This window comes from Parasteatoda tepidariorum, chromosome 12 (assembly GCF_982258835.1).
Source record: "Parasteatoda tepidariorum strain Cologne lab strain chromosome 12, Ptep-v5.0, whole genome shotgun sequence".
Taxonomy (NCBI): Eukaryota; Metazoa; Arthropoda; class Arachnida; order Araneae; family Theridiidae; genus Parasteatoda; species Parasteatoda tepidariorum.
The window spans coordinates 2,070,175-2,139,443 of record NC_141766.1 but is presented as its reverse complement, the minus strand read 5'-3'; the positions used below and the strand labels follow the sequence as shown (position 1 = coordinate 2,139,443).

The following is a 69,269-nucleotide window of genomic DNA, read 5'->3' as shown; positions in this document are numbered from 1 at the left end:
AAAAGAGGATAAGAATGATAGTGCTTCAAGGGACCTACTCAATAATTTCGCTATTTCCAGAATAAAATCTGTTTGATCGAAACATATTATTCCTTGAAAATTAAAACGAGGGAAAAATGAACTTTTATTATTTATCTAAGCTTATTCCATTTATTTAATGATAGCGGTATTAAGGTTAAGGATATGTGTTGCAAGCTCCGTTTATTATTATACTATAAATGCATTAAATCATGTAGCATGAATAATTTATTTTAAGTAAATTATTTAATAATTTTAAGCAAATAAGGGTGTTGAAATAAACTCGATCGAAATACTCCGAAAGTATACCCTGAAATATATGTAGAATAAACTTTGGAATTGATATATAAAAAATACCTTTTCAAACAACTTCGAGTAGGACGGAAACGCTAACTTGTTTAAAAAAGTTGTCCTTGTAACTATTTAATTTCGATTCCTGGTACTAGGGGACATTCCATTTTCACATTCGACTTTTGAAATTTCACTTTTAAACGGAATTTTTTTATGACCTTAAATTAAAATGTTAAGGCTTGCAGCAAAAAGAAAATTTTTTTTTTTTACTGCATTAATTTTTTTACAGAAAGTGAATTATTATTTCTTCAATCTCAGAACCTGTGCCTATGACATATGTAAAACTTATTTTAATATCGAGTGAAATAATTTAATATGTTGTGTAACTAAATGGATAATCCCAAGAAACTGAATCGAAAATATAAAAACTTCATTGATTTAAAAAAATCATAGATGATAATAAAAATAGACATGTTTTGAGCGTCCAATAATAAAAGTCACAAGTTATCCAAGCCTGACAAGTCTTGAGAATGGGCGATTGATTATATTTGAAATCTCGAAACATGTCGACTCTTACTTCCCTCTTCATATGTTTTGAAGCCAGTTGAGTTTTTATCGTCAATTATACTGTTTTACATTTGGGTCATGATCATTATTTTGCTAAGGATTTTACACTCGTTAAAGTAAACATATGCATTTTAATATTTTATCAGGATTCATGTGGTCTTTAAAAACGTAAGAACATCAATATTGTAAAAGTTATATTTAACTTAAAAATTAACATTTTGACACCAGTTATTTTGAGGTAATGAAATTAAATATTTTATCTTTTAAGTTTTTGTGCCCCCATTTCAGTATCTTAAGGATTTTACGAGCTCTGTTTAAAAAGAGAGCATCAGATATATATAAGAAAACAAAAATAACCATAGTAGCAGTATTTGGTGGTAAATGTAGCTTATCGTAATTGAAGAATATGCTGTGCGACATTTTATGGTGAATTTGCGAGCGTATAAGTTTCAGAATGTATCGAAACATGAGGATGCTATTTGCTAATCATCTTTATCCAAAGAAAATGATGTAACCTAAATATCTAGTAGAATGAAGCGATTTTTTAAAACAATGAATCCTACAATATGCAACATATTATTTCAATATCTTATTCTTAAACATAACATATTTCAATCTTTTTATAATGCCACTAAACATTCGGCAATTCCTTGAGTTATAGAAAAAAGAAATATCGTAAATTATAGAAAACCTTGTGAATGTGCATTAGAATTATTATACAATCTACATTTTATTTTTCAAGCACTTTTTTTTCCTTCAAACTTTCTTGCCTAGAAGACTCGATTAAAGCTGTAAAAATGATAATCCCTTAAATTTTGTATATAGCTATAATAAGTTATATTCATTTGATTTTAGTATAAAATCCTCGAATAAATATAGTAAAAACAGTGTAATCTAAATAATATCAGATAAAAAGTTCATGTATTTAAATTCTAAAAACTATCATAAATAATTTATAAATTGATTCAAATTTACTTTTCAAAGGAGATTAAAATAATTTTTTTTTTTTTTTTTTTTTGCTTTTTAGACAGAAATCCCCTAAAAAAATTGTTTATTGCCTAGAAACTTCGAGATATTTTCTATTAACAATAAATTAAACCTCTCCGAGCAATCACTGAACATTATTTCAATTTTTTTACTATCAGAGTTTGGTTGCCTAGCAACCTAGTAAAATTAAGCACTCCTCTTTTGAATTAGTCAGTGGGTTATCTTAAAATATTTATTTGCGCAGGCGACTTTTTTTGGCGGTTTTCTGGACTATCGCCAAATATGTAAGCCTTTATTGCGGCCCAATTTACCACCCAATTTTTTTAAAATTTTGTCTACCCCCCCCCCCCCCAATTCAAGTGTCTAAATTCCAAATATATAAAAAAAATTATATGTTTATTCAGAGAAAGTACGTTTTTGTGTCTGATTTCGTAACTTAATTAATAGTTAGCACTAATTAATTAACATATTTGAGGTCACCCCCAGGAACCATTAAGATTGACACTTAGTTCGTGAAAATCCGATCATTAGAACGAAAGTTATTCAGGGTGATTCGTTTTTTTATTTCCAGCGCTTTTTACATGTTTAACAGGCATTAACAATTTCACTTTAACAATGTTCTAATGAATTTGAAAAATCAGAAGCTAAACTTCAAGCTACAAATAAAAATTAATTTGTAATTTCTTTGGCAATCATTTCTAGAGTTAATGCAAGATTATTTCATCTCTCAAGCGGCTTCTACACATAGGGTCAAAGAAGATCATTAGTGCTGGGCAATATAGGAATTATTAATGCAATGTATCATCAGAAAATATTAATATTTCTCTATATATTGCTATATTTTTTTAATAAAACTGATTTACGAATTTTTTATATTAGATGTTAACATTATCTAAATGAAGAAAAAAACTACTGTTTGACAAATTGATTGTTGTCATCAGTATGGCATTATTTGTAATCGAAATTAGCTATTATAATTAATATAAAGTTTTTTTTCTTTTGTGTATAAATAACTCGTGTGAACAGAAACACAAGATTTTCAAACCACTTTTTAAAAATTACTTTAGTAAAAGAATATAAAATTCTATAATAACAGAACTTTCTTTGAAAGAAACGTGCTTAAAAGCAGCAGAATTTTCAAATGAAAGAATAACTGAAGCAATAAAGAGAAAAACAATGAATAAAATGAAAATATGGCCACCGAAGCCATAGAACAAAACCTTTTCTATGGAGAGAGTGGAAAAATGTCAAAATTAGCCCTCTCAGTACCCCGTAGGTTTTGTAAAAGTCCAGGAAGAAATACATAAAATCAAATAAGAAGAGAAATTTCAAACAAAAACTTGAGAATATAATACAAAAGTGAAGAAATAAAAACTCACAGCAAACCAGTCAAACAGCAATGTCAGAAACTAACTAAATATGAAATAAAAGAAAACGTCCTCTATAAAATGCGCTGTAGGAAAAAAGAATAGTAAAAGTAGATTACTTAACAGATTAATATAATGCTCAACTGGGGCTGCTCAATCGAGACTTTAATTTCGCCCAGTTAAAAGAAATGAGTATTCCTCAATCATTTTCCTAGACAAAAAATTAACATTACAATAATTATAAAGAAAATCATTATTACTCAAATTATTCAAAAAATTATTCACAGCCTCCCGAAAACTTTCAACATTATTGCAAATTTTTTTAATCCTAATTTACTTTAACTATCCTTTTTTCCTACTGCGCATTTTATAGAGGGCGTTTTCTTTTATTTCATATGTTTCTTTCACAGTTAGTTTGTGAGATTGCTGTTTGACTGGTTTGCTGTGAGTTTTTATTTCTTCACTTTTGTTTGAAATTTCTCTTATTTGATTATATGTATTTCTTCCTGGACTATTACAAAACCTTTGGGGTACTGAGAAAGCTAATTTTGACATTTGTCCACTCTCTCAATAGAAAAGGTTTTGTTCTATGGCTTCCGGAGCTGGTACCCCCTGAAGACGTCAGCTTCGGTGGCCATATTTTTATTTTATTTCCTTTATTTTTTTGAATTACACACATTTGCTCATACAACAGAGGAGTTATGAAAGATGATACAAACAGATTCTATAAAAGTTTTTTAAAATTAAATTATTATTCTCATTGACACGACAACCCAGGATGGGCCTTGGCCTTCTCAACAAGCCTATGCCAAGACATTCTTCCCTTAGCCAAGGTTCTCCAATTTATTATCTTTAACACTTGTAGGTCCTTTTCAAGACAGTCTAAAAATCTTAGGTTTGGCCGTCCTCTTTTTCTTGTACCTGTTGGCCTGTCACTGAAAACTTTTTAATTTATTAGTTCACTAAATTATTAGTTCTTTAATAATATCATCAGGTCTTTTTTAATTGAAATCGTCATATCTATTTTAATTGCAATAACATATGAAGAAAAAAAATCAAAAATACTGTCAGAAGTATTAAAGCTGTTTAACATTATCAATACAGGTGTTAAGTTAAAATCAGCTAAAATCATTTGTAAATACTATTAAAAATTCCAAATACCTGAAAGGATATCCATGATTTTAATTTAAACGCGTTTTTTTTTTTTACATACTTCACTACTGAAAAATCAATTAAAAAAATACTATACAAGGCTGTTACAAAATAACTTCAGGTGTTTTGGAAACTTCTGAAACAAATTGTAAAAAGTTTTATCAAAAATGCATTTGAATCATTTTTAAAACCTTTCTAAAATTAAAATTTGTAAAAATTTAAACAGTTTTGTACAGATAATACATATTAAAAAATTGGAATTATGAAAAAAATAATTTCTATTTTTCCAGAGTCTTATCGAAAAGTGATCCACTATTTTACAGTTGTGTTAATCTTGACCCTTCTGAAACTTTTAACTTTCCACCATTGCTTGCATAAGTACAAAACGTGAATTTATCAAAAAAGAGAACTCATCTGAGCACTCACACGACGCTCTTCTTTCTCAGCAGAATGAAAGGGAGCATTTGCTGATGTTAGAGACAAAGAGAGATGAGGAAATATAATGGCTTGCTCTATTTGTATTTCAGCTCAATGAAACTTTCATAATCCAACAAATTTATGATATAATCCTTTTATATAAATATAAATTGAAAGATTGTGCAATAGTTTTAGATTGCTTCATACTAAATACTTTAACCTGTTAATTAATCCAAATTGTAAAATTCAGATTGTCCATTCAGAATGCATAAAAGTATTCTTTAATATCAAAATAATTTGCGCATACCTGCCAAGTTTCCTATTTTTTAATGAAGATTCCTGTATTTTATGACTATCTCCTGTTTACTAGTATATTTTCAAATTTCTCCGTATTTGTTGAAGAAATTTAGAATTTTTTTTTCTCTTATTCCTCAACACATTGTGCTATTGCCAGTACTGCAGCAAGTTGAGTGTTAATAGTTTAAGTCTAGCTGTGATGGCTGAGGGGCATTTACCTTCCAATGAGGTGAACCGGGTTCGAATCCTAGCCATGACTGGTCGATATGAATTCCGAGTCTAGCTTGCGTAAGTGCTAGAGTGCTGACATAAAATATCCTCAGTGGTAGATGGATCATGGGTTAGAGTCCCCTTACCGTCTGGCTAACCGCAGGAGGTTTTCGTGATTTTCCTCTCCGTGTAATTAAAATGCGGGTTAATTCCATCAAAAAGCCCTCCACAAAGGCAAATTTTTCCCAATACTTGTTCCAGGATTTTCCTTGTTTTCTGGAGCAGGTTCAAAATTACAAGGCTATGGAGTTAAACATTAGTAATCGTAAACCCCAAATTGGGTCTGCTGTTCAATGACGGTTATAAGATAAAATAGTGTAAATAATTATAAATAATGGTTTAAAAAAATCTTCTTAAAATTAAGATTTATGTACATATTTTTTTCTTCACTATATGTAAGTGCTTAGATTTCGAATTTCTCTTTTTGACTTACATGATTATGCATGACGTATCAAAATTTTTCTCGTAGCCTAAAAAATGTCGCTAATAAAATATCCGTTATTTTATTTCTCCAATGTTGGCAGGTTTGTTTACGAGAATTTGAACAGAAGCGAAGGACTGGTGCAAGTGTGTCATCTCTAAACGTATACCTATATTCTAAAGTGAAACATTTTATCGCAATTGTTTATTAATGTTTAGTTTTATATGAAACATTGATGCTTATATGCGAGATAGAAATGTATTTAAAAAAAAATTTAAGTTAGTTGGAAAAATTCTAATATATGTTCTGTTCCCTTAATGAATTTTGCATAAATGCGCCTTTGTGTATTGCTGTTAACACCAAAAAGACCCATTTTCCCAGGATCTTTTTGTGCCAAGCTCACTAAAACATTTTCTTTTAAAATAACAGTGCTCATATTTTTTATTTTATATCCGTCGTTGAACAGCCGACCAAATTTTTGGGTTTACGACTACTAATGTTCAACTCCGTAGCCTTGTAATTTTGAACCAATCCAGAAGACAAGGAAACTCCTAGAACTTTGTTATAGGAACATGGAGGACTTAGCGACTCGACAGATTTAACTTGCAAACGTCATCATTTACTTCACGGGGAGTCTTCAGCCGGCCTGGGTGCTCATATTTGAAAGATAACGTTCATCTGCACTAAGTTCATTGAAGGTAACCTCAAACTAAGTTGTTATTTATTTTTTATTGCAAACATCTTTTCACATAATTCAAACTTTCTCGCCCAATATCCTTTGGGTCATAATTAAACTTACTTAACTAGTACTTACTAGTAAGCAACTTAAAATTTTATTCATTGATATCAAATCTCATTGATAATAAATTTTTTTATTCATGGAATTAAGGAGTAAGTCAATAAATTTAGAGACAAAATATTATCTTTTTTTTTTTTTTGTTTCTTTGAGAGCTTAACTGTTGATAAGAATGTAACTTTTAAATTATAACTTTTTCATTATTCATTTCATATATCTTCATATTTTAATGTGTATTGGCAATGAATTTATCTCAATTATACCCATTTAATTTTAAATACAATTAATTTTAAAACTTATTAAATATGTAGTTTGGATATCTACTTGTAAGTAAGGAATAAAAACTTGTTTTGCCAAAAATAATTTATTTTTAAAAATGTTTTTTGACCTAAAGGAAAACATTTGACAAATTGGTTCTCTGCTTTCGCAACTCATTAATGTTTTTAGTTTGATAAAAAAAAATAACTGTCTTAATTTCTATGACTGAAAACTCAAAGCCGATGCGTGCAATACGCGCCTTGATGCACATTGGCAAACCGTGCTTGTTGCATTTTGCTTTTTATATTTTGCTTTCGAACTTAAGCGTGGCTAGCGGTCTTTACTGTCTCGATAGTGTGTGAAATCTTGTTGTTTGGGCAGTAATCTGTGGTTCCATCTGGGATAAGGTCATTATTGATGAAAATCACTGGTGAACAATGTCAGCTGAATCTCCACTCACAAGTTTATGTGTTAACATATCGATGACATTGTGTCACTACGTGTATCAGTAAGGAAGAAAACGTGAAAGAAAAACAGAATAACTTTTAATCCAGTTAGGTGGATCCACCTATTTGCAGTTTGTCTACACACTATTTTGGGGGTCACTAAGTGCACTATTTTTACCTAACTGATTTGATTCAGAGTTATGTAGAACCACAAAACAGTTTAGGTGCAACAACGTTTAACATTCTATCCTTTTGTGCAGAGGTATAGTGACGGAGAAGCGGTGTGAATCCCTATTGTTTTCTCTATTTTGCAGTAAAATTTCTTGACTTTTGTTAAGAGTTAAATGGAATAAATGTATATACATCATGTTTACATTTTGTAATAACTGTTTTATTAAGCATTGAATTACTTTTAATTAAATGGCTCTTCATTTATGATGAAAGAATTTTACATCAAATGCAGTTAGAAACAAAAGTTTTGATAATATTTCCACATGTTATTTTCAAAAAGGGAAAAAACTTGATGCATGAATGAAAAACGGAGTTTTTAGCGTTTCTCCACTTATTGCAGCACTTACTTTTAATACATATCGTTCTATATTCTGTCATTTTATTAAGTGATGAAAAATCATAGTATTGCGTGAGAGGGAAATAAAATGTATCCATTGTTTTGACTACAATATTTTTCACCAAACATTTCATCTATTCCATTTTTCTCCTTAATATTTTTATAAATTTTAAGGGAATTTTATTTAATTTTTTTATCGCATTTTAATTCTATCATTAAAATTTAATTTCAAATAATTCTTTTATTAATTAAAATCATTTTGCAGAGAGTAAATAGCTTATAAAATTTTGATAATAATTGTGATAATATTCGCGACACTAATTTGATAATATTAATTACTCATTTTTTGAAAGCTTTGTTAAATTATTTCCTGGGAACAATTTAACCTTTTTTTAACATTAAGTAGTAATTTAATGTCAAGTAAGTTTTTAATACTTAAACTTAAAAGTTTTTTTTATTATTATTAAACCAAATATTAAAATAATTTTGCAAGATTTTATCTGAGTTTTATAATTTTGAATAAAATTATTTTTAGAGATAAGCGCCATAATATCTCCAGATTGGATGTTAATATAGTGATGATCTCAAACCATTTTACCAACAATCACCGATTTTAGGAATAATTGATTTTAGTTATTGACGTAATTAGAATTTATAACAACATATATGTAAGGTGTTCCAAAAATATATTAAGAATAAATAAGATTTATCAAGAGGAATAAAGGAAATTATTTTAAGCTAATTAAAGTGTTCTATAATTTTATTGAAGAGTGAGCATTACAAAAGATATTGTATCTTACAATAACATTGCAAAATGAAACCTTTGTTATATTAAAAAATTTTATTAAAAAAAGGCTGCCAGCAGTGTAAAACTAAAGATGAAATTCAATAAATAAATGGTACAATGAAATATGTATTGTCAGTCCAGCTAACAACATTATTCTACTTCGTTGCATACTTGGTAGAGATGTTTGCAATCTTCTCCGCTTCGACCTCTTCGTGAAGCAGTATAATTTTCTTGAAATGTCTTTTGATTATCCAAGGCATAACTTGCTGCATATCTGTAGCAAATAAGATACTTTCTTAGTAAAAATTTAAAAAAGCAGCAGATAGAAGTACTTTTAAAAAATTTAGTATACATATCAGAAAATTAAAAATTTTATAAACATTTATTAAAATGGGTAAAGAAAAACAAATTTTGTCTTAATTAAAAACTTACATTTCTGAATTTTGAACTTGAGTTTTAACTAAATTAAAGGGTTTCAACGACCCTTAACCAAGTCAAATTTTTTTTTTGGTTTTCATTGATGGACCAACTTAATCTTGATGGTTACCATCAATAATTCCATCATGAACCATTATAATTTTGAATGGTTACCAACATAAGTAACCATCACTCCAATGTAGGAATTCAGACTGATTTATGATGGTCCAACATAAGAATAGCAACTTGTTTTGATGGTTTGTTCATGTTGAAACATCAGAAATTTCCATCATAGTTTCTTAGAATTCAAATGTTGGAACGATCATTAACAATTATCATCCTGATGTAGGAATTCGGACTGATTTATGATGACCCAACATAAAAAAGAAACAAATTCTTTTAATGGTACCACCAAAAATTTCCATTAATCCATCATGGAAATGTATAGTTGGAACCATTGTGGATTGTTGGTCCATGAAAATCAAAATTTTCTTGATGGCTAACCATCATAGTATTAAAGTAGTATTTTCCATTATGGAATGATGGAAGTTTGTTGGCATATCAAAAAGCATAAACGCATAATGGAAAATGTTGGATGATGATGACCATCAAATGTTGGACCATCATTAATCGCACTGAAATTATCGACTATGTCAACCTTCATCTATCAAAAGGTACCTCGTGATAGAATCAAGTTTACACGTCTTATATACTAGTGAATCGGTATTTAATGTTTATAGTGGTAGTTTCACTACAATACTTTAAATTACTTATGAAGGTGAAAGAAAATTGGCGATGAAAAGTTTCACCCGTGGTATAGCTTTTTCTTAAAAGTTGCCACAAGTCTCCACCATAGAGCAAGAAATAGGTGATTTTGCGATTACTATTTCGTAACCCAATTATTTTTCGCCAAATCCCTCTAGTGCCCTAAAGAGCGGATTCTTCCCCATAGAATACATTACGTCTCATTATTAAAACGTTAGTAACTAATTAACTTGAAAATTTTGAGACAAGTCAATTTTTGCGCATTTGAAGTGTCTGCTTTTCTATAGTATTGCCGTACAATATTCGGATTAAATCGATATAGTATAAGAAATTAAGGAAAATCGCAGGAAAACTGAACTAGGGTGAAAGCCGGTGACTAGGGTGCCATCTATCAGGTTCACTTTGTTAGCAGATGTTTGTTCCCGTTGTTTTTTCTTCGGTTTTCGCGATATTTCTTCTAATCGTAAGTTTAATTTTTTCAGATTTCGACAAAATTATTATACACATACATAACTCACAGTATCGCATTTTATGTTTGAAGTGATTCAAGCTGTAATTTCCTATATTTTTTCTTTTAATAAAATTATTTTTCATTTAAGTAAAAACAGCTAAATATTTAAGATTAAAACTGATAAATGTCTTACTATTAAAGGTAATACAGATATATATAACAAGTAGCTTAATACAATTTAAAAAAAAAAAAGAATAAAGAAACTCATTAATATACTTTGGCTAGTTTTGGCCGAAAAGAATCAACAGAAACAATCACATGGACCAACAACCTTTTCTTATTCAAAATACATTATAAAATGTATAAAATAATTAGAGCTGTGTTACTAATGTACACTTTACTGTTACTTTATACTTACCTACCTGGATTTCCGCACATTTTTTTGCTTGTATAAACTATTTTTTAACTTAAAAAAACCCTGTTTTTATTGATAGAGATGTAACATAATGCCATGTGATCAAAAAGCATGAAATCCATATTTATTTTTTAATTTTCATTTTACTTGAACGCTATTATCTTTGAATCCTACAGAGTTTATTACCTTATTTTTCTTCAATTTTTTGTTGTTACTGAGGTTAACTTTAATTTCTTATAGTTTTGTTTTCTACAGTAGTTAAAAAAACAAAGATTGAGTTTTTAATATTTAATGGGAGAATAAAATTGCTCTTTAGATATTATTTTACAGCAGGCGTTCGATTGAAAAAAGTTAGCAACTCTTTAGATTTAACTGTAGTAATAAAAAATTAAATAAAATAAAAACTGAACATTAAAAATTAACTTATTATCCTTAAAATTAAATACATTTCAGGTAAAAATATAAAGTTCAAAATAATCTAAAATAAAATATTCCTCAACTTGTCATTCGAAAAATTTCCATTAGCTACATTATTGCTTAATTTAGCTTCAAAAATCACTTGTTTAGATTAAAGCAATAATCATCTCAGTATTAACGTTAAGTCTAAGAACAAGAGTATTTAAAATTCAACAGTAAAGACTTTCATTTATTTATTTTAAAAAGAATGTAATTTTAAAACTAATAAAGATTTTTCTGTAAAATTTCATAAGTAAACTTCAATTAGTGATAACAATAGTTTGTAAAAATTTCAAATTAATAAAAATTTTGAATTTTTTTCTTTCTATTTTCTAATTTCCTTAAGCAAGATTTATCAATCATTTAATTACTTTAAGTGCAAATCGCGTGAAACGGGAGCTACATAACCGCCCCTAACAAAAGGGAGGAAGAAACGCTCTTCACTATATAAAATCTAAACAGCAGATCATGACTGCAATGCTGATTGGAGAAAAAAACACTAAAATTAGTCAACTTTAAACATCAATATCTCAGTAAATAAAATCAAAATCTTTGAGTCCATTCATATGCTTGTTATTTTGACTCTTTTCTGTCAATCTGCGAAAAATGGGGGGAAAAGAAAAATTTTAAATGTTATTTAAAGTCGAAATACGAAGATTTGTTTTCCATTGAAATACCGTTATGGTGTCAAATTTCTGGGCATAAAGTTGGCGAAACTTGGCACGTCAAGGGACGAGCGAGATTACGAAATCGTCTATAAGGGTCATCTCTCTCCCTTTGCTCTATTGCAGTGTTTCTTAACCTTTTTGGTATAATGGACCCCTTTTAAAAATTTTTAAGAAGTCACGGACCACCCCCTGTGAAAAAAATTATTGCAAAAAGCATCAATTATTAGAAAACATTTAATTTTATTATTTTAATAGTATTCAAAATTTTTAAAATTTAAATTTTTAATGTGAAAGTTGCTGCTGCTTTTCCTTAATTAATAAATTGGATTGGGGGATGGTATTCGGTAAAGCAACGCGCATATCATGTTCAACATTCAATTGATTTCGATATTTTGATTTTATTGTCACAAGTGTGGAAAATCCCGCTTCGCAAAGATTCACTGTAGCAAATGGAATTATAGCTGCCATAGCTCGCTTTACAAGCAATGGGTAGGCTTCCAAACATTTTAAAAATTAGGAGCAGTCAGCGAACCCCCAAAATATGACTCATGGACCCCTTAGGGGTCCATGAACCACAGGTTAAGAAACCCTGCTCTATTGTCTGCAGATTTTCGGACCTTTCGCTGAAGTATTTCTTACTAATAATCCTCACTTTTGTATATTGATCTCGTTAATGTTCGATACGCGTAATGTTTTTTTAGAATTTTAAATTTCTTTATGGCGTTAACTTCGTTATCTTTAATACTTAACTATTCGTAATTTTAATTTTATTAATTTGAATGTTCTTTTTTATCGTTTCCGTTTAACTTTCTGCGTTCGAATGGGAATAATTTCATTCTTCAGATTCACTTTTATTCAGGAATCTTGTATTACAATTAGTATTAATGAAATTTAAGAAGCGAACATCGCGATTTGCGTCGTTAAAATGGTTACGCCTCGATAAATATAAATGATTTACAACTACTTACTTCATATGTTTTTTTAAATCGCTCCCTCTCTATTCATGTTAACATGATTTACAATGCGATTTAATCTAGAATTGAGAGTCCCACACGCGTGATTTACGATTTCCCACAGCAACCTTTTACTTACTGACTTTATTACGTTAAATTGTGTAAAAGTATAGACCTAATTTGCGTTGAAAAAATATTTTCAACTAATTTCGGTTGTGGTCTCCAACCTTTCTTCAGATATTCGTATTAGTCTATACAGTGCCCCCCCAAAGCTGCTGGGCGCGTTCTTGGGCAAATTCTAAATCCCCCCCCCCAAACTATTCGTTTTATTTAGTGTAAAAATCCCCCCCCCTCCCTGGTGGTGGCCCCTGAGTCTATAATTGAAAAACATAAATTTATATTATTTAAAAAAGCATATTTTATATTAGCAAGCTATTCCTCGTAGTGGACCGAAGAAAAAAAATCAGGACTTTTTTTGGAACAGTGCATATAGTATCCATATACCAGACTATTTTTAAATAGGGCAATTAACAAACTAAAATAAATAAATAAATGAAATATAAACAAAAGTTATTGCATCAAAAATCCCAATCTTTCGATTCGTTTAATCAATTCATTTAAAATACGCACTTGTATTCGTAGAAAATGAGATGCTTTGAACACGCACAAAATCAGGAATATTAAGACGAAAAGGTAAAAGTCTGGATAGAATATTTTTGATCAGGAAAATCAGGTCAACTACGAATCTGTGTGAATGACACACGTCCTTAAAGTTACATTTCTGAAGCAATGACAGTGCCAATTGGTTTTAATAAAATTGATTTTAAAAATTAGTAAGTGGTCTCAAACTTTTTTTCCACCACTGTATTCATAGAAAAGTGTAATCGTATAAGAAGCTATGCTCCTTTATTTAAAAAAATTCCGGTCCCTTGATCCTTGCTTAAAACTTGGTCACACTTGAACATTCTTTTTATGAAGGTGACTTATACGTAAGTTTCTCTGACTTCACTGCGGTCATGAAAGTGAATGAAACATAAGAGCACTTTGTGACAAACTTTATGTGAAGTTGTATTATTTATAGATTTATTTGATATCTAACCTAGTTTTTATACAAATAATTTCAAAATATTTTTAAATTTGTTAGTTTAATATTAAAGTCTGACATGATTTTTCTAGCACGCAAAAAAGTCAGAAACACCAGTATGCAAATAACAGATGTTTGCAACCAATTACAGTATATAAGACAACAAGTGCTTGGCAAAGTTAATAGATAGGCAAGTTATACAAATTTAAGCGACTTTTAGCATCTCAAGGTAACGATAAAATTTTAATTTTCATTCATATAACGAGTATGCCGAAAGTATCGGGAATACGGTATAAAATTAATTCTCTAACAATACTGCGGTTATGAAAGAACAGAACTAACAACGACTGGCGAGAATCACTAAACATTAAAGACGTGTAACCCTTCTTCAAATTACGAAGGATTTTAATGCATCAACAAGTATTAGCGTGTAAACTATCTAACGAACCATCGTTAATATGGAGAGCCTATTGAGGAAACCAAAAATAAAAACATTAAAATGAACTCGATTGCCAGATGAAACTTGAATAATCACATTTTTTCTCTCTCGTTAAAACATCCTCCAATGTGGCTTCATTTTTGACAAGAATCTCAAAATAGACATTACCCAAGTCAAAATTCTTAATGGTCCCATAAATTTTTTTTGATGGTTTACGTTGGTTTCAGTGCACGGCCGGATTATCCTATAGGCACACTAGGCAGGTGCCTAGGGCCTACGAAATTCAGGGGCCTACGAAAAACTTGGGAGAAAAAAATTTATTGACCAAAATAATTTAGCTTTAAAAACAACAAGTGTATTTTGCACAAAATTATGAAGATACAAATAAAAATATAATATTTTTCGGTAATAAATTATTTTGCAGAATCTTATGATCTAATATATTACTTTTTTGCGATTTTTGGATTCAACGAAATCTTGTATTATGCTGTCGAATTCCAAACTACGCAAAATGTCGTATTCAATAGACATAAGTGCGAGAGATGCCAAACGATCTTGATTCATTGTTGAACGCAAATAATTTTTTATAAATTTTAATCTGGAGAAAGATCTTTCTCCTTCTGCATTTGATCCAAGAATCGACAAATATATTCTTAATGCAATGTGAACGTTAGGAAAAGTATTCACAAGTTTATCTTTAATTTGAGCCTTCAACATTTCTTGTGCAGATTTATGCTCATACAAATTTGAAAATAGTAAAAATTCATCTACAAAGTTTTCCTCTAAATCGGAAGAGTAAATTTTCACCAAAAATGGTATTATCGATATCAACTGCAATATCGGCAGTATGTCGGTATTGCAGATAAAGTTAGATAAACAAATTCGTAAATTAAAAACCCATATTAATAAAAATGTAAAAAAAAAATATGCAAGAAAATTTTAGCGGGGAAAGAGGGGAGGAATGGGGGGGGGCAAAAACGGCTATGCCTAGGGCCTACGAAAGGTATAATCCGGCTCTGTGCCTAGGGCCTACGAAAGGTATAATCCGGCCCTGTCGATAATTAATACCCCTCAATGGTGACCTGCGGTCGTGATTTGAACTCGCCATCATCGATAGATGGTCCACATTAAATAGTTGATTTGCTTAATAAATATAGTGCTCAAAATAAATAAATAAAAAATTTTGAAAAAATCTGGTGAAGTAAATAAGAGTCTCGCGGCCAAAAAAAATAGCAAATAATTGGAAAAAAAATGAGCGAAACGAGATAAACGAAAATAAAGAAAAAATAAAATGAGCAAAAATGATATATATATAAATTAAAAAAACTGCATTAATCAACTATCAACTAGTGGTATTCATTCATCGAATTCTATCACAGATAAAATTCTGGAAGGGGAGTAATGTAGTGAAACTACCACTATAAACATTAAATACCGATTCACTAGTATAAGACATGTTAACTTGATTCTATCATGAGGTACCTTTTGATAGATGTAGGTTGACATACCCGATAATAAATACCCTCAGTATAAAAAAATTCAGGGCAGTTTCAAAAACTGAAAAGAAATTTTCAAAATTATAACAAGTTATGAGGTGATAACTTAGGATTACACAATGGGGAAGTTCTCTTCCAATAATTTGTTTGCATTACTGATATTTCGAAGTTTTTTTCAGCAATTGAAACTTTATGGCCTATTTTAGGTTTCCTTGAACTCCTTTTTTTCGACTTCAAATTTTAAATTAGTTATGCAAATAAACTGAGTGAAACAGAATTTACGATTATAAGTTTTTCCCAAGGTATAGCGTTCTCTTTTTCTTCTCCTTTTCATACATCGCTTGTTCTTACCATTGATATCTCTAGGTTATATAGAGCAAAGAAAAATGAGGAGATGATATCCTTCAGAAACTCTGATAGACTATTTCGCAACCAAGCTAATTCTTAGCGTAGGCTTAGACACTTTTATTCGTAATAACTGATTGAAAAACTTATTTTTAAATTTAAATAAATTTAATTTTATTCGTTAAGCCTTACGTGATGGATCAGACATGATTCAAAATGCTCATGCTCCTTTTTTCGTTACGAAGCCATCCACGTTAGATTTTGATAGTCGTCAATAAGACATCTGGTGAATTTCCACAGTAACTTCCCAGTTCTTTGAATGTCCATCTAATGGACGTTCATATGACTACCAAATGGATTATGGTGGGTGTTAAAATTGAGAGCTAGTAGACATCCTCTTGACGATTTTGTGCGATATTGGTCTTATGAGGGAAATATTTACGTTTTCGCTTTAAGCTCGGGTTACAGTTAACTTAGCTATGTCACAAAATGAAATTTTGACTGGTAACCCATTATTTCTAACCAGTCATAAAGCAGATATTCTCCCTTTAAATGGCGGTGGTAAAGAGAAACCAAGGGTTATAGGAAGATAAAAACTTGATCATATGTTACAAACACTCCGTGACAATTTTATGTAAATAATACGCTGACTGAACAATGATATACTAGTTTTTAATTAATGCAGATACTTCAAATTACTTAATGGCATTTACAAAGGAATTTCTGGTTTGAAATCCAAAACTATGATTTGATCTTTCAGTAGTCGCTTTAATTCCTGTTAGTTATTCATTATTTATAGAAATAAATAGCCAATATTTAATTAATTATCATTTTCTACAAGGTAATTGCAATTATATTATCTCATTAGATTTCTTGATACAGACTGACGTTTTCTGGTCTGGTAAGATGTATAGGTTTTTTGATGTATTAGTATTTTGAAATTGTAAAATGATTGAAAATTACAAATTATTATCTAAGACATATGTTAAAAAGTACTTTTATCTCAGATTTTAAAATACGTAATCATACGAGCTTGAAACGTTTAATAAAGAGAATCTTAAAATTGAAAACTCATCATTGTATCCGTAATCTTTTTAACTAATTACTCTGAATCCAACTAATTATTCCGTTAAATTTTAAAAAAATATTTTGAAAAAAAAATTCATACTTTGAAACATTTAAAAAGTTTAAGTAGTATTTCAGACGATTAAAGACACAAATATCTATGATATGATCGATGCTTTGCAAAAATATATGCTAATTCAAAAGTCACAGTTAAAATTCCTCTCCGTGAATCGAGAAAACGCGTATGAATTTTTTCAAAGGCGGAGAAAAAATATAGCACACATGACCTGCCGAAAGAGATATGACGGCTAAATCTTTAACTTCGACCGTGACCTAATGTTACAGTTGAATTAGGAAACCGGTCACTATTGAACGGGTTTGAAAAAAGATGAAGAGCTCTTGTGTGAGAAATAAGTGTCCATTAAATGCCCAAATTTTATTCCCTCATAGTCTTGATTTTCAAAATTGTGGCCAAATAAGATGAAAAAAGGAATAAATAATACGCAGTAGTTTGCAGAATATCTTCTTATTTGCTTTATTGCTCTTTTCTCACAGCAATTTATCTAAATTCATTCCTAAGAACTAATATTCTGCTTCAGATATTGAACTTCCCTGGACTAACATGAGGTGATCGGTTATATCTGATCCCCTGACCGTAATGGACTTTCTATATGTCAACGACCTTATGGAGTATATCTGACTACGTCTGATTTGGAGTATTAGCCCCGCGTACTAAGAAAAAACATGATTTTTTTTCAATGGCATAATAACCGCAGTGTTTTTTTCTTTCATTATGGACAATTATAGCATCTCTTAATCTTTTTTTTCAATACTAACTTACTGGAAATTCTCTCCTAAAAACGAATATCGAATTGTTTTTTTTTGCTCAAAAGGTAGTTTATTTAATTATTAAACATTTAAATTGCCCAAAAAGGCCTCCGTAAGTGATGCAATCAAAAACGATCCCTGATTGGTAATGACGTCATATGTGCTGAAGGGAAACTTTATTTTATTTTTAGTTTATTTTCAATCCCAACTTATTGGAAATTCTCTCCTGAATCCAAAAATCTGATTGATTTTTCCCCCCAAATATTTATTTATTAAACATTGAAATTGCCCTAAAAGATATCCCTGATTGGTTTACGTGTGCTAAATGGAAACGTACCATTTCCATCCACTGATGTTATTTCAATGGTCTTTTAGTTTTGATATCACTTATATCGTATGAACATCCTTTGTATATTGTTAGTAAAAATTTTATGAATTAAATTTACGGCTTTGAGAGTGCTTGCAAAATGGAAGAAAAATTTTTAAAGCTTCAAACTGTGTATTTATCACTAAAATAGCTGAAGAAATGATTATTCAGCTTTTCATAGCGAATCAACATTTCTTTTCTGATGAAATCAGCGGTGTTAAAGTTCATAGAAAATATTATATTATTCCACTTATTTTTAAGTTGAAATAATGCTCTATTGCAGCCTAATTATTTAATTAAAATCAGTCGTAGATTGGATAGAAATAGTTAACATTTAGATACAGGGTGGATCATTTTATTATTCGGTATTCCATTAAAACAAATCAGTGTTTTCATAAATCTAGTTCATTAAAAAATATCTATCTATCATCGTTATAACCCATGTGCTAATGTTAAAATATTCAGGTAATAAAATTTAAATTTGCCTTTTTTTATTTTTTTTTCTGGAGTTGAAGTTTTTGTTTCTATATTTTTTAAAATAAATAATTACTAATGCAGTTTATTTCTTAATTTTCCTACTATATATTAAAAATTGAATACACATTAATGCTCATATATATTCTCAATATTATTCTTTGAGTAAATAGGTTATAATTAGAAATTTTAATTCCTCTTTCTGCAATGTAGTATTTACAGAGTATGATTATTGTTAATTTTTCTTCTTATTTCTACGAACTATTTGTCAGTGTTTGCAAAGAATTCTAAAATAGCAAAATTAATGCATTGTACATTTTTAATAAAACAAATTTTTAAACTAAAAATGGGTGAAAAAATTTCAGGTTAATCACTCGGTATCGCCGAAAACGAGGCAACACTTTCACGATTCTAGTTCATTGATATATGTCTATCCATCATCATCGCTTTAATCTACGAGCTTAGACTTAAAATTTCACTTAATGTAATTTATTTTAATAGCCACATAAATTCAGCGAGTATCTAGACGTTTTTGTTTCGCTAAAGCTAAAGAATCAAAATAAATAAATAAATAAAAATAATGCAAAATGAAAAGCAATTCTAATGCACTTTTTTTATTATTTATTAAAAAAACAGTAATGTTTATATCGTTCTCAACATTCTTATTCGTTGAGTTAATAGGAATTTTGCAAATCGAAAAATTATTTTTAGATGTATTTATAAAATTTAATTCCTTTTTCTGTTGTGTAGAACTAAATAATGCAACCCACTCCTAGTGCAAGATTCGATATGCTGGAAACAGACGAAGAGCGTTTGGAGTTCTGCTCTACATTTGCTAGTCATTGCGTCACTAAGGAAGCCATTGATAGACAAATTGAGAAAAGTAAAGCTGCTATGCAACGGCAAATAACCGAGGAACACAAGCCACCTTACATCTGTGAATTTCAAGTGAGAGCTCTCACCATCAGAAGAAATGAACTATTCCCTGAGGAGCCTGATAAAGAAATCATGCCTATGGAAACAGTCATGCTAAACCAACCTGAAAAGCCGAAGGAATCCTCAGAGATAGAAACAACTCCTGAAACGAATTCTCCAGTACCGGATAACAGCATTGAAAACAACTCGGAGCTTAATGAAGAGGCCTCGGCCTCAGAAACCGAGCCCCAGACCCAAAACAACAAAGAACCATCAGCCAAGAGGAGAAAATGGAAGAAGAAGAAGCAAGCTCATGGAACCACTGCAAAGCCTACTAACAGCCCTTCTACTCCTGTTTCCCTCCCAGTGCCTGAGCCCACTACAGTCACAGCATCGGAACCCAAGGAAGAACAGCCACTCAAGTCTGCAAAAATCCTCATCCTAGGGCTTCCAGATGACTTCAAAATTGAAGATATTTCTCTAGAAATAGAGAAATTAGGCATCAATTCCCATAGAGTTATCCAGTTCAAGAAGAGGGTGGGCGGAGCCTATAGGCTCCTCCCCCTTTTCCTCGTCATCACTCCACTGGCCAATCAGCAGAAGATATACTCCATCTCGAGTATCAAGCAGATTTCCATTAGCACCGAGAGATTTCGTGGCGGCCGACGGCCGTTACAGTGTTTTCGATGCCAGGGCTACGGCCATACTCAGCAATCCTGTACCAACCAGCCAAGATGCATGAAATGTGCAGATTTCCATTATTCATACCAATGCGAAAAGGACAGAAATTCTCCCGCCAAATGCTGTAACTGCGACGGGAACCACACCTCCAATTTCACTGGGTGTGAGGCCCGCCCCTGTCGAAAGAGACAACAGACCAAGGACACACCTGCATCTACAGCTCATCGCCTAGTCTCACTTGTGAAAGAACTGCAGGAGCTCCTTAAAAATCTAAAAGTGACAAGCCTACTTCAATCTCTACTAAACGGGGCCACCCCATCTCAACGATGATCATCACACCTCAACTCATGCCCTACTCCAATGATGTATGCTTTCATCTATTTTAAATTTTAAAATTCGTTCTACTTCTAACCTCAAGGAATTACCTCATGGACCCACATCACACGATGAAGGGGTAAAGGGCCGTTCCGGCCTCAGGCACCCTGAACAACCACCAAGACCAGCACAATTCTTAGATCGGTTACTGCTGCTACAATGCCAGGTTATACAGATTTAAGTGAGTTTGAACGTGGTGTTATAGTCGGCACACGGGAGATGGGACATAATATCTCCGAGATAGCCATGAAATTTGGATTTTCACGTACTACCATTTCACAAGTATACCGTGAGTATCGGAAATCCACCAAAGTCCCCAGACATGATCATTATTGAACATATTTGAGATGCCTTGCAACGTGATGTTCAGAAGATATCCCCACCTCCTCTTACTCCTTCTGGTTTATGGACAGCCCTGCAGGATTCATGGTGTCAATTATCTCCAGCACTACTTCACACATTGATCGAATCCATGCCACGTCGTGTTAATCTTTTAATCTACTGAATACACAGGGGACTGTATCAATGTGAGCAGTAAAAATTCGAGGTTTTTTTTATATTTTCATGGCTAGATAAATAAATATATATATAATTTAAATGAAATATTTTAGAATCGAGCTTGATGAAATATTTTTCGTATACGAAAATATTTTTCTTCTCTAAATAAAGACAATTGTGCCAAGTGAAAAGAAACCTTCAGTATTCAATTAATCAAATAAATTTCGCATTCACATGGATTGACACATAACTAGAACTTTTTTTATACATTCTTTATAAAATAAACTTTCCATTGCAAACTTGTCACTTTAAAGTCCAACTTCACCAATAATAAAGTCATTATAAATTTCTTAAATATTGCAACAAAAAAAAAAAAAAGAAAGTTGTTAAATTAAAATAAAATTATTGTTAATATAAAATTAGCAAGCAAGTTGAAATTCGATGCATTATATTAGCAGAGCTGCCAACTTTGTAGGCTATGTGGGAAAATTTCTTTAAGTGGTAGGAAAGTTTATGCTTTAATATATGATAATTTGTTTTAAGGTTATTTTCCCCACCACTACATGTGAGTGATTCAAAAGTTAATATAAAACTTCTCTTAGTTCCTATTCTCTCGTGGATGAGGCTTTTAAAACGTTTGCAAAATAAACCTTAGTTCTGAAAGCTTAAGCTTTTAACTGTACCATTCTGTAAAATATTTTACAAAAAAAGCATAGTAGTTGGTAGTCCCGTATAAGGGTATACGAATGAATAATCCTATACCACGTGATCAAGCAGTTGACCTTGGTGAAAGGCTTTTGAAATACATGATTGAAAAAGTCTGTACTGTCTACAAGGAGATAAATGCTTCTACGCAAAATTACGGACCATTTAACTTTGATATCAGCCAGCAGTGGCATACAAAATCGGGAAGAATTTAGGGCTTAAACCTCCTTCCTCTTCCGGTGTCCATCAATAAGTAGGAAACTAGAAATGTTTCTTTTTTTTTTTTCAAAAAAAAAATTTTTTTTTTTAATGAAATAATTTATTATGAGATTTAAAAAAAAAAAGCTATTTGCATAAAAAATAGTATTTATAACATTAAAATAATTGCTACACCGTACCCTTCCAGTCTAGTCTTTATTCAAAAGAGTAAACAACGGATGAAAATTTATTCTAAAGCATCCCCCACAAAGCCTTCTGATCCCTTAGAAAATAGCTGCCAATTTATAGTATGAGAAAATGTCATTGCTTCTTAAAATTACCTCTGTTTTATCTGAGGATCTTTGTCTTTCCACCTGGACTTATAAAAATTTGTAAAAACTGACAATTATTAGTTTATTTTGATAATTTTCATTTCGATGGAAAAATCACGCCAAATTTGCGAGTTTTATAAGAGTTTATTACTATTTTATCACCCAGATATGGCAGGATGGTATAATAATTCCCTCAATTGCAAAGGAATGGCTTTTTTGTTTTAATTGGCGAAAAATTGAAAAATCTTTTTTATTTGAATCGCTTTTTCATTGAAATTATTAATTGCTGTTTTATTATAAATTTACGCTAGTTTTTATCACATTTTATTACTTTTCGTTTTATCATTATCCAAATCGCGTTTGATTTGAATCACGTTAAAACGAAATGTTCATCGAATATAAAAAAAGACTCCTAATAAATTAATTCCTTTAGAGGTAATGTTTGTACTAAATCATTTTATGATTGTGTACTCATGCTATAGGTTTGAATTGTGATGGTATATTTCGTCCATCAAATTCATTTAATTCTTTTAGACAATTAAAAATAAAGTATTTTGATATAAAAGTATTTTTAGAGGTAGTTTGTTTTTATCAAGAGACATTTAAATTTTACGTGGTACTTAGTGTGTCGTAGTATATTACGAAAAATATGCACACAGACGAACTGTGAAATGACTGCGGAGCCAACAATAAGTCCACTATAAACTATAGTATGACAATAATATTGTTCGAAATAGTGATTGCAATAGTACTTAATCCAGTGTGTGTAATAGTGGTGGTGTAGTTTGTGTGTGTTGTCGATCCCGAGAGCTATGCCGGCGGTAGCTTAGCTACTGCAGGGTCACCCAAGCCGGACAGGTCGGAGGGGAGACACCAGACAAAGAGGAACACCCTGGTCCTCCAAGTTGGGGGTTTGGCGTGGGGCCAACTACCCCACTCTGTAAAAAAAACTTCCAGTTCAGAAACCTCAACAATACGTGGAAACTGGCAGGGCTCAACCCAAACGACTTGGAACGGAAAAGGACTTGAAAATTGGCACTTGGAATGTTCGCACCCTGTATAAAGGAGGTGCCCTGAAAAACTTAATTGAAGTACTTGTCAACTATGATATTGATATCCTAGCGATCCAGGAGATCAGATTGCTGGGACAAGGCATTTTGGATAGGAAGGATTGCAGAGTTTACTATAGCTGCCAAGAAAAATCCCACCAGTTTGGTGTCGGATTCATCGTAAACAAAAAACTGAGAAACTTAGTTATTGATTTTCAGGCCATAAGCATGCAAAATCAGAATCAGGAGAAGACATTACAATATCACATTGATCTGCGCCCATGCACCAACAGAAAACAAAGACGAGGAGGAAAAAGACCTATTTTATGACCTACTTATGAAGTGTTACGATTCATGCCCTGTCCAGGATGTAAAGCTGGTTCTTAGAAACTTCAATGCTAAGGTTGGAAGAGAACAATTTATTAGATCCCATGCTTCTGCTGAAAGCCTACACCCTGAGACTAACAGAAACGGACAGAGACTTTTTGATTTTGCTGTTTCAGAGAATATGTTTATTTCTAGTGCAGCATTCCCACATAAGAAAATACACAAGTACACCTGGCGATCCCCAGACAGTTTAACCTTTAATCAAATAGACCATGTACTTGTAGATACAAGACATCGTAGCAATGTGTTAGCTGTGAGAAGCTACAGAGGAGCAAATGTAGACATCGACCATATTCTGGTCATCTCCAAAGTTAGACTTGGGTTATGTAAGAAATTTTTCTCTAAGAAGAAAAACACCATTCTTAAACTAGACATCGCTAAATTAAATGATCCCAGCATCCTTAAAGAATTCAAGTGCAAACTATCTAGATCCATTGAACTGGAAAAAGAAAATTCAAATAGCATCTTCGATTGGAACTCAGTTAAGGAAATCATTTTAAAATCAGCACGTAAAACCATGCCATGCTTAGAAAGTAGTACCAGAAGAGAGTGGTTTGATGACGATTGCAGAAAAGCTACTGAGAAAAAAACAAAGCCTACCGACTGATTATCCAAAAACATTATATCAGAAGTTATGAGGAAAAATACAGGAAAACAGAATCTGAGGAAAACAGAAAAGAAATTACATAAGGAAAAGAAAAGAGCATATCTAGAGGAATCTCTGAAACTCCTGGAAAGCCGAAATAACCAAAAAGAATGTAAGAGGTTCTATAAACTAGTAAATAATATGAGAAGAGAATTTAAGCTAAAATCTATCACCTGCAGAAATAAAAATGGAGAACTTGTGAGCGAACTTCATCACGTGCTTAAAGTTTGGAAATGCTACTTTCAAGATTTGCTTGAAGCAAAAAATGAGACTCTCAACTTAGAGAACAGCCCTGAAGAACTGAACCCAGTTCGACATGTAGACATTCCCCCACCATCTCTAGATGAGGTTGTCATAGCTATTGAAAAACTTAACAACAATGGGTCGGCTGGTCCCGACTGTATACCATCTGAGTTACTAAAAACTGATGAACCAGAGCTTCTTAACGCCATCTATATCATGGTTAAAATTTGGGATAAGCAAAAATTGTCCATTGAATGGGAAGAAAGCTCCATTTGCCCCATATTTAAGAAAGGAGACCAACTTGAATGTCGTAACTATAGGGGCATTACACTCCTCAATACGGCATATAAAATATTCTCCAACTTGCTTTTTGCAAGACTTCTCTCTTTTACCGACAAAATAATTGGAGACTACCAATGTGGTTTTAGATCACAAAGATCTACTATAGATCAAATTCACACCCTAAAGCAAATTTTAGAAAAAACTAAGGAATATAATATCAAAACTTTTAATTTATTTATAGACTTTAAAGTTGCTTACGACAACATAAAGAGAGATAAACTACTGGAAACAATGGCCGAATTTGGGATCCCTACTAAACTCATTAACTTAACCAGAGCTATACTAAGCAATATATGATGCAGGGTTAAAATTCAAAATCAATTATCGAAAACATTTTCAACAGAGAGAGGCCTGCGTCAAGGGGAATCCCGCGTCTGTCTACTCTTTAATCTAGCTCTGGAGAAATGGATCAGAAATAGTGGATTAGACCGAAAAGGCACCCTTTAGAATAGATCAGTTCAGTTACTGGCATATGCCGATGACATCGATGTCGTAGGAAGGTCAGAGAGAGCTGTGAGAGAGGCCTTTCTGGCTCTTGAAACTTCTGCCACAAATATGGGCCTTACCATCAATGAAAATAAAACTGAATTTATGGAATCTCCAGCCACAACTGTAAATCATGATCCTTTATTCATAAATGGTTACACCTTTGAAAAGGTTAATGAATTCAAATACCTTGGAACAATGATCAATGACCAAAACAGCATAAAAACAGAATTAGACAACAGAGTTAAAATGGCAAACAAGTGTTTCTTTGGACTAAGAAAGCAATTAAGATCAAGCCTAATCAGTCGAAAAACTAAAATTAAAATTTATGAGACTCTTATTCTACCTGTATTGCTCTATGCGAGTGAAACATGGACACTAAACGCAGACACTCAGCGTACTCTTGGTGTTTTTGAAAGGAAAATCCTTAGAAATATTTTTGGCCCAGCACAGGAAAGAGGCTGTTGGCGAATCAGATACAACTTTGAATTATATAGACTCTATGGACAGCCACAGATAGTGCAGATCATCCGAAGCAATAGATTAAGATGACTTGGCCATATCTGAAGAGGCACAGAAAATAATGCAGTCTGAATTGCCATCTTTGAAAATCCTTCGGGATCTCGGGCTAGAAGAAGACCTCCAACTAGATGGCTGGATGACACTGCTAAATATCTAAAAGTATTAAAGATAAACAACTGGGAAAAAGTCGCCATGGACAGGAGGCGTTAGAGGCTACGTGTGGTTGAGGCAGTCAAGGTCTGTAAGGGGCTGTCGTGCTGAAGAAGAAGAATAGTACTTAATTTATTTATAAATTATTAACTATATATATATATACACTGGTTATCATAAATTAAGGAAAATTCACAAAAATCGCGATAACTCAAGAAATTACACATGGAATTTTATGAAACTTACCCACAATATACAACACATAGTAAGGTATTAAACAACATAAAAAGAAATTATCAGACATTAATAGTAGTATAGAAATTAGCACATGTATAAAATAAACAAATTGGAAGTATCGGTTTGCAATAGAAAAAGTACCTTTAATATGGAATATGATTGCCTCTAGAAGCAATACAGCACAAACAGCGATGTGTGATGCTTTCAATTATGCGGTCTATCAGTTCAATAGGAAGTGAGAGCCATTGCTCTTGTAAAGCAGTTGCAAGCGTGGCAAGGGTCTGAGGGGGCGGATTGATGGCAGATACACGCCTCCCTAGAGCATCCCAAACGTGCTCGATAGGATTCAAGTCCGGGGATCGAGCTGGCCACTCCATGCGAGTAATTGTTTCCTGTTGAAGATAATCATCAACAATGCGAGCTCTGTGTGGTCTTGCATTATCGTCCTGTAACAGGAAGCAATCACCAATTGCCCCGGCATATGGGCGCACATAAGCATCAAGGATGTTGTCTCGATAAACCTGAGCATTCACGGTTCCCCTTGGAAAGACATGGAGGTATGTGCGCCCTCCTAAGGATATGCCTCCCCAAACACAGACACTGCCTCTTCCGTATGCATCTCTTTCACGGATGTTTGATGGATGATAACGGGTCCCAGGTTCTCTCCATATCAAATAACGTCTACTGTCACTTTCTAGACTAAACCTGGACTCATCCGTAAAGAGAACAGGCCTCCATTGATCTGACGTCCAGTGGACATGTTGTCGGGCCCACTGCAAACGGTCTCTCCTATGGCGTGATGTGAGCGGCACGCAAATGGCTGGTCGTCTCGCATACAGACCACCTTCGTGGAGCCTTCTGCGCACAGTTGACGTTGACACCAACCTTCCGGTGGCTGCAGCAAGAGAGGATCTAAGATGTGTCGGAGTAGCGGTTCTATTCCTGCGTGCACTTAATGTCAAATATCGGTCATCGGCACTGGTCGTAACAGTTGGCCGTCCTTGACTGAACCTCCTAGATGCCGAATCTGTGGTTTGAAATTGCCTCCAAAGTCTATGAACCACAGATGGACTCACATTTAGCCATCTGGCCACTTCTGATTGACTCTGCCCTGCCTCTAGTCTCCCGATGGCTCTCCATCGTAGTTCTTCAGGCAAATGATGCCTAGAGGTCATTATTACGAATTGGCTATCTCAGATTTTCAATGTCGCAATCACAGTAAAATTTGTGTGCTTTCTCTCAAACTTGGACTTTTATGCTCCAGGCAGATGACGTAAGCCGAGTGCAGCGCCACTAATTTGCATATTGCAATTTTACTCAGCTACTCTTAGTGGACAACATATGCAAATTTTGCACGGTTTGGCTTACTTTTGAAAGAGTTATCGCTATTTTTGTGATTTTTCCTTAATTTATGATAACCAGTGTATATATATATATATATGACTGTAAAAAAATTTTCTATTCCATTCATTGAGGGGTTTCAAAAATTGCAGATTCTACTGGAAACGAAGAGAATTTAAAGGGTTACTTTAACTAAATGCTAAACATTATGGCTGGAAAATGATTTGTTTCTTAAAAGAGTTTTAATTTAGAATTCAAATTTAAAAAGAAAAAAAATTATCATTGTGTCTTAAAGTGACGACTAAAGACACGAAAAGAAAATGGAATATTTAAGTATAAATGTTTCAGTGTTTTTGAATAAATTGATAGAATAAAATATTACTTAGTTAACATTTCTTTTCATTGAATTACTTAAATAAAATAATTTTATAAAAAAAAGTCAGCCAATTGGTGTAAGGGATTATTCTAAAAATGCATCATGGGATACAATTTTTATCAACATGGATCGATTTTGAAAGCAAGTTTTTTTTCTTCAGTGAGCAAAAAAAAAAAATTTCTCTCTACATTTGGTAACTAAGAATTTTTTTTCTTTGAATCTGAGATAATTTTGGAAAAGTTTCCGAATTTGTGAAATAAAATGCTTACCCTCCAACTTGAGCAATGAGATATCCTACTTCATGTCCATCACTTACAGCTTCTTTACTAGCTTCACACAAATACTTTTGTACACAACTACTGTTGTTTGTCAAAAAGGCACGGATGTATCCTTTTAAAAGCGACGCACTAGCTGTTGCTGCATCACTTAAAACAACACCTTTAGAAGAACGTGCTCTTTGCCCTAATGTGTTTTTAAGCATATCCAGAACACTCACAAAAATATTCAGGATTTGCTTGGATGTTGCGGCACTTTCTTCATCATTACCAAAGATGAGTTTTACAAGAGTTCTGATGACATTCTTTGAGGTTAAAAACTGAGAGACTTGTTTTTTGTTGCTATCTAAATCATTTGATGTCAAGGATGCGTGTTTGTTGTTACTGAATTTTCTTTCGTCGAATCTAGCAGCTCTTGCCGTTTTTTCTTCCTGATTTGGCAGCGCAAATGCTGAAGCCACCAACAGAAGTGTCACAATGAAAATTTTCATTCTGAAAAAGAAATCATCATTTTATATATATTAGCCATCTAGTTGCTTTTAGTTTCGAGTAATTATTTCTGAGCTTCAATATGAAATTTTCATTCGCTTAATACTTTTAAAATATGTATTGAAAATAATAAAAATTATCATCTTGGATTTTTCCATACTTTTGAAAATAAGTATTATTTAATATAAGGTTTTATTAGATATCTTGCTCTGATTTTTTTTTCTAAAAAATTCAGAACTTTACAAAACGATACACATTATTTCAATTTAATATAAAATTATAGATTTTTCATTATCGAGTAAAGCAAAAATCATTTTAAATCAAATCAATGAAAACCACTAACTAGTTCAACACCTATCTGTGTTGTGTAAACAGTTTCATTACTTTCTCTGAATGTGTAAGTGGTATTAGATGTGTATTATCCGCTGTAGAAAACTTACCTTTAAAATTAAAATATTCAACTTTAGCGTCAAATGAAGGCACAGAAGCAATTATTATTTTTTAATGGGTGCGTACAACAATTAAGAAGTTTCGGAGAGTTAAAAATTGAATTGAATAAAAACAATGAACATTACAGTTAGCTAAACTTTCAGTCAATTTTTTTTAAACTTCTGTTTGCAAACAGCAGCCAGAAAAAAAAAAGTCTTAATCCGAATTGTTTCCATTACAGAAAAACTTAGAATTTTTACACGAAACAAATAATAATTTGACCGTTTTTGATTTAATAAATACTGAACTTAAATGAGTAAAAAAAAAAAATTTCTTTGTTTTCATGGAACCGTTCAATTACATTTCAAAACAGAACTAAATACGAACGGACGTACTAAAAAAATTCCGTTTGTATGACGCCATACGAACGGAATACGGTGTTTTTCTCATACTCAAACAAATCTTATTATTGTTGTTGTTAATTTACGTCGCACTAGAGCTGCACAATGGGCTATTGGCGACGTTCTGGGAAACATCCCGGAGGACAAATCTTATTAAGGTCAAATAACAGTTTTTAGAGAAGTAGGTACTTTATTGCATGAAATTTTTTTATTTTATTTATTTTGTGGTGGTGGTGGTGGTATCTATGTTTTTTTTTTATTTTTAAGCCAGTCTTGCGAAAATCGATAGATAAGAACATCCTGGGTTCTTATTTCTGCTTTTAATGAGTGAAAAGCAGATAATTTTAATTATTATTGTAGTCAAAGTAAAATAATTTCACATTTTTATGCCGAAACGTTTGGAAACATAATAACAAAAATAAATTACAATATTTTCGTGTTCCGGCTAATTTTATTTGTTCAGTTTTGTATGCGAGCAGCGCCCTCTGTGTAAGCAACGAGAACTAGTGTGTGTATTAACAACCTCGAAAGAGGCAAGTGTGTGAATTCGATGTGCAAATAAAATAACAGTCCGCTGCATTAATATGTGTTTTGAGTCTGGTGTTAAGTAAAATAACATGGTCCTTATCCGAGCCTGAGAGGGTAAGCGATCTATGGACAGCAAAATTTTGTGAAAATTAAGCTGAAATTAGTGTAAAAGATTCAGTGAAACGTGTACGTGTACGATCGAGAATCGAAACTGAAACTCAAGTGCGTCTAACAGCGATCTGAGAAGGTAGGTGAAAGTTAAATTTATATTTAGGTGAATTAAACTATAAACATGTCTTTGACTAAATTAAAGAAAGACGAATTAAGACTCGTCGCAGAAGAATTAAACTTAACTGTACCGGAGGGTGCAAAAATTGCCGATTTAAAAACTTTAATTGAAAATAACGAAGTTTATAAAACAGATCAACAGCTATTTAAATGCGCACTGGATTATGCTATAGAGCAGGGGTCGGCAACCTGTTTGTCCTCAAGGGCGCAATACTAAATTTGAAAATCACCGAGGGCGCATATTTTACAGATAATCATGCACAATCCTAAACTCAACTGACTACTTGCTGTATATCGCCGTTTGACAAGAGTTAAGTAAATCGCTCTTACTATCATACATTTACATTAGTCCAGCGAGGGCGCATTAAAAATCGATCGGGGGCGCCATGGCGCCCGCGGGCGCCGCGTTGCCTACCCCTGCTATAGAGGAAGTAAAAAATAAAAAGTCCGATAGTGAATCCAAATTAGAATTTGAGCGAATTAAATTAGCCGATAGTGAATCTAAATTAGAACTTGAGAGAATTAAATTAGCGCAATTAGAAAAACAATTAGCGCTAGCTAATGTTCAAAAAGAGTTACCGCATAATTCCGTAATCGCAAAAGAAAGTGTTTCTGAGAATCCGAATAATATTAATATCGAAACTTTATTAAAATCGGTAAAAACCTTAACTATACCTGTACCCTCACGAGTAGAATCGTATAATTTATTTTTTCAGTCGCTGGAAAAAGCATTCAAAACAAAAGAGGCTCCCGAAGAATTTAAACGCGAAATTCTTTTAAATATTTTAGGTGAGAGAGCTAACAATTTAATGGTTCACATTTCCGAAGAAGAGTTAACTAATTACGATAAACTCAAAGATTTAATGCTAAAAGAATTTTCCCCTACACCACAAGAATGCTTTAATAAATTCCAAAGAGCACAAAAAATAAGTTCAGAGAATTATGTACAATTTGCGTCAAGGCTAAGAGCGACGTTTGAATATTATTGTCAATTACGTGATGTAAATGATTTTAAATCCGTCTGTGAGTTAATAGTATCGGATAAAATAATGAGTACTCTCGATAGAGAATTGATGACTCATATTAGTGTAAAACAGGGAGAAAAGTATATTAAACCACATGAATTGGGGCGTGAGTGAGATATTTATTTATCTTCGAAAGGCAAAAACAAAAATGAAACATTTTCGAAATCTTTCAGTGGAAATACTAAGCGTTATGAATTTAATAAACAAACTAGAGTTAATAATTCGAGTGTACAGAAAGGAGCAACAAATGTATTTTTATCTGAAATAATAAATGAGAACTGTGTATTATGTAAAAACAATGAGTCTCATGCTTTGCAATTTTGCCCACAATTCAAAAGAATGTCTGTACACGAAAGAGTAGAGTTTGTAAAAAATAATAGACTTTGTTTTAAGTGCTTTTCCCCCAGATGTGAAGTTAATATATGCAGAATGAGAAACTGCTTTCTATGTAAAAAGGCTCATCACAAACTTTTACATTATCCGAGAGAAATTAAAAACAATTCCTCCACTCCCAATATGGCGCCAATTAACGATCAAAATAAATCACAAGCAACCACGTTTAATGTAGTAAGTGCTAAATCATTCGTTCCGAGAGTAGACACTACACAAATTGTGGCGACCGCGTGTTTTAAAAACAAATGCTTATTAAGTAGTGCATTAATCCTCGTAAAGGATAAATATTCGGAATGGCAGATGTGTAGAGCGTTACTGGATTCTGGTAGTGAAACCTGTCTGATTTCAAATGAATGTGCTAATAAATTGCAACTTAAGAGTGAAAAAATAAATACATTGATTTCTTGTTTAAACGATGCTTCTATGATGGTAAATGGGTGTGTTAAAGTAGCGATTTCAAATAAAAACAAATCATTTGAAAGAGAATTAGATATGCTCATAGTTAAAAAAATCACAGAATTTATTCCGAATAAAGATTTAAATATAAATGTCGATTTTTCAAATCTCGTGGGATTAGCAGATGACACTTTTAATATTCCGGGAAAAATAGATTTATTATTGGGTGCAAATATATTTTACGAGTTGATAAAGTCGGAAAGAATTAAAATAAAAAATTCGCAATTGCTTTTGGTCAATAGCGTATTTGGGTATGTAGTGACCGGAAATTTGGATTCAATAAATGAACCAAAGGTTCACTGCGGTTTGTTTCGTGATGAGGACTTAAATAAAACACTAGAAAAATTCTGGCAAATAGAAAATGTCGAGGAAACAATAACAAAGAGTAAAGAAAATTTAATTAGCGGGAAACACTTTGCGGATACTGATTTTAGAACTAGGGAAGGGAAATATGTTGTTTCAATGCCACTAAAGAAAGATCCCTCATGCTTAGGAAACTCAAAAGATACAGCCCTCAAACGTCTCAGATCGCTGTGGAATCGCTTAGCTAAAGATGAAATTTATTTAAATTTATATCGTGATTTCTTAAAAGAATATGAAAAACTGGGACACATGAGAGAGGTTAGGTTACTAAGGAAATTGAACCAGAAGTAACATATTATGCTACACATCATGGAATTTATCGTCCAGAAAAGTCCACGACAAAACTTCGTGTTGTATTTAATTGTTCTTCAGTAACTGATAAGGGAATATCTCTTAATGATATTCAGAATAATGGAGGAGTGATTCAGGAGGACTTATATACTCAAATGCTAAGGCTCCGCACATATGCATATGCCTTTACTGCTGATATCAAAATGATGTATCGAACTATTTTAATCAATCCAAATCAGTGTAATCTTCAGAGAATCGTTTGGTGTGAAAATGAAGATGAACCGCCAAAAATATACGAACTATCTACCGTTACACTATCTTTCAAACAATCTAATCGTTTGGTATTACGAACTATCTACCGAACTATCCACATTCCACCGCACTGTAAGCGCACCTTACTTAGCGCAAAGAACGCTTAAACAGCTCTCAGTTGACGAACAAACCAATTTCCCCATGGCTGCTCCCGTCTTACAAAATAATTTTTGTATGGATGACTGTTTGTGCGAAAGGGATTTTGCAAAGTGTTGACATGACACTACACAATCTCTGCGCCAATCACGTGAAACTAGCACCAGAATCTGAATGTGATTATAATTTTGCAACGTTAATAGAGACAAAAACTTTAGGTGTATCCCGGAAACCAATTTTAAATTGTTTTTTTTATATTCAAAGTAAGGGTTTGCTTGGAGAATTCTTACACAAAACGCGACGTTTTGTCCACTATTGCCAAGCTCTTCGACCCGATTGGTCTATTGGCACCGGTAATGGCAAAGGCAAAGATTTTCCTTCAGCGTTTGTGGAGAATTAAAATGGACTGGAATGACTCTTTACCAGATGAAGAATATCGCGAGTGGCATCAATTTCTAGCGTCTTTAGAGAGCATCAACAATATAGAGATTCCAAGACGCATCTTCATCACTATTCCAAAAAATGTAGAAATCCATGGCTTCGCTGATGCATCTCAGCAATGTTATGGTGCAGCAGTCTACTGTAAATCTAAAAATTCAATGAATGAGACTTTGGTTAGCTTGATAACAAGCAAATCAAGAGTCGCACCTATAAAAAGTCTAACTATTCCAAGACTTGAATTATGTGCTGCTGTTCTTCTGTCAAAACTTGTGAAACGAGTTGTTGCTGCGTTAAAGTTAGAAACTGTTGAAATATACCTTTGGACAGACTCTATGATAGTTCTAGCGTGGCTTCAAAAAGAACCCATAGACTTAAAAACTTTTGTCCAAAACAGAGTGGCCACAATACAAGAGCTATTTTCTAATCAGCGATGAAGACATGTACCAACTGATGAAAATCCTGCAGACTTAGTTTCACGAGGTGTTGATCCTGATAAACTTCTGCATAACCACCCTTGGTGGAATGGACCGATGTTTCTTACAGATAATGACTATCCAAATCGAACTATAAATTGTAGTGAGATACACGATGAGTACTATTCAGAACTGAGAAGCTCCACCAATGGAGACTTTGAGGACTTTCCGTCTGTGCTTAATATCCTTACTAATAATTTTATAAATGATTTAATTAGTTTAAGCAATAACTATATAACTATTTTACGTGTTGTGAGTTTTCTGTTTAGGTTCGTGGAGATAGTAAAAACGAAGCAGAAATCAACAGGTCCATTAACAACAAGGGAGTATGAAAGAGCAGAAACCTTTCTGGTAAAAAAGGTTCAGGAACAAGAATTTTCTTTTGAAATAAAAAGCATTAAACGATCTGGAAGTGTACCATCAAACAGTAAGTTAAAAACTCTTAGTCCCTTTTCGGATGACAATGACATTTTAAGAGTTGGTGGTCGCTTAGGTAATACAGAATTTAATTTTAATAAGAAGCATCAGGTAATTTTACCCAAGAATAATAAGTTAACTTTAATAATAATAGGAGTTGCATCTCTACTTAATCATATTTGTGAAAAGTTTTGGTCTTTAAGTGGTCGATCAATTTGTAGAAAAATTGTCTATAACTGAATAACTTGTTTTAAAGCAAAACCAATAGTGTCAAGTCAGTTAATGGGCAACCTGCCAAAAGAAAGGCTTGTACCTGATTATCCATTTAATTGTTCAAGTGTTGATTTCATTGGTCCTTTCTTCATTAACAATAGAGGACAACGTAAAGGGAATTTGTATAAAGTGTATATATATATATTTGTTTGTTTCGTATAAAGTGTATATATGTATATTTGTTTGTTTTGTATAAAGTGTATATATGTATATTTGTTTGTTTTGTGTTTAAGGCTGTACATATCGAGTTAGTTTCTGATTTAACATCGGAAGCATTCATTGCCACGTTGAAAAGGTTTACGGCTCGAAGAGGAAAATGTGCAAAATTGTTTTCAGACAATGCTAAAAATTTTGTGGGGGCTAACAATGAGATTAAAAAGCTGCATGAAATGGTTAGGAAACCAGACGAAAGTTTAGCTGCTTATTTGGCAGCAGAAGGGATTGAATGGAAATTCATTCCGCCCAGTTCTCCCAACTTTGGTGGCCTTTGGGAGGCAGCTATAAAATCGTGTAAATATCACCTAAAAAGGATTGTAAAAGGGATAAACTAACTTACGAAGAACTTCACACGATTACTGTACAAATCGAGGGAATTATGAATTCCCGACCGCTTTGTCCCTTATCAGCCAATGATAACGATTTTGAAGTTCTTACCCCTGCACACTTTTTATTAAGCAGATCTTTAAATTCTATTGAAGAGCCAGATTTAACAAAATATAAAGAAAGTAATCTCAAAAAATGGAAAAAAATAACAAGAGTAGTTCAATTAATGTGGAAATTATGGAGTCGTAACTATTTGAACCAATTGCAACAACGAGGCAAATGGATGTTCCCAAAAAATAATGTTAAAATCGGAGATTTGGTAGTGATAATTGAAGAAAATTTACCAACCTATAAATGGGCATTGGGCAGTATTGTTCAACTGTATTATGGTGAGGACAAAAAAATTCGTGTTGTGAAAGTGAAAACTCAACATAATACTATTAAAAGAGCCATCTCTAAAATATGTGTTTTACCAATGCCAGATCATTAAATTTATAATTAATTGAATGTGTTATATATTTAGTGTTCTTATTGATATAAAATTGGTTAATTAATTATGTGTGTATAAAATTAAAATTGATAATAATAGCATGCAAATCTATTTGTTTATGTTTATTGCAGTATAAACTGTGTTGTTAATTGCATTTAGTGATTTATGTTATTGAGTATAGCAGTGGTTAATTGTATGAAATGTTAAAAGGGTAAAAGTGTTAATGAAGTCACTTATGTGTGAATTGAGTATAACAATGATTGCCTTGTTGAACCAGTGCAATGTGGGGTGGTATGTTCAATTTTGTATGCGAGCAGTGCCCTCTGTGTAAGCAACGAGAACTAGTGTGTGTATTAACAACCTCGAAAGAGGCAAGTGTGTGAATTCAATGTGCAAATAAAATAACAGTTCGCTGCATTAATATGTGTTTTGAGTCTTGTGTTAAGAGAAATAACATTATTATTTACCCAAGTCAAACTTTTTGATGGTTTTCCATTGATGGACCAATATAATCTTGATGGTAACCATCAATAATTCCATCATGAACTATTACATTTTTGATGGTAACCAACATGAAAAACCATCACCCCAAAGTAGGAATTCGGAGGGATTTATGATGGTCCAACATAAAAATAGCAACTTTTTTGATGGTTTGTTCATGTTGGACCATCAGAAATTTCCATCATAGTTTATTAGAAATCAAATGTTGGAACGATCATGCACCACCATCTTCCCAATGTAAGAATTTGGACTGATTTTTGATGGTCCAACATAAAAAAAAATTGTTTTGATGGTATATTCCTGAGAACCAACAAGAATTCCTATTAAACCATTATGGAAATATATCATTGGAACCGAGCCATTACGAATCATCATGAATTGTTAGTCTATGAGAATCAAACTTCTCTTGATGGTTAACCATCATAGTATTAAAATGGAATTTTCCATCATAGAATGATGGAAGTTTGTTGGCATATCAAAAACCATGAAAGCATAATGGATAATGTTGGAGGATGGGGACCATCAAATGATGTTGGACCATCATGAATCACTCTGAAATCAACATAAACCATCAAAATGTTTAGATGGGACCATCAAAAATTTCGACTTGTTTATATTTGATGATGATAAGTTGTCGCTATGCCACCACAATCATTTGAACCCTAAAAATTTCTGTCTTAAACATTTAGTTTGCATTAAACATTATGGGTAGACACGATTGCTTGGATATATGTAAAGGATAAGAAATTATAGAAGAGGCAAATCCTCTAATGAAATTTCATTTTTATTTTCACTTGGAATGTAAACTGTGACTGATATGGTAATTATTGATGAAAGTAAAATATGGTTTAAAATGTAGATCTAAAGTTGTTAGCCACGAAAAAAATATTAATAAAATAAGGAAAAAAAGAACCTTATAAAAAATGCAACTCAAATTACATTGGAATTACAAAAAGAAAGTGTAAATATCAGTTACTGTTACAAGACGTTTATATGATGTAAAATTGCATGGACGAATAGCCATAAAGAAGTCTTTAATTAATAAATAAAAAAATTAGAAGGCTATATTACAGTTTGCCATAGACCACTTAAACTGAATTTTCGAGGATTATAGAAAAGTATATATATATATATATATATATATATATATATATATATATATATATATATATATATATATATATATATATGTAACATAAAAAGCTTTTATTAATCTTTTTATGTTAGTTTCTTTGCTATAAAACAACTCCTACTTTATTACTAATTAATTATTCAAGTCGAACTGCTTTCTCACACTTTTAAAAGCCACATCCTGTTTCTAAATCTATTTTTAGCCAAAGTATGCATAAATTTAAATAAAAACATTCTTCCTTTTTAAACTACGTGGGAATCACTCGAGCTAGTTCTTAAACCAATAGTAATCCTTGGGACTTCCCTTTTCCCCTCAAATATAACAAAATAGAGGGAAATTCCTTTGCTACTTTCCCTAAAATAAAAACTTAAGCACACAGTTTTGGAGTGCGAATTTGAGCTCCGCCTTTGCTGGAAAATGTCTTAAATATACTATGTGAAGCTAATAAAATATTTTTTGCCTTCCAACTGCTATCTGCGTGGCCTAACCACACTCACCATGACTGCTACCCTTTCATATATATATATATATATATATATATATATATATATATATATATATATATATATATATATATATATATATATATATATATATATATATATATATTAATACAAGTTCAATTTATATTGAAGTGATAGCAGAAAATATGTTCCATATCCGGACAAGAAGAGGAAATAATGTTTGGCAAACATGGTGGAGGCAATTTCGTGATTTGTGGTGTTTTTCAGTTAAAAGAAACTTATGGCATTATGTTTCGCTACTTATGCTGTCCTATTGGCGTATGTAGACTAATTGATGGCTTAAAATTGGACATTTCAGCAAGACAACGACTCGAAAGATAATGTATAGATAATAATATGTTTATGCTAGGGGTATAACCAATAATGATTTGGCTGAATAGCCGAATACTGAATATTCGGCTAGAAATATTGGCCGAATACCGCATATTCAGAGGTCGAATAGCAATTTAAAAAAAATATATATCATTAGTAAATATAATTCTTTTTATATATAAATAAGTTAAGTCAATGTTAAAAAATAATCGAAACTTAGCTGTATTATTTGTATGGGTAATCGGAAAAAAAATTTAATAAAAATGTTTAAGGTAATTAGATATTAAAATAATTAGAAGTATTTAAGATAAATAAAAAAACTGGCTAACAGGTTTTTAAAAAAAAACTATAGTTGTAAAGTTGAAAAAAAAGACAATTAGAAAAAAAAATGTCTTAATTCTTAAAACAAAACTGTAATGTTAAAAATAATATTTTCCGAAACAAAATTATCCACGAAGCATTAAGATAGATAATGAGTATCAGAAACGCTTTTCAAAATGCAGCGCTATCATATAAGCGCCGATTGAAAAAAAAAATGAAAAAAAAAAGATTATATACAAAAGCAAAACAGAAAAAAAATAAAAATCGCGATCTTAAATTTTGAAAGAGATTTTTAAAGCTTGTATCCAATTTTACCGTATTTTCAAGAAAAAGTTAAGTTTAAAGTCTAATAGAAACCCTCTTAATTGCCGCGTCATAATAAAAACGTCTATAAAAAATGTTTTTTCAAAAAAAAAATCTAGATTGTTTCTAATTTTAATGAAAGATCTCAATTTAACTATTTCACATAGCCGTATTTTTAGAAAAAAATGACTATAAAGGAATAACGTTCACTAGATACGCTCGTTAAAAAATGCTATTATGATAAAATTGATAAAAAGAAAAGTTAATAAAAAAAACTGCAGAGGAACAGAAAAAAAATTTATTCTTAGTTCTGAAACATAATTTTAAGGTAGAGAATCGCAGTCTTCTATGTTTCTGGTTATCGGTCTTAAAGCACAGGAAAAAAGTGACAACAAAAGAATTAAATCTATTAGAAACGCTCCGTTAAGATGCTGCGCTATAGTTAATACAGAAAAACAAGCAAAAATGAAATAAATTTAAAAAAAAGCTCTTAAATTTTTAAAACATTAAGAGCTGAAAAAACGACGAAATTGACTTGCTTGAATAAAATTAAATAATAATAATAGTAAAGTAAAAAAGAGAAAGAAAAAGATAGAAATTATCAAAACAAAACTCGTGGTTCAGTATAAAGTAATCTAGTTTCAATTCTTCAAATTTCGATTTTCCATTTTTCTTTCAGAACATAAATTAACAAGTTAACAAATACGTGTAAAAACAATTTCTGATTATGTCTAGTAAAAATATGATTTTAGATAATTCTTTATTAAATCTATTCAAATTCCCTCCCCTCCCGCGAAAAAAAAAATTTGGACGAAAAATACTTTTCCAAATAATACTTTGCCGGATATTTGGCCAATTATTCGGTCAACCGAGTATTCGGCAAAAGAGCCGAATACCGAATAGTGACTGAATGTTCGTTACATCCCTAGTTTATACATAATAATGGCTATACAATGGCCAGGTCAATCTCCAGACATTATTTCCATATATCATTTAGATGAATTTAGTTTAAGAAAGCATCAATGTTCAAATAAAATCTATTAATCAAAGCAAGGCCGTAGAGAGGATATTTTTTCGGGGGAGGGGGGATATGGTAAGAAGCAAGGACAGTTTCAGACATGAAAAGTAGGGGAAAAACATTGTAACAAATATTGTTTATTCTGTTTGCAAAAGTTAAACTAGTAATTAAAAAATATTACATAATAATTATTCTTCAATTAACATTCCATAATTATAATCAATTTGTAAACAAAGTTTACAAAGACATGCGACGGGGATTTGAAGAAAATTTTTCGATTACTTTTTTAGGACAAACCGGAATAACCCGAAATATGCTTAATAAAGTTAGCCTCTCTTCTTTAGTAGCATTTCTTGTTGCTGTTTTTACGCTGAGTAGAAAAGGTTCTTTCTGCAGTTGCTGTGGTGATTGGCAACGTAGCCAATATTGATAACAAGCAATAAATGTTTGGGGAAAAGATACTGTCACATTCTTCCATTGCTGAAAGTGCCGTATCTGGTCTACTAAGGGGTTCAAGCAGGTTTCACTTTGATGCCCATACTTCCATTTCTCCCATGAGATTTTCGACGTCAATGAAATCTGCGTAGATTCGGAAATTGCATAAATTAATATGCTGAAAAACAATTGATTTCGGGGGAGGAGTCTAACCGAAGGAAAGATGAACTACAAGGTCAAGTGAAGATGATGCACTAGCGAAGGTGATGTGCTGGGAAAAGGTTTGATTCGACAGTTTTTGTTTTTCTTTTTACTGAGAGGCTCAAAGAAAGACTAAAAAGTTTAAATCCCAGAATTTCGGGGGGGGGGATTTGTCCCGACGGTCCCCCCCCCCGGCTACGGGCCTGAATCAAAGGTTTGCAGCCAGAATGAGATGAAATTCCGCTGATCAATAACTTTATTAAGATAATGCCGCGTCGTTATTCTGCTGTAATTGTTGCAAAAGTCATGGCTACAAGGTATTAACTGTATAATATCATTTTTATGTTATTAAATTAAATGCTCTGCTTATATTTTTTAAATTTTTTTTAATTAATTTAAAATTATAATCGGGAAGGATTCTTTTCAACACGAAAATATTGTAGATTAATTTTTATGTTTATAAATCTTACAATTTTAAAACACACAATTTTAAATAAGTAGAATTCATTTTGTTCTGATTGTGTACTAGCAAGATTCTTCTTTTACTCTAGCACAGGGGTGTCAAACTCGAAAGCTAACTTGGGCCAAATAAACAATGCTTAACTTTAGGTGCCCCCCCCCCCCAAAAAAGCAAATATTTTTATTTTGAATTGTAATAAACATATATAAAGTTAAATTATTGTTTACGTCCTTATACTTGACATCTCCTCTCTGCTACTATCTTTTCTATGTCAGGAGAAATTTTATTGGCCGAGACTACTTTCAAAATTGACCCAACGTGAGCGTAATTAATAAGGTTTAGGACAGGAGATTTATTTTCATTCATAACAGAAAGTAATTGCTCTCACTGATAAGTACTTCCAAACATGGAAATAATTTCATATGCGAATTTTCGAGTATTTTCAAATCTCGCCGGTAAATATTCGTAAAATTCAGGCACACCCACTTCAATGACTTTTGCCTTCAAATTTGAGTCGCACTAAATCTCAACAGGGCCGGATTATACCTTTCGTAGGCCCTAGGCACAGAGCCGGATTATACCTTTCGTAGGCCCTAGGCATAGCCGTTTTTGCCCCCCCCCCATTCCTCCCCTCTTTCCCCGCTAAAATTTTCTTGCATATTTTTTTTTTACATTTTTATTAATATGGGTTTTAATTTACGAATTTGTTTATCTAACTTTATCTGCAATACCGACATACTGCCGATATTGCAGTTGATATCGATAATACCATTTTTGGTGAAAATTTACTCTTCCGATTTAGAGGAAAACTTTGTAGATGAATTTTTACTATTTTCAAATTTGTATGAGCATAAATCTGCACAAGAAATGTTGAAGGCTCAAATTAAAGATAAACTTGTGAATACTTTTCCTAACGTTCACATTGCATTAAGAATATATTTGTCGATTCTTGGATCAAATGCAGAAGGAGAAAGATCTTTCTCCAGATTAAAATTTATAAAAAATTATTTGCGTTCAACAATGAATCAAGATCGTTTGGCATCTCTCGCACTTATGTCTATTGAATACGACATTTTGCGTAGTTTGGAATTCGACAGCATAATACAAGATTTCGTTGAATCCAAAAATCGCAAAAAAGTAATATATTAGATCATAAGATTCTGCAAAATAATTTATTACCGAAAAATATTATATTTTTATTTGTATCTTCATAATTTTGTGCAAAATACACTTGTTGTTTTTAAAGCTAAATTATTTTGGTCAATAATTTTTTTTCTCCCAAGTTTTTCGTAGGCCCCTGAATTTCGTAGGCCCTAGGCACGTGCCTAGTGTGCCTATAGGATAATCCGGCCGTGTAATCTCAATCACTTCCATTTGCATGTAACTGGGTACTGAGTCTATATTTATTGAGAAAATCGAAGAAACAAACAAAATTTGTCTTCCAAAGAATTAAAATCCTTAAACCTTGTTTCAAATTCTGTTCTAAGATTTGAAATTTTTTCTGCGTATTTTCGATACGATGCAGTGTCATCTAACCTAGATTTGTTCTTGCTGCAAGTTGGGAAGTGCTTTAAATCTTCATTTTTCAGTTGCCTTCCCCAAATAAATAGTTTACATTTGAATGCTTTAATTATGTCAAGCATGTTCGTAATGATCTGATCCTTGCCTTGTAACAATAAATTTAAATCGGATAAGTGTTTGATTATATCAACCATAAAAGATAAATCTTGCAACCATATTTGATCGGAGAACAAGCTTGTATCTTGATTTTAAATTTCTAAAAACATACATATTTCTTCTTTCAAATCCCAGAATTGTTTGAGAACCTTGGAGCAAGATAACCAACGTACCTGAATATCTAATTGATCGCTATACTATCTAATTGATCGCTATACTATCTAATTGATCGCTTAGTGTGAAACGGACTCCATTTCAGTTAATTAGAATTTTACATTTTCGCGCGTACGATTTAAAATGATCCGTATAGTTTATAAATAAAGTATATTATAATTTTATATGCTGGTTCCGTTTCTAATTCACATTTCTATTTTATTTTTACTTTGTTTTGGATGTATTGACTGGGCCACAAAAATGTTCATCTCGGGCCGCGAGTTTAACACCCCTGCAGCATATTATCAGTAATAAAATGTCATGAAGAACTTTAAAAACAGCATTTTAATATAGCTACTATCATCTAAATGGATACTTTTTGCTTTTTATCAAATAGTTCTTGCATTTATTTTGATTTTGTTCTGATTAAGTACTAGTAAGATTCTTCTTTCCCTTTAGCTGCGTATTATCAGTAATAAACCGTCATGAAGCTTTTTTTTATTTATTTTTTTTTGTTAGTGCTTTTGTTTATAAGGAATTTATTTCATATGTATAGTGGCGTGGAAAAGTCTCCTACCAATTATTTTTGAACCAACTTTCGGCTATTTAAATAAGAGATAAAAAAAATTATAATCAAATTCAAATAATATATTGCAAGAACTATATGATGAAAACAAAAAGCATCCATTCAGGTATATCTATATTAAAATGCTGTATTTAAAGTTCTTCATGACGCTTTATTACAGATAATATGCTGATAGAGTAAAAGAAGAATCTTACTAGTACACAATCAGAGCAAAATGAATGCAAGAATTATTTGATAAAAAGCAAAAAGTATCCATTTAGGTATATCTATATTAAAATGCCATATTTTAAAAAAATAAAAGAAAGAAACTTTTTTGACTGTGAGTAACGAAACTCTTCTATTGCAAGGGGATGAGATAGATATGCAACGAAGAAAATAAGGTTTAGCTAAATTCTAAAAAAACATCTTGAATAGCTGTCGTTATTCGACAATGTATGGTCAAGAAATCTTAACAAATAGAAACAGGACAAGTAACATCACACATAAAGGCATTCATTCGATAAAAATGCGCTTTAACAATGCTCACTAAGTTCTGCTCTATATTTCGTCTAAAGAATCACATCACTCCTTTTTTTGTACGCTTCGATTATTTTAAATAATATCTTTCTTGTGTTCGAAACTTCTCTTCAAATAATATGCTTTAAGAAAGTGCGTTTAGTACAAAACAAAGGATCGGCTAAATATTTCAATTGCGGATCGGACTAATTTTTACTATTGACATAAATACAAAATTATGACACTTTTTTGACCAGATTGTTTCTGAACATTCACATTCTTTCTACAATGAAAAATATTTTGAGTATATACTTAATTAAATGTAAATTAAATTCATATTAATTCTAATTCAAATGTTAATCCGTGGGCCGGTGATTCAAAAATAATGGTATAAAATTAAAGGAGCTTTTCTTTTCTTTTTTTGAGCGCAAAATGTCCAAAAAAGTTTTTGTCTCTAAAAATAAATATTAATTTATTTTATTTAAGAGCTCAGATATGATATATCATGAAATTGAACCACAATTTAACTCAATGAGATGAAATAATCTTAAATAGTTATAATGATATGCTTATCTGAATGCTTCAATTCGTCTCAAAATGCGTGATTAAACAGATCTCGATAATTTAGATCCCGCCTCCATCAATAGTGATTTGTGAGATTTTGATAGCGTTTTTGCCTTTTCTTAGCTTAAATATTAATTTCAGATTCCCATTTGTATATTTTATTCCTTCACAAAAATTCTGAAAATAAATACCTAAGAACAATCGCATATTTTATTAAATAAAATATACTATTTCTCTTTAAATTGCTTCAACATTACATTTACAATAATCATATACAGTCAGAGCTCATCATAGTGAACCGTTTACGGTCCCAGTCCTCTATTAAGTTCCAAAATCTGAGTTAAATTTTTTTTTATCATTTTGAAATATTATTCGAAGAAATAGTGATTGCAATAATACATAATTTGCATTATAAATTGTTAACTAACCAAATATGTAGAGTCTCTCTATAACAAAGTTTCCTTACAGCGAATTTCTCCCTACAACGAAGTTTTAAATTGGAATGATATATAACATTCGAAATTTTCTCAATGAACCGAACGAATTATCTCTCTATAATAAACTTTTTAGACATTTGTGTTTTCAGTTTTTATTATTTGGGAATTTTTTACAAGTTTATCTTCTTTTAAAATTTTCTTTATTTTGAAGAAAGTTGCATAGAATTTCTATGAAACCGATTTGCTCTCCGACTTACTTATTTATTTTTTGGATTATTCGCTTTATTCATTCCTGCGAAATGAGTTATTTTAAACACTCCTTTACAATGTGTATTACTTCATTATTACATTCATTATATTACATTCATATATTACATTCGAATTATTCATTCTTGCGAAATGAATAATTACACTTCTTTACAATTTGTATTACTTCATTATAAATTAAAAGTCATCATCATATATTTTAGAATTAATCACATGCACTAAAAATTTGTTATCAGTTATTTAAATAACTGCAAAAAAGAAATTTGTGTCCATAATAAACGAACAACCAATATTCTTAGCTATTCACTATTAGCGTATGAAATAACAGTAGTTAAATATCAGTTCGATCTCTAAAAACGTTCGCTATAACCGAGTCTTCAATCTGGGTTTATATAGCGGTGTTAAATTGCATAAAAAAGAACGTTCTTTGTCAAATAAGATGCAATAATTCACTCCCGGATTGGACCCAGTTTTGTAGGAGGGAATCCGGTTCTTAACCTGTCTTAGGTGACCTAGTAAGTAGGTCATTCACCTGTCATTCCTTTTGCAAAGGTCAATCACAGCATTCAAAGAATAAAAAATAAAAAGAATTATTCAAATACATAACACAAAAGCTTTGCGACGTTAACATATTTAAATTATATGGTTAGGAAATGAAGGGAATGAAAAAAAGGTTGGAAAATCTGCCATTATTTATAGTAATAAAATGGAGTTTAGTTTATAAGAAATATATTATAATAAACATCCAATAACCTAACTATTTTACAAGAAAACTTTTCTTTTTTTATTACATTTCAAGAATTTGTAAGCAAGGGAAAAAATCCGCTTATGCATAGTGTAAAATTATTACTTTGAGTGTTTCGATTTTTACAAATTTTAATGGTTTTTTTTAAAATTTTAACATAATTTTTTTCGATAAATCAGCATTAAAAGAAATGTACATATTGCAAAAGCTTTGTTTTCTGTGACTAAATTAAAGTTGCATAGAAAGCTGATTCATAGTGTTAGCTTAATTACACACAACAAATTATTTTCAATTATTAAATTACAAATATGCAGAAAAAAACTAATAATACACAATAAATATGGAATTTTACATTGCATTTTAATTTCAAATCTTTCAATTTAGTAAGAGAAATAAACTTTTCGCTCAGACGCACACACATAAAATTCTTTAAAGGGCGCAAGCAGTGGGGGTCAAAAGGGTGCGTCCCTCTGAAAATTAATAGCTGCACTTTATAAAAATAAACTAATTTGAGCCAAAAATCGCATTAAATCAGTTCAACAATTGAAAAAAATTACAATTAAACAGTTAAAAAAATAAATGCTATAATATCCCTATGCCAGTTGGGTTGTTATGTTTGATTATCTTTTTTTAAAAAAAGAAGCAATGATAATGCATAAAAATTAAACAAAAATTCTGAAAATATTTTTTGCCAGATAGCTTTCAGAAAAAGTTTGGAACTCTACAATAAATATTTATTAAAATCTCCTAAATTTGTTCGATTTTGATTATACTTATTAAAATTAAGTAAACTATTTCTTTTTTAAATTGCAATCACGTATGTATATTTGCGTGAGTTCACTATAGATTTCCGATTTAAACCACAAGAATTTCTCAGAATAGCAATTTATAAAAACTTTATTGAAATTTTTACATTTTCTCCTCAGGAAATAATTTTTCACGAGCTCAAAATATTATTAATTTTTTTTTTTAATCTATACCATCCATTTTTAGACACTTTATATACAGTAATTTTTAACGAAAAAATTTTTGAAAATGTTGTTCTAAAAGTTTAAGAATTAAAGAGAGAGGCTCAGGGGATGAAGAGTACACATATTGTTGATCTTGAATATTCCTTAGTATTTAATTTTATTCAAAATATCTTAAAGTTTCAGTGCAAGTAGGATTTGCGTTTGATTCATTCGATCAATATTTGAAATATTATTTTTTGTAAATGACTTTTATAGTTCTCTACAAGAAGAGATAAATTCTTATTACAGTCTAACTTTGTTATAATGAACCCGGTATATCTAGAACACTCGATTATAGGGAACGTTTTTGGCGCTCCCGTCAAAACTGTTATTTAACTAATATTATTTCATGTGCTCAACAGCTAAGAAGTTCGTTTATGATGAACTCAAATTTCCTTTTCACAGGTATAAATGTTACTAAATGTTTAAATTCAAAGCATATGAGCATGATTTTCATTTAAAAATGAAGTAATACACATTATAAAGGAGCGTTTTAAATTTGTCATTACGTTAGACTTAATAATGCGAGTGTTTCCATAAACAAGCATTTGGGAGAGCGTTTTGTAGAAACTCCAACTTTCTTTAAAAATGACGGGAATAAAAATAAACTTCTAAAATATCCTTTCTAGGAAGACAAAACTCCGTTATATGGAGAGTGGTTTGAGTTAAAAAAATATTTGTTAGAACAAGAAATACGCTGTAAGGAAACTATGTTGTAAGAAGGCTATATTTAGTTAGTTAATAAATCATTACCTTTTTTGATTGAAGAGGAAATTTAAAAAAAGAGAAAAAATAACATCTTTTTTAACTTATTTTTTCGGGGAAACAAAAATTAATAAGTACAAGAATACAACAAATTAATAATAAGTACGAAGAAAATAGACTATGTGAAAATAAATAAAATTCATTTTATTTTAATTTTGGAGCTTGGTAATTTTTTGATTTATTTATGAAAGAAAATAGGATCATTTAAAGAAAAGATTGAATGAAAACTTATCTTCTTATTTTAAAACAAAACAGAAAATTAACAGAAACAGATGCGAAAACAATTTATAAAAATAACTAATTGAGATTATTTAAAAAAAAGAAAGGCATTCACGAAATTCTACATATTCCAAATAAGTTTCGATGGCTATTTTAGTCCTTAGGACTTATTAAATTTTATTGAATGTCTTAACTGCTTTTTTTTTCCAAAACTTACTTTATAGCTTTTACTTTTAAAATAATAAATTTCCTGATGTTTTTTTTTAAAAAAAATAACAGAAAAGAAGAATAAGAGTATCATTGAAATGATTTGAAATAAGCAAGGTATTCACAAAATTCAACGTAATCAAACGAAGTTTCTATGGCTATTTTAGTCCTTTGGACTTATTGAACGTCTTAACTGATTTGTTTGTTTTTTTTTAATTTATTTTGAAATTTTTACTTTTAAAATAATGCATTATAAATTTCCTGAATGTTTCTTAAAAAATAATAGAAGAGAAGAGTAAGAGTATCATTGAGATGATGAAGAAAGTTCCGATGGCTATTTTAATCCTTTGGACTTATTGAATGTCTTAACTGTTTTTTTTTTAAACTTATTTATAGTTTTTACTTTTAAAATAATGTTTTATAAATTTCCTGAATGCTTTTTTTTTTAAATAACCGAAGAGAAAAGTAAGAGTATCATTGAGAGGATTTGAAAAAAACAAGGTATTCACGAAATTCTACGTAATCAAAAGAAGTTTATTTCAGTGTTTTTGACTTACTAAATGCAGGGATGTCACAGGCGACTAAAAATGTAAGAAGTGGTAGAAACTCAATACATTTTTATTTATTTTATTATTCAGTCGTATCTAACACCATAACCATAATTTACATCCCAAATTGTTCATATTTAAACTGGAAAGAAATTTTACCTTCAATAGAAAGCTAAAAAAAAAGCTGTTAATTTTAATACATTTTTGCCCTTTATCAGTCACCACTATTTACATTTTTAGTCGCCAGTTGCATCCCTGTGAATGTCACAACTGTTTTTAAAATACTTATTTTATAGTTTTGGTTTAGAGTCAAGTGGAGTCTCATAAGCATTGAAATAAAAACTTTTGAAATAATGCAGTTTGAGTTTTTTAATTGTTTTTTTTTTTATCTTCAATTCAGCTTATAGGGCAGATTGTAAGAAATTCTTCTTATATTAACTTTATTTAAACATTGATAAATATCTAGTTTCTTTAAAAAAAAATAATAATAATTTTAAATGAAGGGGGAATTTAAGTAGATCATAAAATGTTAATAATAGAGAAGAAAAAAAATAATCCTCCAAACTATTAAATATCAATAAAATGTTTACAAGAAATAGTTAACTAATGAATGCAGTAAGATGAGTACTTACTTTGAAATGTTGAAATGATAAGTTTGGAAAGAAAATGAAACGAGTGAAGGATTTTATAGAAGATGAGACAGGTCACGTGACCTACCCGGAAGTCACGGCCGAGAAGAAGGAGGTTAAGATCGTGTACTCATCTTCTTCCAATGAATTGATCGAGAAAAATAAATTCACTTTGTTTACTTTATGGAGGGAATCTCTGATTTAATTCAAATAAGTAGAATCGTTTTTGCCATTTAATTATATACTTATATTGACCTTGTAAATTGACATAATAGGCAGAAAAATTCCTGTTGTCATACTTTTAAAGTAGATATTATGCTTAGGAAAATAGGGAAATTCCTTTAATAAAGGTTATATTTTAATAATTTTTTAGGGTTTTATTATTCCTTTATAATAAATGAAATAAAACTAGTAATTTTGATAAAAATTTTATTCCATGGAAAGTCTAATGGATTCATTTTGGGAAAAATATTTATATTTAGTCGGAATTGTTGGTGATTTTCATAAAAGCAATTTATAATGATTAAAAGATAATCATAATATGGTTATCTTTTGATATGACGAGATAGAAAAATTCCTGTTGTCATACTTTTAAAGTAGATATTAAACTTAGAAAAATAGGGTAATTTTTTTAATAAAGGTTATATTTTAATAATTTGATTTTCTTTCGATGTGACGAAATGAAGTTATCGAAATATCCTATCGAATAATCTATTTAAATTCATCCAACAATTTTAAAAAGAACAGTCCCTGTTCTTAAGAAAAATCACATCTAAAAAATTCATTATGTTTTTTTTTCTTAATATTTTATATTATAACCGTCGTTGAACAGCCGACCCAATTTTCGGGTTTATGACTACTTATGTTCAACTCCATAGCCTTGTAATTTCTAACCCTATCCAGAAGACAAGGAAACTCCTGGATCAAGTATTGGGAGAAATTTGCCTTCGTGGAAGACTTTTTGATAGAACTAACCAGCATTTGCGTTACATGGAGAGGAAAACCACGAAAACCGCACATGGTTAGCCTAACTGCAAGGGGACTCTAACCCATGATCTGTCTACCACTGAGGATAATTTACGTCAGCACTGTTGTCGGTGCGAGCCGCGGGCTGAATTCGAATCAGTCAGCTGACACTGGGATCGAACCTAGGTCACCTAGGCGAGCGCTCTATCCCCTGAGTCACCGCGGCTCATTATGTCTTTTTTTGTAGTAGTAGTAGTAAACCGCTAAGCTAAAGTTAAGTTTAGTAAAATGTTTTAAAGATTTAAAGAAAAAGAATTTTGCCTTTGATTAAGAATGAGCAATTTCTGGCTTCAAATAACAGTTAAAAATAAAAACTGGAATTCTACAGAAGGCATTTTCATTATTTTTATAAAAAATAATAAGTATCATATATTTTTATGATAAGAAAAAAAGTGTTTTCAAAACCTCGGGTTTAAAAGAAAAAAAGTTAATTTATGATAAAAAGCTTGTTAATAGAAGGTGACAATCATTTAACTATATGAAATAAAACCATCCTAACTTCTGAACGGTGTGCGTAAAGTTTAAACTTCGTGGTTGGCTGCAGGGCATGATGGGAATTAGTATGCGCTTGCGCACATAACTTGTAGTTGATGCCATGAAATGTCACGGTACAATGTGCCTGAGCGTGTTTCGCTTGCAATGGGACTCGTTTGTCCGTCATATTCTCCGGATCTGAATACATGTGACTTATTTTTTGAGGCTATTGTGGGGAGAGGAGTTATCGGCAAAGTCACGTTCATCTATGAAAAAGTACCCCAACATAAGATCGAGTTAACATATCTTATATACTAGTGATTTGGAATTACATTTTTGTAGTGGTAGACGCACTCTACAGTACTCCCCCACTAGAATTTTATCTGTCATTGCTGTTTTGGGAGAAGCCGGGAGAGCTGCATTAAGATCACCGGACTTTGAGTGCTGATCGTGAGAGCTGTATTAATTTCGGGGTCAAAGTCACTCTTGTGTTGCCATTAGCAATCGAGTGTATACGGTCAATGTTGTGTGTGATCTTGACTGAGTAACAACGGTGCCAGGAGTTGGATAATTTCGCAGTCACAAGTCAACTGTTTAATGTGGAATCTATCGAATTAGGCGTGTTCAAATCGAAGTGGGAGTTTCTGTCAAAGTATGCGTGTTCACATCACTTCCGGGTCACCTATGTGGGGATAAAAGTTATCGACCATGCCAACCTTCATCTATGAGAAGGTATCCCAACATAGAATCGAATTAACATGTCTTATATACTAGTGATGCGGAATTGCATTTTTGTAGTGGTAGACACACTACAGCTATATTAAAACAATGTATACAGAAATAAGCTAATGTATACCAAAAACCATTACTGAAAACTGCCATTCAGGAGGTCATCGACAGCATCGATGCTCCGACATTTTGGCGGGTCATGCAGCTATTCGTCTGCGCCACATCAGAACCAATGATGGCAGACATATAGAACATTGTTTTATACACACACAAGAAAAGCTCGACTCAAGAATCAAAGCACCACACTTCACGACGACATGATGGATTATATTTATTAAAAATTTAGAAGTAAAAATGTAAATGTATTTTAACAGCGCCATCTATTGTTAAGTAACAAGGCAATGTTCGTGTCTTACCAGTTAATGACATATTCTACAGTTAATGACATATTCAACTGCTTAAATTTAAACAATCATAAACAATTCAATACAATGTACACAATAAAGTAAAATATTCAAAATACACATAAATTGAAATTTTCACCCTTATTGATCATTTGAAAAGGGTAATATACAAAGTTTAGTAATTGGACGTTTAAAAATTCCATTTTTAGTTTTCACTAATACGTACTACTCTAATTTTATTGCCTTTACCAGAATACACTTCAAGAATTCGACCAAGAGGCCAGTTACACACAGCCAAATTATCTTCTTTCAAAATTACCATATCATTAATTTTTACATTGTTTTTCTCAAAATACCATTTTGTTCGATTTTGAGGTGTACTCAGATAGTTATTTTTTATTCGATTTATTTTTATAAGATTCAAAATAGAAATATTATTTAATGTGCGTAAACATCTTGGCTTAGCTATTAAAAAAAGCATCAAAAATATACTTGTTTGAAATTATAACAATTTTAAGCAATATTAATTAAAAGCAATATTATTTGAATAATATTGCTTTTAAGTGTATTCAATGTCGCAGTTGATTATTGTTAGAAATATAAAATAATTACAAAAAACTTTTATCAGACTCTAATACTTTCACTTCAGATAAATCAAAAAGGAAATTGATTTAACTATGTTAAAACGGTTAAGGAAGGAGGAAACTGATTTAATTATTCATAGTTGCAATTTAAAGTTTTCTACACAGGAAATATCTTGCTCTAAGTTTAATCGAAAGAACAATTTGTCTATTTAGAAATAAATATTATTCCTTATTAAAAATTAAAGAAAGCTGATATTTAATAAAAATAATTAATTTCTGCTAGTTTCTGACTGTAAACAATCTGAACAATCAATAAAATAAAATTCTCACGATATAATAAATTACCCAAAAGAGCTCAATACGAATAGTCATGACAAATTATTGCTACTAAGTAAATAAGAAGTAGGTAAAGAATCAATAAATCATTACTGAGAAACACTACGAAATCATGCTCTAAACTGGAAAACATATATCGACACAATTAAAGAGCTTAATGGAAGAACCAGGTGACATTTTTAGGAGAAAATAATGAATGAGAAAATATAACAGAAAGTGGTTGCGTCAATATGAATAGTGGTTGCTTAAAGGATTCATTTTAATCATCAATCAATTTTTTAAAACTTTAATTGTAATTTTCACATCACTCAACCACATAAGTTTTTGGTATGCTTACAAGATTTTTATTTCAAATATGGCACAGGTAAATAAAATAAAGCGAAGAATTTTATCTCGGCTCCTAATAAAAATTGGTGATGAAACAGTTCGAATGCAATTTTTTTTTTTTTTTTTTTTTTTTTTTTTTTTTTTTTTTTTGTTATAAGAATATAACATACCTCGTTTTTCCACTAAGTTTTTCAATTAATATAGCTAATATAGCTTTTGTTTAATAATACATCCTTATTGGTAGCTTTACGTTATGAAATAAAAACTCGTTTTGTGTAATTCATTTCATAGTCTTTAAAATTTACCTTTGTCAAGTAATTATCTTCGATATATGTCCCTTTCGAGGGGAAGTAAATCACTTATTTCCAAGGTATACATATATTAGCACATTTAGTACTAATTACTTAACCCTTCATAAAATAACCTTTGGATAAACGAATATTATAATTCAATGCAATTGTTTTTATTTCATTTAAAATGGTTTCGAGACATTTTAAAATACGCACAAAGTTAAAGTACGTACAAGAGTCCAACCATATTTACGACATAGCGGCTTATTTAGAGAAAACATGTTTTTGTGCTTGGTTTAGAAACTTAAAATATCGTCTGCCCTTATTAATTAGCAAGTTTGAGCTCACCCTTCAACCGAGCCATTTAGGTTGAGTTTTAGAATATTAAGATCTGACTATTCGATCAAAAGTAATTCCGGGTGGTCTGTTTTATTATGCACTGCACATATGCATATTTATTTTTATATGTATTTAAATATATATGTATTCCTAAAACTTAAAATAGACGAGCAGTTTTTTAAAAATACGTGCAAGGGCGCCGGCAGGGGGGTGCAAGGAGGTGCACTTGCATCCCCCTGGCTTTTTTTTAAAACAATTAAAGAGATACGGAAAAACAATTTTAATATAAAATTTTTTTATTAAAAATATTTTTATTCAAAATCAAATAATTAAGTAATCATTGATACATAAACAATTAAAGAATTGTTTAATCAAACAAGAATTATAATCATCTTGTTTGCTGTCCAAATCTGTTTATAACGTTTTCAATAAATTCTGAGTCATCTTTGATTCTTTTCTTATGATCACTGAGCATGCACAAACTACTTAATCTCTCGTGAGACATTGTAGATTTATACCATGTTTTGATGCTTCGCAAGTGCACGTAGTGCACTAAAAGTGCGTTCAATAGTGCACGTAGTAGCTAGAAGAGTTAGGCCAATTTTGATTGCCTCCTCTACAGCTGGATAAAATGGTGTGGCCTCAATAACTAAATCGATGTATTCGAGGGATTCGTAAGAATTTTCTCTATTCCTCCACATTTCGTACCACGTTGAAGCTTCAATGATGAAATTCGATGAGAACAGATCTTTATACATAGCAGAGTTGGCCGTTGATTACAGTAATCGATTACAACTGTAATTGATTACAGATAATTACAGCTATGTAATCAATTACTTGTAATCACGATTACAAGTAATCAATTACTTGTAATCGTGATTACAACTTTCAAAAAATTTTGATTACAGCTGTAATCATGATTACAATTTTGATTACAGTAATCAATTACTTGTAATCGTGATTACAACTTTCAAAAAATTTTGATTACAGCTGTAATCATGATTACAATTTTGATTACAGTAATCAATTACTTGTAATCATGATTACAAGTAATTGCGATTACAAGTAATCACAACAAAAACGATTACAAGTAATTATGATTACAAGTAATCAAAATATATGATTACATGTAATCATGATTACATGTAATTTGATTACATGTAATTGTGATTACTTCTAATCAAATTATACGATTACAAGTTATTACGATTGTATACTATAGTCAAATTTTTTATGTAAGTATTCATGTGTTTACATATTTTTATGTACATAGAATGTACGTACGCATGAACGTACAATTTGCGATTCCTATACATACAATGTATGCACAAACGTTGTTTGTAAGTACAATATTCACAATTATATTGTAATATACTTAATGCAATGCGCATATGCTTAGTACATATAATTATGCATTTATGATACATGTACGCATGTATGTTAGTTTGTACAAAAAGGCAATGTTTTGTATCTTTGTATACATAGACAATGTATGTATGAACGTATATGAAAATAATGTTTATGCGTTTGCATGCTTTTATGCACTTAAGTGCATATATTGTATAAATTTACGATAATAGCACGTATATACAATGTACGTTTGTATATAAAATTGTACGTATTTGCGTACAATATGTAAAAATGTTATTTAAAGGTACAATATATGCACATAGTTGCGTAAATAAAATGCGTACATGTATACATGCATATTTATATGTACATCGATATATGTGCACGCAAAGTATGTACTTATGTACAACTTACGTATGTACTTGTATAACTACATACTTTGTTAATACTTATGCGCATGTAATGCATGGATGTACAAAAAAATAGTTATATGCACAATGTATGCATGTGCATACAACGTATACATGTACATAAGTACAAGTTATGTACAAATACGTGCGTACATTTAAATATATGTAATTACAATATACACATACATTGTGCATACATTAAAAAAATTTATATGAGTAAAGTTATTAAAAATTTTTTTAAAATTATTCTAAGGTATATGAAACTCGACCTCATATTTTTTAGAAAGCAAACGATAATTTTATTTGGAATTTCTAAATATTAATTCCACACATAAAATTTACCGTTTTTCTTATCATTTAAAAAATTTCTATGAATCATGCATTATGTTATAAAAAAAATAAATCTGTATTGTCAAACATTTCATGAAAATACCTGAAAATAATTTTTTATTCAGAGAATTTCAAAATGATATAGAACAATTAAAGCTGAAAACTAAATTTAAATATCGTTTGATTTTGTCATTTAACTTGCTTGAGTCATTAAAAGTTAACTTACATGCATTTTATTCATTGCATTGTACACATATTTAGACATAAATGTAATGTACATATGTATACGTGTAATGTATGTACGCATGTACAATGTATGTACATACATTCATGTATTGTACGTGCATATATAGTACATATGGATATGCATACATGGAACATACGTGTATTGTACATGTGTGGATACATTCATTGTACATATATACATTGCACCATATGCATAGATAGGGATAGCATGCATGTACACATGTAAAATTTGTACGAAAGAATTATGCCCAATATATTTATGCACATACGTACTGTATATGTACACACATATGTACATTATATGAACATTATATGTTCATTTCATCATATGTACATTATGTGAATATACCTCTGTACGCTATATGTATGTACATCTGTACGCTATATGTATATACATCTGTACCATATATGCATCTCAAATGTGTGTACGTACGTTATGCATGTCGAATGCATGTATGAATATATGTGAAATATAAATACGCCCAATGTACGTACAATAGTTCACAAATGTATTATGCATATTTGGATACTTACATTGAGCATGAACATATTATGTACATGTACATAAATACACTGGACATGCATATCATGTACATGTATACATACATATATTGTACATCCTACAGATATACCTATATTGAACATGCATACATATATTGTACTGTTCATAAATAAATTGCACATACATGCATGGGACATGCATTGTACAGACAATGTATGTATGTTCGTACAAACACAAGTACTTGTATATACATGCGTACATGAACATAGATATACATTTTACATACACAAATATTTGCATAAAATGCATATATTCATTGTGTATAAATGTACATGTATACATGTAGAGTGTATGTACATGTGTGTGATACTAAAATGTCTGAACATATGCACTAGATAAAATCATATGTACATACATTTCAGTTACATTCATTTGTACGTATACAAATACGTACAAAATGCAGTACATGTTAATACGTGCAAAATGTATCTTTATAAAATACATTCTACTATCTACTGTGAAATATAATCATTTATAAGAATACAATAGTCTTGTAATCGTGTAATTAGATTACATGTAATCATGATTACATGTAATCAAATTACATGTAATCAAATTACATGTAATCATATATTTTGATTACTTGTAATCATAATTACTTGTAATCATTTTTGTTGTGATTACTTGTAATCGCAATTACTTGGAATCATGATTACAAGTAATTGATTACTGTAATCAAAACTGTAATCATGATTACAGCTGTAATCAAAATTTTTTGAAAATTGTAATCATGATTACAAGTAATTGATTACTGTAATCGACTATGTAATCATGATTACAGCTGTAATCAAACTTTGTAATCACGATTACAAGTAATTGATTACTGTAATCAATATTGTAATCATGATTACAGCTGTAATCAAAATTTTTGAAAATTGTAATCATGATTACAAGTAATTGATTACTGTAATCAAAAAATGTAATCGATTACATTTTTGGCCAACTCTGATACATAGTATATATATCTTCTAAAACTTAAGGATATGACGCTTTGTCCAGTTTGTTCACCGCATTCGGGTAAAGCTGTAAGAGTGAAAATGCTTTTCTTTGTATAGAAGAAAAAGTGTCTTCTTGAAAAATTCTTCTGCGTTTAAGAAGGCACATTTGATCTATGAACTAGTCTAGATGCCACTTGAGGTCGATTCATTTCAATGCCTAATTCTTCGCAAATGTGTTCTACTTTCGTGAAAATTGCAGTAAACTCTTCAGAAGCATTGTTTTGATGAATTTGCTGCACCGCTATCAATTTGACTACATAATCAGTTACTTCGCCTTAAAATGAACGAGTGAAAATAACTCAACTTGAGGGCTATTTAACTCTTTCATCCAGAAAAAACCGGCCTTCTCATCTTGATTTAAAATCACTCAAGTGAAAGAGTAATATGGAAATAGCTCAATTTGAGTGAAAAAATTTTCACTCAAACTTGAGTTATTTTCACTCGAGTTTGAGTGATTTTCAGTATTTTAGTTTGTAAATTGCAGTCAAAATTTTTACTGTTAATATTCGAAATTTTTGTATTTAGTGGTGCCATCTATCGTTAGCGATAAAAAATACTATAGTTTTCGTTTCAAAAAAATTTCTTTTGACAGTTTGACAATGGAATTTTTTTTATCTTAACATTTGTTGAATTTAAATATCGAATTAGATAATATAGTACTAGTGAAAGTTTTCGCTGTAAGCATATCGACACTGGCTGGGATTCGAACTGGCTTCCCGTCTCTCGTGAGATTGACCGATTAACCATCTCGGCTACAGTCCTATGTCAAGACGGCTACAAAGAACTAATTAGTTTCATGAGCTGGGTCTAGTTGGTGAGGATAAAGTTTTTATTTGTTAAATCAAATAAGGTGAAAACACAGTTAAAAAATTTTTTCAGAGTTAACAGTTTGAATAGCAGCATTTTGTGGTTATCCAATTATTTTGATTGTATACGGTAAAACAACAATTAAATGAATTATTACTTAAGAGGTTTTTTTTATGAAAAATTCCTAACCACTGTAGATTTGAGTTTTTTTTTTCTTTCCCCTCAGTTACGTCATTTTTCTTTGAAGTTTAATTTTTAAGAGTATGGAGCTCTAAACGAACTTTTAAAGTAAGCAGTTTTATAAATATGATGCTCATTTAGGTTCAATTGAAAATACTATAAGCCATTTTTTTTCGAACAAATTTATTCGTTTAATTTATAAAGCTTTATTTTCAAGCAATAAAAAAGGTATATTGTTTTAAATTGCCTAAATTTTTTTAAGACAAATTTCTGAATCTAAGTGAAATTAATAAATTTTTGAAGAAGACGTTGAAAGCTAAAAAATCTGGATTAAATACCCTTTTTCAAGCTCAATTTTGCAAACTCTTTTGATATAAATTTGTTTAAAATCCAAACTATATATTGGTTTTGATTAGAAAAAAATTAGTATAATTTTTGTTCTGCAATAATCCTAGCTTAGTATGAATTCGAATAAAAAAATTAACTAATTTACATTAACTACTTGACTTTACTTTAATATTGTTTTTACCATAAACTTTGCTCAAACATAGTTTTCTTAAGTCAAAAAGAAATAAATAATAAAAATTAATGGAAACGACATTTTTAATAAAATTACTAAAATACAGAAATATTTAAATACCTAATTTTAGGCATATTTTAAACTAATTAAACTGTATCGCTTCTGAATTATAAATAATTACAATTAAATCAAGTATGTATTTTATGAATTTTAACTACTATGAATATAGATAGTGTACGTTATTTCCGTTATCAATATATATGTTTAGAATTTTTACCTAATTGTAAGAAATAAATATATAATCAAAAAGAAAAAACATTATAAAAATTTAATGCACCAGCCAGAAAAGCAAGATTGAAGACATCAAACTCTTTCAATTTTACAACAATGCAAAGTAACTGCAGTTTTTCTGCAGATTCATCAGAAAGTATACTTCTGAAACAATGACTGCATAATTACTTCAAATTTACTGCAGAATGACCACGGATTTAAAATTTCAGTTTTTTCTAAATTTATGATTTTAAAGTGACCTCACTTAAACTACAGTAATTTTGTAGACAATAGCTAAAATTTTTTCGAAATAAATTACTGAGAAATTACTTCGCATTAGCTGCAAAATAACTGCAGTGTTTTTACAGTTAAGATTGCACTACAGAAAATTTGCAGTTAACTCTAGAAAAACTACGAAATTACTTCAGTTCTGTAGAATAACTACAGTTTATTTTCAGCTGGGATATAGGTATATAAATTCAAATTGAACATATATTGAATATCTCAGAATAAATATTACTTTTAATTTTGCTCCTATTTTTTTACTATTAATCTATAACTATTGTAAAATTCTAATTTATTTGCATTTTCAAATACTTTAATTAGCATTGTACTTTTAATTAAATATTAATTCTGCATTTTCAATTTTGCCTCGAAAATTGAATTTGAAGAAAAGTGGTAAGAACTTTTATGCTAGCAACAAAGGAAAAATAGTTTGTATAATGTAATAAATACTTTATGAAATAAGAAGATAGTATTAATTCTGAATTCCAATTAAATAAAAGCTAAAAACAGGATAAAAACAGAAAAATTCAAAATGCTGCTTAATTTTTTAAATATAATATTTTCCACTTTTTCTTTGAATGATATATTTATAATAAAATACATTGAACATCTGAAGATTCTGATTTGAATGAATGGATGTTGCAGATGTGAACTTTCATAAATTAAAGACAGTCAACTTTATTAATAGAAAGCAATTTAAATAACAGCAATTATAGACTGTATGAACAATAATTTCGTAAATATCTTTAATAAAAGAAGTATAGAATGATATGAAATTAATTATCCAGAAATGTTTTGTACCAAAATTATACATCAAAAAAACTAAAACATGGATATAAATTTATTATATTAAAATAAAATGTTAAAACTTTAATATGAAATCTGAAAAAATTCTGAAACTCTTATCAGATATAATATATTCCCACATGCTTTGACAAAGATTCTAGCAGGGAATCAAATTTTTTTAATATTTCATAATCATCCACATTTAACACTTTCAATTTTAATAAATTTTTTTGACAAATAATTTAAAAGAATAGTATATTTTATTAAGAAACGCTGAAAAAAAGCTAATTTAAATGGAATGTGTATATAACACATTCAAAATAAAAGTATTTTCAAAATAAAAACAACAAAGTATATCTACTTACTGAAAAGTAAAACAGCGTCTTCTTCAGAAATACCGCTGTGAACTAAAAGTTGTTTTAATTCTTATTAGTTCAAAATATTAAATGGCATATTCTCCAGAAAAAAAAAATTAAACGTAAAATAAAAACGAAGACATAATTTATTTAGATCACAGAACATAACAATTTTATTTAGATTTATTATCGTTTGCTTTTTAAAATAAAACGATAGAAATTCCAGCTTATATCTCGCACACAATTGAATAATAAATAAATCACTCAAGTTTGAGCTAAAGGCACTCAAATATTGCTTAATAAATACCACTCAAGTTTGAGTAAATGCAAAGCAAGAATTTCGCTCAAATAAGAATGTATTTCACTCAAGTTGAGTTAAAAAAATTTAACTCTTTTTTGAGTAGGGGAAATAACTCTTTCATTTTAAGAGAGTTCTTTTGGATCTGTGTTTACTTTTTGCAACTGATTGCACTCAGGTTCAAGTTTGGCAGAATAAGTAGCAATAACAAAAAGTGATACAATGTATGTTGGCGTTGTAGCAGCTGATAAAAGTATATTAGCTTTCACTTTGGTGTCTTTGTTTGCCGCTTTTTCTGTAAGGCCCTCAAAAGCTTTTATAATTGTAACAAGCTTTTCAGAAAATCGTCTGGTGCTCCTGTACTTTTCTGACTAGCGTGTTTCACAGAGTAAAGGATGTTAGGAATTTCTTTTTGTCACAAGGTAATTTCTCTGAAAAGCTAATAATTTCCTTCGTTGTCCCATTAGTATTCTGTACTCCCTTAACGCGGTTTAAGTCGTTGATCACGAGATTCAATACATGACTGGCACAATGAAAAAACACAACTTAAGGATATTTGTCTCGAATCAATTTTTGAACTCCACCTTCTTGGCCAGCCACAAACACGTTAGTATACGAAACTACTGTTTGTAGTTATTTGTGTTTCAAAGTCAGTAGCTATGCCAGCGCCATGAATACAGTTTCTCGTGGCAAAATTTGTAAGTACAAGAAATTTGAACCTTTTTTTAAAAAAATAATGAAGAAATGAATCTTGAAAAAAATTAGTAGATGAAAGTATATGTAATAACAAAACAAAATGTAATAACAGAATTTTTTAAATTTTTTCTTCTTTTTTTTTGGGGGGGGGATTAGGTTGTTAGAGGGTTGCACCCCCTTTTAGATTATTCTGCCGGCGCTCTTGAATACGTGGATGCAAAAATGTACTTAAAATTTCATTTGCAAAACATTTAAATGATTCAAAAACCAATCGATGCATATAAAAATAACATTTTATATCAAAATGTTCTTTAAATGTTTTGTTAAATGTGCATGAAATTTCAAATTTTCATTAACGAATAATTTTTGCGTTATGAGAGTGAGAAGCGTAGAAATTTTTGAAATAGCGGTTACTGCTACAACTATTTTTCTTCATTACAGAAGTAATTTTTAAGCTTACAATGCATGGGAAATTGCACCATACAGTACAAAATACATCGATAACAGAAAAAAAAAATTTACATTAATTTATTTATTTTTCACTGATTTAAATTTACATTAAAAGGAATCTGCACATTATGGTATCAATATTAGTGATTTTAGGTTCTTAGAAAAACTCTTGAAAAAAATGATGTGAGAAAAAAATGTAACGTTTAAAATTCGTTTTAATTTAAATATTTTGAATTAATTTGTTTGAGCCCGTCTGTCGGGGGAGACTTGACCCCTTGTCGGGCAGAGTCTGGCGCCATCCTTGCTCAAAAAACACATTCACATTAAAGACCAGGGTTCCTGCGGGTCTTGTAAATTTTAAAAAGTGGTAACGAAAATTAAACAATTGTCGATAATTTAATTTCTGTGTAACTACCGCTAAAAATTGTTTTCCAAAGAAAGTATATATGCAAGAAAATTCAGCTTCTAAACCTGTATCAGATCTGTACTTAGCACTGTACATTTATTATTCTCATCATCTTTAATTTTTCCTCGACTCTGGGGACTTCCCCCGTACTCCATTCTCTCCTCCCTATCCTAAAACCTAAAGTCTTAGTCGCCCAAGGACAAACATTCGATGAAGAAGTCAGATGCCCGCTTTGCGGGCAGGCACCTCGAACTACTCTATATCTAGTCTAATCTAGCTTCTAAACCAATTAACAACGAAGTGGTATATTAAAATACGAAATATCTTTTAGCATTAACCCAAATTTACGACCACTACTAAAATTTTTCAAGGACCGCGGGAACCCTGTAAGACGGAGTTATTTTCTTTTTGCTTGCTTCTGCATGATTTTATGCATAAAAATTAGAAGTATCAAGGAATATAATTTTTTTTTTCTCTACAAAAAGTTGTAATGTCTTTTACTAGGTGCATTTACCAGGCGATCGGGAGGATTAGATCAATTCGGTTGCTCCAAGTTTCGTATACTGAAATAAACAAAAGTTTAAATTTCATTTGATCGAGAACTACCAGAAAAAATTTCTAATTCTTTTTAATAAATGTAAAGAAAAAGAAAGGGGAGGCGGTGGTTTTTCCGTTCGTGTTTTTTTATTTATTTATTTTTTTTTTCTGCATGATTTATGCACGAAACATTAGAATCCAGTAAGCACACACCTCACGGCAAACGTAAGGCCGTAAGCAGGCATTTTCGTTAGTTGTTAGTTAATGGCAAAAAGCAAGCACAATGGGGTCCGTTATCGTTTGTTTTGAGGCATTATCGGAAGCGGCGGTATAACTCGTCCCTTATATAGGCCCGGAAAATAAAACTGCTGTTTGGCCGTTTGCACTTAATTGGTTACAAGACCATTATTGTATACCATAAATTAATTGTAAGTTTACAATAAATTGTTTTATTAATAATGAATAAGTACAGAGTTGGGAAAAAAAATTGGTTATTAACTCGAAAAGAGGGGAAAAAATTTAAAAAGATAATCGAAGAATAAAATATTAAGCAAATTTTTTCGATTTTGTTTTTCTCCCATGTTTTATCATGAAGAGGCGGCAATATAATTCGTCACTTATACAGGCCCGAAAAATAATGTTATTTGGCCTTTTGCTATTGATTGGTTACAGGACCTTCGTTGCATACCATTAGTAATTGTAAGGTAACAATGGATTGATTAATTAATAATGGGAAAGTTTTGAGTTGGTAAAAAAATTTGTTATTACTGGAAAATTTGAAAAAAGATAGGAGTAGAATAGAATCCATAAAATATTTAGCATAATACGACTTAAAAAATTCTGCAGAACTTTTACATCGAATATTAAAAAATTAGAATTTTATTAATTTGCTATAACTTAAATATGAATTCTGGAATTGCTTAATAAATATTTTTAAAGAAAAATTCGATTTAAAATAAATATTTATAAGAATTTTTTATTCTAAAAATCATTTCGCGAAGTATAAAATTTAAATTCCTATATAATCTTTGTTTTGAAGTAAATATTTTCGATAAAACTTAAAACTAATTCCCTTAAAAATTAAAAGATAATAATTTATAACTAGAACAATTCTTACATTTATTGGAAAATGGTTTTTTTAATTTAATTTTAATTGCTTATTATTTTTAATTGTTTAATTTGTAGTATTAAACATGTATTTTAAAATAAAGACTTTTATTTTATTAAATAAAAGATATATTTATTTTTAATGTTACATGATTCCTGAAAATTTATTATTTTAATAATCGATGGCAACATTTGTTTAGTTCAAAGTAAGGATTTCTTATGAAACATACTTAATTTTAATTATTTGCAAACTTTAATTACAATTGAGGTATTGTGTTATAATAAATGTTAAAATAGAACATTTTTAAGTCATATAAATTGTATTCAACTATTTAATTATTCAATATTTAATGTTTATTTTAACGTAAAATCTCAGTTTAATCATTTCCTTTTTAAAAGCAGGATTCAAAATATTTCAAAGGGTTTTAAGAATTTTGCATTAATAAAATCTGTTTAAATTTTTTGAATGGTTAGAACAAAAGTCAAGTAAAATAAACTCAATATTTTTTTTTTTTTTTTTCAAAAAATTTTGGGGTAATATTTGTAAATTGTAATATTGATTTGCTGAAGAAATTCTGTTTTTAAAAATTCGCTTTTTAATAATAACAAAATATTTGGAATTTTTATTAATTGAATTTCAAAATATTAGTCATATTACAATAACATGATTTACTGATAAAATGATTACTGATTAAATGAAATTTTAGTACAGAATTTTTTATTTTAAATTTTAGTACAGAATATAAATGAAAATCAAAATTATACTTTCAAAATGCTAAATATATTTATTTTTCATTTACACAGCAAAAATATTTTTTCATGTAGCATCATATTGATTTTTTAAATAATAGTAAAAAAAAAAAAAGAAAAAGAAAGAAAAAACAGAAAAAGAAACGTAAATAAAATCTTTTAAATGCCATATAGAGAGGGTGCTGTTCATTATTTTAGACGTGTTTTCAAAACCTTCCGATAGATGGCAGGGAAATTATTTTTCTAGCTTTCACACCATTACGAGCCAGAAATGAATAACTACAAAAAACTTCTTAGCAAAGGAAGAAAGAGGGTTTTATTTTCTTCAGAATTCGAAACTATTAGAAATTCGGCTAACTAAAGCCCTTTTTATGTCCTTTTTTTCAGTTACAGATGACTTAATATTATCAATAATACTCTAAACAACACCCATTTTGTATTTAATGTGTTGTCTTCTTAAAATTTAATGTTATTTTTAAAAGATAAAATATGCACACAAAAAATCGTATCATCATTTTTTAAGTATTTTTATTATTTGCGAGTAGAAAGTTTTTTCCCATGAACTGGAAAAATACTTATTGAGCTCTAAAATCAAAAATTCGTTCTTTTTTTAATTGAAGCTAGAGTTGTGTAAGGAGGGATGTTGTGATTTATGGGGACAGCTAATCCATGCTATCCACTACGGCAAATCTTACATTAACAAATTAAAATGTTATAGAACAAATAAATAAAGTTTTATTTTAATTAATTATAAACTCTTTTTTGTTATTTAAAAAAATTAATAAAGAAAGTTGATTTTTTATGCTTTAAACTTTTATGAAGAAAGCTTTTTTATAAGTAACCCTTTCTGGTTCAAACGAAAATTACTTTTAAAATGAATGTTGTTTTTTTATGATACTTGATATTTATCTGGTAAGAGATTGAGTGTAACATATGAAAGCATCGAATAATGAGCTGCGTGATACGCAAATCTTTTCCTTATGTTGGGATAAATAGAGTAATTTGAATTAATCTATTTTCTTTTTTATAATATTCTGTTTTTTAATATACAATTCTTTTTAAAAAGAATTTCTGTGAAAAAAGAACTCAATAACTCAAAAAGAAATCTATGCCTAAATTAAAAAAAGAAAAATAGTTTGAAAATTAATTACTTATTTTTTGGTGAGCTTCTTAAAAATTCCTGAGAAAAATATAACAATTGTACCAATGATAATCATATTTTTTTTTCTCACCCTAAGCTGTACTGCATATACTGTTATATGAAACAGTTATGTGTTACATGAAAATACTGCTTCCCCCACGATTTTTTCGCCTGCTCTTCTTTTTTTTCTTTTTCTCATTTACAGTAAAATTTTCACTAGCGTTTTCTTGACTAATCTAATTTAAGTAAAATTCTCTTTTATGAAAAGCTTAGCTAAAATATATTGATACACTTTTAAAACTCAATAGCCTATCATTTATTACAGGGCCGTAACCAGGGAGTAGAATACGGAGGGGGGCTAAAACACCTCCCGAAATGAAAATAATTGACAAAAAATAATTTTCTTTGTAAAATAAGGATATCTAGAAAAATGTATTTTTTCATATAGCTTAATAAATTTTAATGAAGTATATTTATCAAAAATTTAAATAAATCTGTTTCTAACTTCAAAAGGTCCGGAAAATTGGAAGTATAACTCAAATATGGGTGCAAAATGCAGCTATACCGCACAAACTTAAGTTCAATAAACCCTCAGAAAACTGATTTTAAAATTAATTAAATAAGTTAATTTTTCCCTTCTCGGTATTTAAAAAACATTTCAATCCTTACTATAAAAATAATCTTAAATACTTATGTGAGAACGTTGCTTTACAATATTTTCTTTTTATTGATTAATAAAAGAAGGTTCAGGAGTAGGGTTTTGTAGGGTAGATTTACTTTTGATTTTCTAGAATCTCGCCAAAACAAATTTCCACAGCGTCTGTAATGTAAACTGAGATGAGGCTTTTGTGAAGAGAATTAGAGAGGCTGTCATCCTAAGAAAGAAGTATATACGTTTATTTTAGAATGAGAAGTTGCAGTTTGTTTTGAGGGGATGTTGAGATGTTGATGGAATGCAGATGTGGATCCCCTTTTGTTGGGTAAAAAAGGAAATTAATGATGTCCGGTTATGCGTTTTTCATCCCTCCCTGTTGGTGGTAGTTCTTGAGAAGTTTAGGGCTTTTTCAGCACTTTGTTTCTTTTTCTTATACTTTGAATGAAGCTCCCCTGAACATCCATTTCAGTTTTTACTTCTTTCCTAATGATGCTGATCATTAGTATTATCTAACATTTTAATGAAATTACTTTTTTTTAAATCGTTTGTGATTAAATTTCCATTAAACTACTTATTTTTTCCAAAAAAAGAGTAAATAAATGAAAAAATAAAAACTCTAACAACACAAAATTATCATATTTTGTAGTTTATTTATAAAACAATTTTAACGTAAGTAATACAGAGTAAAAATCTTTCACAGCTCAAAATGCAATTTTAAAAAACAGAAATGTTTCTACCGGATATGGAAAATTAGAAAAGTAAGTAAAAAAAATAAGTACATTAATGAACTCTAAATTTTAAAAAAATAATTTTGATTTATAAATAAAATCTTATTTTTGATTAGTAAGAGACTTTACTTGATGGGGAGGACATCAAAATGGAGGACAGCGAGATTCGACTTCTCGGAGTCGTCAGTGTCGGACGTTTTCTCGTCAGCGAAAAATTTTGTTTGAAATTCTGTCAACATCTGTTTTCATCCATCTCGGGTGAGCGGATTAAACATTGTAAATTGGATTAAAATACTATCTTGTGCATTGGAATACAGAAACTTGGATTATTTATATCAGCAAATTGATTTCCTTATTTTGTGTACCGCCCACTAGTGCGGGCCGAAGTAACTGTTGGCGACAACAAGGTAAGCGAATTTCAAGTTTTCTCAAGTATAATTATTTCCCCTTCTTTCCTCAACATGAGGGAGGAAGAGATGGATTTGTCTACAAACCTGCACTACTCTCGAAAGATTAAAGTGTCCTCTGAAACAAATTTGGAATTTAATGATACGGTCACAGAACAACTCGAATATGCTACTGCCGGAGGAGTGTCTACTTACGCTATAATGTTTACCCCAATAGGACAAAATTCCTTCCCGAAGAGACCTATCATACTGAAAGAGGATCTAACTAAAGCTGTCACAGAACCTAGAAACATAATATCTTGTATGCACACTAGAAATGGTAAACTTCTTATTAAAACAGCAAATTTGAACACGGCAATCGAAATCTCTAAGCTAACCAAAATTATGGAAGTCCAAACCCAACCTAGCATCTTAACAGAAAATATCACCTCAAAATTCCTACTACAAGAAATCCCCCTTGACCATGCACTCACCGAACTAGCAACCGAATTATCATATAATGACATAACCGTGCATAGCATTCGCAGATTTACAAGAAGAGGCTCCTCAACACTATCTGAGACATGCCTTATCACAATCTACGGCATTTCAATACCAACGGAAGTAAAATTTTGGTACAACCTCGTAAAGCCAACCCCTTTCTAC

General features: G+C 30.6%; 2 protein-coding genes across 2 annotated transcripts; one reads left to right on the top strand and one right to left on the bottom strand.

Moving 5' to 3' along the window:
- Positions 1–8,597: 8,597 nt before the first annotated feature.
- On the bottom strand, positions 8,598–49,970 carry LOC107445898 (uncharacterized). The gene is made up of 3 exons (XM_016060386.3): positions 49,844–49,970; positions 28,618–29,115; positions 8,598–8,916 (listed from the first exon to the last, which is right to left on the bottom strand). Exons 2-3 carry the CDS (start codon positions 29,112–29,114, stop codon positions 8,793–8,795), a joined length of 621 nt encoding a protein of 206 aa, XP_015915872.1. The 5' UTR covers position 29,115; positions 49,844–49,970; the 3' UTR covers positions 8,598–8,792.
- LOC147800897 (uncharacterized) lies at positions 34,051–34,569 on the top strand. Its single transcript, XM_087156058.1, has one exon. It carries the CDS (start codon positions 34,051–34,053, stop codon positions 34,567–34,569), a length of 519 nt encoding a protein of 172 aa, XP_087012184.1.
- Positions 49,971–69,269: the final 19,299 nt, after the last annotated feature.

What these genes read in the sequence shown, in the direction of transcription:
- LOC147800897 (XM_087156058.1), top strand. Translation starts at nt 34,051, where the DNA reads ATGGCAAAGGCAAAGATTTTCCTTCAGCGTTTGTGGAGAATTAAAATG.
- LOC107445898 (XM_016060386.3), bottom strand. Translation starts at nt 29,114, where the DNA reads ATGAAAATTTTCATTGTGACACTTCTGTTGGTGGCTTCAGCATTTGCG. An exon ending in CTCATTGCTCAAGTTGGAGG is followed by an intron (nt 8,917 to 28,617) that starts GTAAGCATTTTA and finishes TATTTGCTACAG; the next exon opens with ATATGCAGCAAGTTATGCCT.